This window comes from Peromyscus maniculatus, chromosome X, assembly GCF_049852395.1.
Source record: "Peromyscus maniculatus bairdii isolate BWxNUB_F1_BW_parent chromosome X, HU_Pman_BW_mat_3.1, whole genome shotgun sequence".
Classification (NCBI taxonomy): Eukaryota; Metazoa; Chordata; class Mammalia; order Rodentia; family Cricetidae; genus Peromyscus; species Peromyscus maniculatus.
In genome coordinates this window covers 97994104-98066192 of record NC_134875.1, presented here as the reverse complement: position 1 = coordinate 98066192, position 72089 = coordinate 97994104, and the positions used below count along the sequence as shown (strand labels likewise).

At 42.2% G+C, this 72089-nt stretch overlaps 2 protein-coding genes, 1 non-coding gene and 1 pseudogene across 5 annotated transcripts; 2 read left to right on the top strand and 2 right to left on the bottom strand.

Annotated features, from left to right (window-relative positions):
- Positions 1-31957: 31957 nt before the first annotated feature.
- Positions 31958-52846, bottom strand: LOC102923855 (melanoma-associated antigen B4-like). 2 transcript variants are annotated; one of them, XM_076561726.1, is made up of 2 exons: positions 52704-52846; positions 31958-33537 (listed from the first exon to the last, which is right to left on the bottom strand). In XM_076561726.1, the coding sequence occupies exon 2, from the start codon at positions 33474-33476 to the stop codon at positions 32433-32435; it is 1044 nt and encodes a 347-aa protein (XP_076417841.1). In that variant the 5' UTR covers positions 33477-33537; positions 52704-52846; the 3' UTR covers positions 31958-32432. The 2 variants fall into 2 exon arrangements, with proteins under 2 accessions (XP_076417841.1, XP_015861535.1); XM_016006049.3 differs by lacking the exon at positions 52704-52846 and adding an exon at positions 39999-40122.
- On the top strand, positions 39825-49087 carry LOC121825615 (phosphoenolpyruvate carboxykinase [GTP], mitochondrial pseudogene; annotated as a pseudogene).
- A 3163-nt stretch (positions 52847-56009) lies between the features above and the next one.
- LOC102920742 (melanoma-associated antigen B3-like) lies at positions 56010-60015 on the bottom strand. Of its 2 annotated transcripts, none has more exons than XM_006987529.4 (2): positions 59929-60015; positions 56010-57336 (listed from the first exon to the last, which is right to left on the bottom strand). In XM_006987529.4, the coding sequence occupies exon 2, from the start codon at positions 57273-57275 to the stop codon at positions 56277-56279; it is 999 nt and encodes a 332-aa protein (XP_006987591.1). In that variant the 5' UTR covers positions 57276-57336; positions 59929-60015; the 3' UTR covers positions 56010-56276. The 2 variants fall into 2 exon arrangements, with proteins under 2 accessions (XP_006987591.1, XP_015861540.1); XM_016006054.3 differs by lacking the exon at positions 59929-60015 and adding an exon at positions 58188-58750.
- A 7254-nt stretch (positions 60016-67269) lies between these two features.
- LOC121825884 (U6 spliceosomal RNA) lies at positions 67270-67376 on the top strand. Its single transcript, XR_006068259.1, has one exon. It is a non-coding gene; the product is annotated as a U6 spliceosomal RNA (small nuclear RNA).
- Positions 67377-72089: the final 4713 nt, after the last annotated feature.

Here is a 72089-nt window from a genome sequence, read left to right as displayed (position 1 = left end):
TTAACATAAACCATTCTTCAGTCATCTCCTCTACCAATTCTGACCTGAATGTATATATGATATGTACTAGCGATTTATGAGCATCTTAGGGTCATGAAACTCCTCTTTGTTTCACCTTCACTGTGCTTGAAATAGACATCTCTGGCAAGGCTGGAAACTGCATATCTCAAGTTCAGCTTTTCCCAACTGCTCTCCAAATCCCTGGAAAATTGCTGCCAAATAATGTGTTGCTCCTTGTCTACAGTGCTCTGTTTTCTTTGTAGTCTCAGCTTCTGGAAGATCTATCTTTTTCTTACTCTGCTGCAGGCCATCCAGCACTATCTCATTAATGCAGTGAACTATTTCTAAACCGAGACAAAATAATGAGTGTCAAAGGCTGCAGGTAGGCACTTTAAAATCTTGGAAAATATAAATTCAAGAAGAAATTCTTGATTAAGCTCTCCTTATCAAGTATCCTCCTGATTAAGTGGAGCCCTACATTCTCTCTATTAGGTATTTGGACTGACTCCCAGCATAAATTGAACATGCCTGTCTAGAAGGCATATCTTGAATGTCCTGCCTTTCTTGTTCCAGACTACTTGAATTATATGTTTACCAAGAGTCTAATGCACTGAATAGCAAATCTATTTCAGCCTATTTTTGTTATTGTAATTTTAAGTAAATATTGTGTGTTTGAAATAATTATTAATTTGGAGTTGTTTCTACTAACATCAACTATTTTGAAAATAACCAAGATGAGTTGCTAAAACATAAACTCCTGTTAAAATATATGAGAATTATGAACACTCAAAAAGTCATTTAGAGAGATGTAACCCAGTTATGTCTTATTTACTTGATGTTGGTTAGTCTTTAATACTTGAGCTAAATCTGAAAACCCAACTAAAGATAATTTTTAAATGTATAAACAATCATAAAATGTAGATATTCTTTAATTGCTGTCCAGATAATTGTAATTTGTCACTCCTTTTTTATACATACAATACTAGATACTATAAATTAAGCATGATAAATGTGAATTTTTACTAGAAAAAATGATAGAGGAGTTCATCCAGTAGACCTGGACCAGGAAAACTTTGCTAGACAGTGATTTGGGGTCGAATCAAGACATGTCATACCCCAGAAGGATTTAACTACTGCTATAGATTAGTGATTGCTGGACATTTTCCATTCTTCTCTATTGCAAATAAATGCTTTTGTAACATCTACCTCATTCCTGAGCTATTGATACAAATCTCCAGGTATCTTACACTCTAGAGAAGGTACAAATCATCTAGTAACTGTGGATATTCAGTTGGATGCAGTGACAGAAGTGGATTTGAGTTGTTTTGCCTAAGTAGGGAGTCAATGTGTTTCCTATGTGGGGAAAAGAACAAAACTTTGCATTTAGTAGCAAGAAGAACACATTTTACAAGAGTTGGGTTATCTGCTTACATGTCAACATCTTAGGCATATAAATTTGATATATGGAACATAACTTATTGAATTGTAGTTGGGGTGGACACAAAATGAAGTTTTAAACATTGAGATGTGAAAAGAAGTGATATGTGCATTTTCATTCTGATACATAAAACGGTGTATGGCATATCCAATTCTCTTATAAGATTCATTTTTATTTATCTTTGTATATTGTTTGCCTTTGTGTGCACCATCTGTGTGCAAGTTCCCTCAGAGGCCATAAGAGGACATTGGATTCACTGTATCTGGTGTTACAAGAAGCTGTGAGATGCCAGACTTGGGTGCTGGGAAATGAGGCTGGATCCTCTAAAAGGGCAGCAAATCTCTTAACCATATTTCCAGATTAAGTTTGTTCAATTCTTGATGCAGATGTGCACAATTGTCTTGGCAGTCATTTGCAGAAGGTAGGAGCTGTAATCAGACCTGGATACGACTACTTCCAACACAAGGATTCTCAGCACTTTGCCTTCATGTATGACAGAAAGGATTCTAACTCAACAAGTTCAGAGATGCAAGAAATATTCACAACTTATCTTATCTAAGTAAAATTAAACCTGAATCCAAAGTCAAACTCCATTTGACCAGGCTAGTAGAAATGTGATTTCAGCTTTTATTAAGGCTTGATGATTTTCTCTTGAGTTTTGGTAGTTTTACTGCTTCCCAATCATTAGGGACACACAAATGAATGTGGCATCTCTTGGCCATTTGAACCAAAAGTCAGAGACAATCAAAAGCCATTTGCCTGAGTATTGTCACCTCCCTGGAAGGGAGCCACTGAATTGGTCCTTGCTTACAACAGGATTCTTAACTTCTAGATTTCTAAACAACCTCAGCACCAAACCTTAAACTCATTATTCCTTTTTCCTCTTTCTTTCAAACATCCTTCACACTTCCTTACATGTACTGTTAGGTAGATAAAAATATCATTTAGTGGACTCAGATTTCACAAAGGGAAGAAAGAGAAACTGACTTTAGCTATTCTATTTTTATCCATCCTGTAAAGAACCATAATGCAAAAATGACAATATTATTTGAAATGAGGTATCATAATACAACTTCAAAAACATACTGGAATCTTTTACTAAAGCATGGTTGTAGTTATTTTTAATTATTTCTTTTAATTTTTTAAGATTATAATTACCTCATTTTCCCTTCCCCTTCCTCCTTTCATATATGCTTCCAAGTTCTCTTTCAAATTCAAGACCTCTTTTTTCATTGATTGTTGTTATACATCTAATATACACATATGTGTACATATGCACATATATATGCATATATATTTATACACACATATATTCCTAAACATAACCCGCTCAACATATATAATGCTACCTGTATGTATACTTTCAGGATTGACTATTTGGTATTGGGTAACCAGTTGGTGTGCTCTTCCTTGTGGAAGACTTTTTCTTTGCTCTCAACATTCCTTAGTTTTTGTGTAAGGTTGAGACCTCGTGGGCTTTCCCTGTGCACTTTGGCATATCTTTTGGTATCATTCTTGTTCAGATCACGTTTGGGCAATCATATTGGTGAGACTTTAGGGGTGTAGCTTCTGATATTCCTAAGGACACATTCTTCCAGCAAACGCCCTGACTCTCCGGCTGTTAACAGTCTTTCTGTTCTCTCTTCTGCAGTGTTCCCTGAACCGTAGGAAGGAGAGTTGTTTTATAGATATATTCTTTAGGACTAAGCTCCATAACTCTTCATTTTGATTGGCTGTAGTTTTCTGTAATGATCTCAGAAGGCATCCTTCAAAATTCCAAAAGAGGGAAGCAACCAATAGTCTTACCCAACTGTGACCTCTATGGACCCACAACAAAGATAAGCATGGCATGACAACCCAAAGAGCTCAGTAGTGGCACACATACCTTGGCAGTAACCAACAGCTTTATAATTGGACTTAAGACCCATTGAACAAGAGGGAAATTGTGCCTGATACTGGTGAAGTTATGGATCTTAGAGGAGAACCTACAATTACCACATTATTAAACCAGCACAACCCCCAACTACACTCTAAATTAACTTGTGCTTATATCCACAGAAATTCAAAGAAACTTCTCTTTTGTCAGGCAGTGGGGATGCATGCCTTTATTCTCAGCACTTTGGAGGCATAGGCAGGTGGATCTGGTGGGTCTCTATGAGTTTCAGGTCATCTTGGTCAATAGAGAGAGTCCCAGGGCAGCCAAGGCTACAGAAACACTATCAAACAACCAAAAGAAAAGGAAAGAAAGAAAGAAAGAAAGAAAGAAAGAAAGAAAGAAAGAAAGAAAGAAGAGAGAGAGAGAGAGAGAGAGAGAGAGAGAGAGAGAGAGAATGAGAGGGAGGGAGGGAGGGAGGGAGGGAGGGAGGGAGGGAGGGAGGGAGGGAGGAAGGAAGGAAGGAAGGAAGGAAGGAAGGAAGGAAGGAAGGAAGGAAGGAAGGAAGGAAGGGGAGGGGCAAGGAAGGGGAGGGGCAAGGAAGGGGGTGGGGAGGAGACATGAGGGGAGGGGTGGAGAGGGGAGGGGAGGGGGAGAGGGAGAGGAGAGGAGAGGAGAGGAGAGGAGAGGAGAGGAGAGGAGAGGAGAGGAGAGGAGAGGAGAGGAGAGGAGAGGAGAGGAGAGGAGAGGAGAGGAGAGACTCCTCTTTGCAACAGGCAGAGACCATTGTAGCTATTTTCATTACGGGCAAATTACAGGAAATATTTCACTGAGTTATCATGTAAACTAGTGACTACTAGTTTATAAACGTTTCTATTAAGCCAGGACCAATAAGTAGTACTTATTTATATCAGTTGAGTGAAATTCTATGTATTAATATACTCAAGATGGGTTTTTGGATATTTAATCAGAAGTTGAATATTTTAAGAAATTACAGTAATAACTGAAATTTTATAATAATTCTGTGATGCTCATAGAAAAGCATTTGAATGACAAAGGAAAAGTGAAATCCAATAAACTATAAGCTAAAAATAAGTTATGAAAGCAGAGATGGCCAAAAAAACCTAAAAAAATAAACTCAGAGGAAATGAGAGAAGGAAATATCTAACAAATGCCAATAATCAACAAGAAACAATTAATATGGGAAAGTATATGGGGAATATGTAAGTCACAAGTGTGACCATGTTGATACTGAATGATGAAGACCAGAATTAAACCTGTACAGTCCATACACAGAATGATGTAATAATGGAGAAAGCTTCTGTTGATTTGGTCTTTAAGATATTTGCTCTGTAAAGAGAGCGGCAGTCTAGGGGAGAGTAGAAACAGATTTACACAATGAAGATAAATGATCTTATAACTAACTCACAATGGCACTTTTCTCAGTGAGTCCCTAGATCAAATCTCTGCCTAGAAAAGGTTCCTAGTACTCAGGAAGAATAAAATATACTGCTGTTTTATTAATAGTTTTTAAAGCATCCTGAAATGATGCATGTTGAGGCAGAGTATCCAGGATTTTACATGTCTAAATTCTCAGGATACATGTTATTCTTACCTGCCACAATCATTCCTTGTGTGATCATATAAATTAAACTACTGAATAATATGATATTACATGCATAATTTATTTGAGGAACCTGTTATTTTGTATTAGCATTTTTATTTAGTTATGAATAACTACTTAACAACTATAGATTGCAGAAACTAAAAAAAAAAAACTACCTAATAGACAATGGAGTAGAATATCCACCCTATAAGTAATCGACCTAGTAAAGATGGTTTATTAGAAGAAGAACACTTTTATAGAGAACTTAAAAATTCTGTAGTATATAGGAGGAAAGGATAAAATAATAAAATACAATTAAGCACTTTGAATATGACTTTACTTTGAAATTCTACACGAACTATTTGTAAATTTGAAATTCCAATCACTAATATAAAGGAAAACTTTCTGAAGGACCCAGAAGACATCTCCAATCCTTATGCATTTAATAACAGTATTTTATATTATAAAACTTGTAGGAGGAAATGTTTCAAAGTTCTTCAGTCATCATGTATTCAAGTTTATCTAAAACCAGTTGCCTTCATCATGTTGCCTAAATTTGACACCAGTGACATCAAAGGAATATATTTGAGCTACATCAGAGGTAGGTTTAGTGTCAAGTCTAATGTGGTCTCTGGGTCTGTCTGGCTGCAAAACAAGTTTTATGATGACACGTTAAGGTAATCAGTAATAGAAGGAATCTAAGTATTATGGTAAAATTGACCAGTGAAGATAAACAGGTTCAAACTAAGACATTATCTTTGCTCTGCCTTGATCACCAAAGCCCTCAAAAAAATCTTCATGAAACAGAAAGAAAGTAGGAAAAATAACACTTTAAATTATATAAAAAAAAATGTTCAATGAAATTGTTAAAATTACCAAACAGATGCAGTATCAATCTTTTGCCAGAGAACTTTCTGGAAATATTAAAGTCTTAGCACTGTCCAGAACATAGGTTTCGAAGATAATTGTGTCACAGATGAAGACAATAGTAGTGCAATGTGATGCCTGGATAGTCATGAAATACAAAGGAAAAATTTGACATGGTTGCATAAGCCTAACACTTGGGAGTTGGAGGCAGGAGGATCAGTAGTTCAAGATCAGTCTTGGCTACATACCACATCTGAGGCTACCATACTGGGCTCCTTCAATGAAGGATCACTTGAAAATAAAATCCCTGTTGCTGAGGACACATGTACTTCAGACACAGGTCCAAGAAGCTCCTGAGCAGGACCTGACATAATGCTTCCTCCCTGAGGAATAGTACCTCATGCTATCATGGAAGGGAGAGAAGCAACCAATAATCTTGCCCATTTATAATCACTATGTACCACAACAATGACCAGTGTGGCACAAGAATCTCTAAGGGTGCATTAGTGGCACTCATATCTTGGCAGTAATCAACAGTTCTCTAATTAAACTTAAGACCTGACCAACAAGAGGGAAAGCATTCGTGGTACTGGAAACCAACAACTACCCAGGGCTACTAAAATCATGGATCTTTGAGGAGAACCTACCACCACCATTTTACTAAACCAGCATAATCTCTAACTACATCCTAAATATTTGTCCTAATACCAAGAGATAAATATAAGAACCAGAAGATCAGGGAGTTTGGTATGAGATTATGTCTCCTAGGAATGTCAGAAACCACAGCCATAAAGTCTCACCAACTTGACTTCACAAACATGAGTCCAACAAGGGCAACACCATTAGATATACCAAGTGGACAAGAGAGAGACCACAAGGCCTCAACTCTACACAAAAAACTATGAGCAACTAATTAATGCTAAGAGCAGGGAAAATAATCTTCCTCAGGGCATGCCAATTGGCTATCTAACACCTGAAAACATGCATACAAGTAACATTATATAGATTGAGAAGGTTAGGCTGAAGTATGCACACACACACACACACACACACACACACGCACACGCAGACACACACATACACACACATATATCCATGAAACAACAATGAAAAAAGAGGCATGAATTTGAAAGAAATAAAGTGTATATGGGGAAGGTTTAGAGGTAAGAAAGAGAAGGGGGTAGTGATATAGTCATAATCTCAATAGTAATATATATATATAATATATGTCAAATATATAACTACATATCACACATATGTATATGTATATGTGTGTGTATATATATCACATATATATGGTTCTGCACAGCAGTCTATTTTCACATTTCCCTACAACTTGTGATTCACTTCATCTGGTTTGAAATAAAAAAAAAGCATAAGCTAAAGTTTAATACAATTCATATAAATTTTGATGTATCAATTGTTCAGAGTAAAACAAAATTTTGTACTCATGACCTTTGAATTAATGAGTAATATACTGAATATGTAAATCCTGGAAAATGAAGCATTGTAAAGGGGTAGCATGAGGGAAAATGCTGAAATTACTGTGATGGGTTTGAGTGAGTCTCACCAAAGCAGCAGCAAATCACTTGTAGAAGACTTCTTGCATTATGTGCCCAGTTCCTTAATGTCCAAGTACCAAAGCCATTTATAACACGAGGTTGAACTAAACTGGCCTTGTAACTCTCTTGACCAATATACTGCAATATACTGGCATGTAAGTGAAAGTGTAAGAGTTCCAAGCCTAGGCCTCCAAGCACTGCTTGCTGGGGCTGGTCCCACTTCCTATTCATCCCCGTCTTCTTTACCTTCTCCTCCTTTGATTCAGATTTTGAGTTAGGTTGGGGTGGACTTTCAAGGCCTGGATTTGAAACTGTTCCCAATGAAGGTTAACTGAAAGCAAACTAGAAATGCACTCAGGTGGATTTATCCAAGCAAGGATACAATACAGAACATCTATAAGGCACTGATAAGAGGAAAATGAAGTTATTTTGCAATTTCAACCTGTAGAATCCGATTTATTCAATAAAATGTCTATATGTGTTTTTATTATGAGCATCTATCTATAATTGTAGTGGGTAGCCATTCCAGCTTTAGTCTGGAAGTTCCAACCCCCATTGAGTCTTCAGTAACTATCACGCCTACAAGGCGGGGCGAAGGGAGGGCCCTGAAGACCAGAGATCAAAACGCGCTATTGGGCGCCAGATATTGGTGAAATTATTAAGGCCAGTCCACGTAGTTAAAAAGGAGATTTATTTAATGGCATAACTTACAAATGAAGGGATAGGTAGGTGGCCGGTTCTGGGAAAGACGCAGCACAGTCTGGCAGTGTTCTCTGGAGAATTCCCCTGGGTCTACCTCTAGTGTCCAGGGTCCAAGCAGGAAGAGAACACTGTGCATTCTGATCTCAGGTCTTCAGGGCCCTCCCTTCGCCCCACCTTGTAGGCATGATAGTTACCGAAGCCTCAATGGGGGTTGGAACTTCCAGACCAAAGCTGGAATGGCTACCCACTACAATAATGAAGTATTTCATTCATAAATTTTCCTCATTCATTTTTCTTTTTCATTTATTTAATTATTAATGGTACTTAAGATATAAACATTGTGTACATGATTGTGAAATTTTGATATATGTATCCATTGTATAATGTTTAAATAGGGCTAAGCATAACAGCAACAGCTCCCTGCCATACCTTGAGGCTGGAGGGGGCAGGACTCAACCAGGAGCCGCCTGGGGACTCTAGCCCCAGGCTGCTACACAGCAACAGCTCCAAGCCATGCCATGCATCTGGCTGGGGCATGACTCAATCAAGTGCTACTTGGTGCCTATGGTGCTGGGCAGCCAGAAACCACAATAGTAAGTGAGTACAGGGTGGGGAGGTGAAAGAAAGAGAGGCAGATCAGTTCATGGGCTGGAAAGAGAGAGATCTGAAGAGGTGAGGGTGCTGAGAAGCAGGCTAAGGTAACTGGCTTGCTTGCCACCTGAGTCCAGGGTGATGTCCTGGCTTATCAGTCTAAATAGCCTGCACTGCCACCAGAGGCCCATGGTGACATCTGGGCCCAGGACGCTGCCAAGGACAATGTCTGGGTCCATGGTCCTACCACAGCCAGGGTCTGTGTTGATGTCCTGTGGCCCATGTTGTCATCAAAGGCCACATGGAGGCCCAGGGTCTAGGCCACAACCTGTGACTATGTTGGTGCCCGAGGGCTATGCCACTACCAGGGCCATGCCGAGTTGAGTGGCCAGCACTGTCAACTGGGGCCAAGGCGTCATCCAGGCCAGGGCTTCTGCTGAGAGCCATGTCTGGGTCAATAACCCTACAGCAGCCAGGGTCTGAGTGGATGTCCATAGCTCCTGAGACCACTAAAGGCCATGCTAATGCCAGGTGTCTGAGTGGCCACCCGAGGTCATGTTGCTGTCCAAGGGCCATGTTGCTGCAGTGGCCATGCTGAACCAGATGGCCTGCACTGCCACCTGGTGCCATGGTGACATCTGAGGCCTGGCTGTAGTCTAGGACCATGTCTGAGACCGTGGCTCCACCACAGCCAGGGTCTGTATTGATGTCTGTGACCCATGTTGCCACCAAGGGCCATACCCCTCACCTCAGGCATTCATCTCACCTGGGCAGCACACTAGCACTGACCCAGTTGTCAGGGACACAGGTGGGCCAGCCCTGAGGGCATGAGAACAGGAGAGCTGACCTTGTCCCCGCCTCATATGCCCCCTACAACAATTGAGAGAGATAGCGTCCTGCACCTTGCCTTGGGAAGACAGTCAAGCTGGCCTTGGTGGTATGAGTGGGGGTGAGCTGGACCCAATGGCCTGAGAGCAAGAGAACTGGCCTGGCTCCTTGATGCAGGCTGCATTAGGTGGGCTGGCTGAGCTCTCCTGGGTAGTGCTGGAGAGCTCTCCTGGGTAGGGACAATGTGGGAGAGCTGGCAGGCTGACTAGCCCAGAACCAGGGCTATGAGTTGGCCCACACCAACATCCACCTCATCTATGAACTGTTGGAGCATGTGAAGGGAACAAACCTATAGATCCAAAACTGCAGGATCCCCAGGACACAGGACAACAACAAGAGGATATCCAAGAGGAGCTCTAGTGAGATCCCATTCTTGATAGTGTAGCCGATGCCAGAGGTCTCGAGCCAGACCAATGACTCACAGTAATGAACACTTGCAAGTGAAGACAAAAGGACTAAAGGGTTAACAGTGTAACTCAAAGGGCCACACTACAGCTTCTAGGATGAAATTCTTCTCTTTTGTGTTTGTGTTTGTTTTGTTTATTTTGCTTTTTCTTTTGTTTGTATGGTTTCTAGTTTTTCTTTTAAGTTTGGGGGGGATGGTTTTCAAGGGTGGAGGACAGATGCAGGGGGATGGGAGAAGAGTGGGATCGGGATGCATGATGTGAAATCCACAAAGAATCAACAAAAGTAGAAGGCAAAAAGGAAAGAAATGCGATCACTCTAATTTTCATGATGGTTCTATTTCTGTGCAAATAATGTATTGGTCTATTTGCATAGAACAGTTTTCCTCTCTCATGGACTACATACATTGATTTGGTCCTCTTCATCACCTATCAAAACAGAAAGAATATTCCCAAGAAAAGACCTCTAGCATTTGCAAGACTTGACTTGGAATCCAGTGTTATTCTGGACAGAAATAGTCTTTAATTGGGTAGTTATAATATTGTATTCTATGCAGCTTTATGGTTTGTCAGAATATGATAATATTTGTTCTGTGACTTGGAGTATGACATCATAATTCAGATTTAAATAGCACATTCCATATTATAATAATAAATAATTACAAGAGTGGGAAAATGATAAGCACACCTATGTCTTCGAACATTCCACTATGGTGAAAAATTTTAAATCTTGCCTTTTGTCATGTATAGTACATAATCATTATCACTATGCTGTGCAGCAAAACACCAAATGTCTTCTTTGTATTTAAATGTAATTCAGGACCCATTAACCAATCTCTTTCTGTTCTTTCCTCCATTCTTCTTCTTAAAACAAGCTGTTTTGAAGTATAATGATGCACACTTATGAAAATATTCCAGTGGCACTGTTTTCCTACTAATGACAAGCTTTTATTTTTATGAGGCTCAGAGAGGGTGCTATGTGACAAAGCCCTAGAACAAAACATTATGCATCCTTCACCTTTTATGACAGGTATCACACTAAGACTGGAACGAGTTTTCTAACATGTTCCCCTCTCTAATTCTGCTCTTCAGTCTTTGATCTATGGGGACACGAAGCACAATTGGTTCAGAAAGATACAACACTTCCACATTTAACGATCTCTTGTCCACAAGACACAGCATCTGTCTAAATAATGGATCTCAGGACAATCTCAGGAGCAAATAGTACATTATAGTTGGCTCCACTTCATTAGCCAGTTATTTTGTACCATCCCAGACTGTTAGTGAAATTGCCCTGCTCTTAGCATGTTTCTCATTAATCTGGATTTCACGAATTACTCTGCACTCACACGGATTAGCTGAAATTGCTTTCTGTATTCTTCTGCAATAGGTTGCAAACTGGTTTCCAAGGACTCTCTTGTAAAGACACTGCCGTTGTTTCCCAGTTCATGAGTCTACTGGAAAGGAAAAGAGGAGCTATGCTTAAGTCTTCCTCATATGGCCTTTCTTATGGGCACGTCTTTTTCCTCCAGAGTATCAGAAGTGTGCTTTAAAAAGAAATCAAAACCATAATTTTAAAATTAAGGGATAAAGTCTTTGCTGTTATTCCAGTGACACGACTAGAGAAAACTCCATACATATAGATGGCTTCAATAGAATAAAATAAACATGAAAGGTCAAGCCCTATCCCTAACTGTAGGCCTACAAACCTCTGATGACTATTTTTCAAGAAGCAATACTGCCACCTGGCTGTGTAAGACAGAGAAAACGACCATTGCCTTCATTTTTCTAACCAAATGTTTCTGATGGTCCATCTATTCCTTGATTTCCACCTATCTACATAGAAGCCAAGAATTCTGAAAGATCCCTGTTGACTTCCAGGAATACAAAATACTAGGGTCACAACATCAGAACAAGATAATTGGAAAAGACCTCAAGTGCTGTGCAGAGCACTGCTTGGAGTTCATGAAGATAAAATCCAAAATGGAATTGCAATGGTAAGGCTATAATCCAATGCAGATCTGATATTGCAACTCATTTCATTTGCAGTGCCCTGAGAATTGCTAGTGGAATCCAAATCTGCACTTGTGACTACAAGTCAAATGGTGCATAAACTTCGAGGAAAAGACAAAATGGTCTGTCTGACAGATACTCTAGGCATTGATAAATTTTTGATCTCTCAGAATTTGTCATATTCAGAATTGCTGTTAGTTTCTACTGTCTAGATATGTTTAAACCTCCAAAATACCATTTCCCATAAAAATATACCTGACATTTCCCCACTGGGAATTGTCCTAAGTATCTCTTCATAGTCTAAATTTTTATGCCAGATTTATGTGGTTCTTTTCTCTGAGATTTCTATGGTTCCCAACAGAAAATCCTGTGGTGAAAGCAATATATATTTAAGAACATAATCCCAGAACCTTTATGGTATTTGACCAAAGCCTACTGTAGTGACTTTCTAATGCACAGCCCACTTGGCAAAGATGAATTACATTATGTAGAATTCCCTTCCTTAAATCTTTCAGTTAACAGTGGCTACAAGAGTGACTTAATAAATAATTTCTATAATACCAACTTAAACTACATGTGTTTTGTCTAACCCAATATCTGCCAGTATTTTGATTGCCATGCAGAAGAGACCTCAAAATTATTAAATAAATAAACATGGTAAAGTCACATACAAATCCCAGACTATCAAAACTCATGTTCTTCCACTATAACACATTATACTATACCACATGTATACACAGTACTGACCTGTTAACATTCTTTAAAAATGCCCTATTGTATACTTAGCTCACAGTAAAGGTTTTTGGAGAGATATAAACATTTTCTTCCAAAAGGTAGTTATGTTCTTTATTATGCAACACAAAAGATGTTCATTTTCCTTTTCTTTGATAATTTCAATTCAACAGGCCATCTGAGAGAGGTTTTTTTCCAAGATAACAGCTTGAATCTAAGCTATGCAAGGTTTTTTGAAATGACATAAAAATACATAAAATAGCTAAGTTATACAACAAAAGTTATATATGGAAAATAATATTTTGTCAGAGTTTCAGAGTGCAGAGGCTATGTTCTCTAAATACTTTCTTGTTTTATTATTTAAACTATTGAAGTATAGTAAACTAGCAACTAATACTGCCAATTTTAAGTCATTTTGCCATTATTATTTTACCAAACACACATGTGTAAAATTAACTCTGTAACAGGCATTTTTAGATGCTAATGACATTTTCATCATGATCAGTTAAGAACTGTAGGAAAAGCAAGCGAGGGACCTACTGATGTCGTTTTTCTAAATGGTCATGTCAGATTGCTTTCTACATCATTAACCTTTGTATCTATAGATCACTGCTGCTCTCACCCTTGGTTAGAAGACGTTCTTACTGTGGCACATGGTAATTAATGCAGAGCTTCATAACTGTTCTAAGTGCTGAGAAAAAGTGACTGATCACACAGGTTTCCCCCACCCCAAGGCTTAGGGAACATCACCGAAGATAGAGCGGAAAGAATGTGAGAGTCAAGAGGACGGGGAATATAGTACTGTGAAATACTGCATTCTGACCACAGCATGCCTGTTACACACCTCAACTTACAGTATTGGTGGTTACCTTCAGCAGACCTGCACAAGATCAAGCCAGTTAAAACTTGCAGCATGGATGTGAGAGGGACTACTGATGCCGTGTCCCGCCCCGCCCCCCCATACCTGAGGAGCTATTGACAGCTCGTGGCTGCCAGTAGAAGTGGAGGGAGAATCATTTTCCTTTAGGAGGGGTGGCCAATGGCAGGTTGCTCATGCCCCATTGGATGCCCCCACAATAATGTTCATAAGGTAGTACTAATTGGATACAGTAGGTTTAAAAAGTAAATAAAAAAATTTAAAAGAGGACATGAAATTGTGGGCAAGATGTGCTGGGGTTCCTCATCATCCTCTAAGGGATAATTAAGGAAAGAAGTAAAGTTTCCAAAGCTTCCATGAAAAAGAATTTTCATTTATAGACCAAGCTTCTTAATCTGTGGGTCAGGACCCCACATGGGGTGGCATAATTGAATGTAGGTGTTGTGGAAAAAAATTACCAAGAGCAAAAGGTTCCTCAACATGCAACAGGCAAAATTAACTAAAAAATGGTGCTATTAACCAGGCTGAGCTCCAGGAATCCAATGGATGAGAGAAAGGAGGGATTCTGCAGGCAGGGATCATGATGGGAAGACATGCAGAGGTGCCCAGCCACACTAGTGGAAGCCCATGAACTGTAGACTAGTGGCTGTGGAGCCCCCATGGGACTGCACTAGAATATGGAAGACGGTTGTTTGGCTCGAAGTATTCAGGGCGCATCCAGGCAGGGGGATCCAGATCTGTCCCTGGTGCATGGGCAGGCCTTTGGGAATCCGGTGCCTGTGGTGTGGCACCTTGCGCAGCCTTGGTGCAGTGGGAAGGGGCTTGGACCTGCCTAGGCTCAGTGTGCCGGGCTCTACTGACTCCCCATGGGAGACCTTGATTTTGGGGATGTGGGGATGTGGGGAGGCTTGGGAGAGAGGGGTTGAAGGTGGGAGGAGGTGGGATCTGTGGGTGGTATGTAGAGTGAGTAGAAAAATTCTTAATAAAGAAAAATGAAAAAATGGTGCTATTAATTAATCAAAATCTTAAGTATCTCTGGCAATATTGCTCTGTGTCACATTATGTGACTTTACTGTAACCTTGGTTCTGACCACACAAAATATGTACTTTGAACTGTGTATAATATCATGCTATGCAATGCCAACTAAGACTACTGGAAACACTTCAGTCCAGATTTGAACTTTGTCCTGAACTGCAATCATTTTACTGTACATATAAAAATTTCCTGCTTTTATAGAAATACAATTGCTTACTTATGAAAAACAAAAGCTTTTAATACATTCCTACTATCATTCTTTAGCATGTAAGTATCAAATTACTACATCCAGTGCTGAAGAGATGGCTCAGGGGTAAGTGCCAGCAACACAAGTGTGAGGACATGAGTACACACACACACACACACACACACAGAGAGAGAGAGAGGGGGGGGGGAGGGAGAGGGACAGAGAGAGAGGGAGAGAGAGAGAGAGAGAGAGAGAGAGAGAGAGAGAGAGAGAGAGAGAGAGAGATTTAATTTGTATACCTTTAGGTTGTCATGTACTAGAATGTTTGACATGTTCAATATGAAAATTTTTCTATTTGAATTGCTGCCTTGAATTTCATACAAGATCATTAAATAGCAGGGCACAGTGATACAGGACTGATATCTTAGCACTCACGATGCAGAGAATGTAATATTGTTGCAGGTTCAAGTCCAGACCACTCTACATAAGGAGTTCCAGGCCAGCCAGGGCTACATAGTGAGACTTTGTCTAAAACAAACAAATAAAAAACCTCCAAAACTCATTAAATTAATTTTGGATTGCAATTAAGACAAAATTTCTAATAATTTCTGAAATGACCCTGAACATGTTTCTGATGTTTTATAGTTTGTACTTATTCAACTCAATGTTGATAATTAAAAATAAAATTATTAGCTGGGCAGTGATGGTGCATGCCTTTAATCCCAGCACTTAGAAGGCAGAGGCAGATGGATCTCTGTGAGTCAGAGGCCAGCCTGGTCTACAGAGTGAATTCCAGGACAGCCAGGGCTATACAGAGAAACCCTATATTGAAAAACCGTGTGTGTGTGTGTGTGTGTGTGTGTGTGTGTGTGTGTGTGTGTGTGTGTGTGTGTACTGATGAAGTTTGAAAAACATTTAAGATCCTCTATGTACTGCAGTGTCAAATACTCAGCAAGGGGTTAATTTAAAAAATAAGATTTCTTCATTTCTTATTTTTACACCTTATGTGTTTATTTTGTGCTGGTTCACACTGAGGCATGTGTATGGAGGTCAGAAAACAACTTGAGGGATTTGGTTCTCTCTTTCCACCATGTGGTTCCTGCTCCTTTCACTATGTGGTTCCGGGGAATAGGTTTGGTGGCAAGTGCCCACCAAAGATGCCCACTGAGCCATCTTGCAGGCCCCATGATTTAGTTCTTTATGTAGAAATAAACAAGTATATATACCTTATTATTATGCAAATTTGATTTAATAATTAATAAATGTTAACATGATTTTTGTAACAAAATTATTTTAAAATAAATTTCCTTATGTTTAATTATCAGTAAATGTTTTATTTGTATACCTACATTATATATTTATATTCCTGGATCATGTAAAAATTTTGCATGTAAGCCAGGTGTGGTGGCACACACCTTTAATCCCAGTACTTGGGAGGTAGATGCAGGTGGATCCCTGAGTTCTAGGCCAGCCTGGTCTACAAAGCAAGTTCCAGAACAGCTAGTGCTACACAGAGAAACTGTTTCAAAAAACAACAACAAAAATTTGCATGTGAAAAGAGTCAAGAGTCACATGTGGAAAATAATTAAAAAGTGCTAATATATAATATGGATCTTAGAGAACTAAGTGTACTTTCATGGAAATGTTGAATTTTTTTTTTTAGAAATGTTGAAGTGAGAGACATTATAAAGTAGGGAGAGGTCCAACGTGAGTTTCATAGTACTTTATTACCAAGATCTTGATGATGCATGTGTAGAAATCAGAGAATGGCTTGAGGGAGTTCTCTCTTTGTAACTTATGGGTCCATGGGGTCAACTTCAACTCACCAGGTTTAGTAACAAATGTCTTTACCTACTGAGCCATCTCACTGCCCCTGGAAGATTCATTTATCCTACCCAAAACAGGGAGTGGGGGATTAATGCTACCACTTTCCACGTCCAGGACTGAACTATTTTAACATTGATTCTTCTTACCGATTTTCCAAATTATGAATAGAAATCTTTATATAGTGTTTTGGGACTATGCATTGTCATAGGTTATTATTTCTAGAAGTTAGTTTCTTAATCATGAAAATTCTGTCAGGATCAATATTCTTTCTATACTAAAGTTAAACAAATTTCTGTACAAACAAAAATAAAATAGCAATTTTTAAAGATTTTTTTTATCATTTATTTTATTTGTATGAGTGTTTGCCTGCATGTGTGTCTGGTACACACAGAGGCCAGAAGAAGGCACTGAAGTATAGTGAGCGGCCATGTGAGTGCTGGGAACCAAACTGAGGCCCTCTGAAAGTACAGAAAACACTTAGCTGTGGAGCCATCTCTCTAGTCCACAAATGTTTCTGATAAGAAAAAATTAATGCATACATAATTTTACTTACTCATGAAAACTATTCTGAAGTCCTAAAAAGATATTGGGAAGCTGAATAATTTATTCAAGATCCATAACTAATAACAATAGAGCCTGGATTCAAGCAATGGGTTTCTGGTTCTTTGATCATATGCTTTAAGTCCAGCAATTTCTTTTTAAGATAGTGAGGTAAATATTCTCCATGAACTGTATTTTAAACAAGTTTTTTTTAATTGATTCTTTGGGAATTTCACATCATGCAACCTCACCAATTCCACTCATTTCCCAGTCCCTCCATATCCACCTCTCACCTCCAAAGTATCTCCCTCCCAGAAAAGAAAATTAAAAAAAAAACATATTAACAAAGCAAGAAAACAAACACACAAAAACACTTTGCTCCTCTGTCTTTCCTGCATCGCCAATACCTCTTCATTCATCTTAGTGGCTGTGGGAGCTATGGTGTGTAGAGCAGTATACTCTTTTGTCCACATAGCTTTACTTGTAAATGTTCAATGTTAGGTAAAAGGCTTATGGTACACCATTAATGCTGGACCCTCACAAAGATTCTTCTCAGATATCCTGCTGTTGTTCCAAGTCATAGAGATCCTGCAGCTATGTTTCCCAGGGCCAGTCCCATCATGCACTCCCACAGGGCACAGATGGGGTAGATGTGCCCATGCTCTAGGGTGCTGTGGAATAACCCCTCTGTATACTGTGAATATGTATTACTCTCATTTGTTAATGCAGTTGAAGTTTTCCTGTGTCCACCCAGTTCCTGCAGCCACTCAAACCCAAGTAAACACACAGAGACATTACTTATAAATTGTATGGCCATGGCAGGCTTCTTGCTATCTAGTTCTTATATCTTAAATTAACCCATTTCTATTAATCTATAAGTTGCCATGTGGCTTGTGGCTTACCAGTACTTTTACATCTTGCTTCCTCTGGGTCTGGCTGGCAACTCCTCTCTCAGCCTTCATCTCCCAGCATTCTCTTCTCTGCTTATCCTGCCTATACTATACTTCCTGCCTGGCTACTGGCCAATCAGCATTTTATTTATCAACCAAATCAGAGCAACACATTCACTGCATACAGAGCGATATCCACAGTACTTCCCCTTTTCTTTTTTCCAGCTACATGTTAATAAAGAATTGACTGGCCTTTGGCTAGGCAGGAAGAGATTGGGTGGGAGAGCCAGACTAGGAGGATGCTGAGAAGAAGGAGGGCGGAGTCTGCATTAGCATGCAGATGCAGAGAGAAGCAAGGTGGGCATTTCCATACTGAGAAAAGGTATCAAGCCACGTGGCAAAGCATAGGTAAGAAATGTGGGTTAATTTAAATGTAAGAGTTAGCTAATAAGAATCTTGACCTATTGGCTAAGCATTTATACTTCATATTAAGCCTTAGGCCTCTGTGTGGTTACTTCAGAGTGGCTGGAGGGACAGAAATTTCTGCTTACACTAGGTGCCAGCTCTCCCATGCCCATAGTAAGGTGTGGGACCATCTCTCCTGAGTGTGGGGCCAGCTCTCCTGCTGCAGTGCCCAGTGAGGGACAAGGCTGGTTCTCCCAGGGCCAACAAAAGAACTGTGCCAGCTCAGTGTGATCCTCATATTTCAACACATACGGTGCCTATGGTCCCCTGTGGTAACATGGGCCATGGAGATAAACATAGACTCCAGCTGCAGCAGGACCACAGACCCAAACACTGCCCGGACGCCACCATGGCCCTGGTTCCAATACTGGCCACCCAGATCAGTATGGACCCAGTGGCACCATGAGGTCCATGGTCCAACTCCAGCCAGGGTCTGTGTTGATACCTGTGTCCTATGTTGCCACCGAAGGCCACATAAAAGCCCAAGGTCTTGGATTCCATCTGTGGCCATTTTGGTATCTGAGAGCTGTGCCAATCTGAGTGGCATACACTGCCATGGTCTCAGGTAGCTGACCAGACCCCAGGTATCTGCACAGCCCTCAATGGTAACAGAAGCTATGGGCATCAATTCAGACCCTAGCTAGTATAGGGTCACAAACCCAGACATGGTACTCAGTAGCAGCCTCAGCTGGGATGTCATCATGGCCCTGGTGGCAGTGCAGGTCATGAAGATATGCATGACCCCAGCAGCAGCATGAACCATGGACACCAAAATGGCCCAAGGTAGTGACTCAGACTCAGGTGGTGGCCCAGACTCAAGCATCTGCACTACCTTTGGTGGTAATAGAAGCCATGGACATCAACACAGACCCTCGCTGTGGTAGGGTTACAGACTCAGACATGGCCCTTAGCTGCAGCTAGGGCCTGAACATCACCATGGCCCTGGGTAGCAGCACAGGTTTCCCAAATCAGTATACCCCTAGTGGCAGTATAGTCCTTGAACATCAACATGGTCTAAGGTGGCTCACCAGACCCTTGGCATCCTCATGGCCCTCGGTGGAATGGGAGCCACAAACATCAAGTCTGGATGCTGTAGGGTCATAGACTCAGACAAGGTCCTCAGCAGCAGCTCTGGCCCAGATGATATATACCATGGCCCCTGCAGCAACATAGCTCCGTGACATCAACATGGCCAAAGGTGGGAGCCCAGACCCCAGGCATCCCTGTGGCCTTTGGTGGCAACATGGGATATGGATGTCAACCAACATCGACCCAGGCTGAGATAGGACCACAGACCCAGACATGGCCCTTGGTGGATGCCTGGGCCTGGACACCATGGCCCCAGGGGCAAGTAGGCCACCCACATCAGCCTACTCCTCACCACCTTCACTTCTTCTCTTCTGCCTCTTTCCACAGTACATGAACTGCACAGCTTCTCTTTCTCTCCCATTTCTCCACCATATATTTGCTAGCCATAATGGTACCTGCCTGTAGATGCCTTCAGCCAGCCCAGGCCATGAGGACCCTGGCAGGACTGTGTGTTTCTTCTCCTGTCTGGGCCTTGAGGACCCAGGTAGGCCTGTGGATGTCTTCAGCCAGCTAACTGAACTGTATTTTTTAAAACTATGAAATATGGATTTAGCCTCTACATTTTTTCCTTTTTTTAGCATCTTGGCCTATTTTCTTTTGCTAAGGCATAGTACTACAGACTTTGTTTTAGCTTAGGGTTTTGGTTGACAGTGTAAGGGCTACATGGAGTGTGTGTGTGTGTGTGTGTGTGTGTGTGTGTGTGTGACCTTAATGTCTCTTTTCTCACAAAGTCACCAGTAGTCAATCACAGAATCTTTACCCTGATGACCTTATCTAATCATAATTATGTTCCAGAGGCCTCATCTTTAAAACACCATAGTTGGATGAGTGTTTTTGATGTTTAATTTCCTACAATTTATTAGTGAAATGGTCATATATAATTTAGCTATTATTTTAAGTCACTGCTTATTTTTCCCATTTTAATAACTCACTTAACACCTGTAATTGGAATCCTCCACTTCTTTTTATTTGTTAGTTAGTTTGTTTGAGATAGGTCTCATGTATCCCTGAATGACATCAAACTTACTGTGTAGTCAAGACTGACCTTGAACTCATCTTCCTGCCTCTACCTCCCATGTGTCCATGTGCCGGAATTACAAGTTTGTGGCACCATTCCCTGCTTCCACATGTCTTTTAATTCTTATTGTTCCTAGCCTTTAGAAATACTTTTAAGAATATATCTGCTCCTTTACAAAAAAAAGAAATAAAAACAAGGCCATAAAAAAGATAGAAATTTCTTGAACTGCTGTTAGCTCTTAATGGACTTGTCTGTTAGCTTCAGTGGTCTAATGAAAACTTAGCATGTAACACAACCATTTGTCCTCATAATCCATGGGTTGGTTGAATACACTATGCTTCATACTGTAGATTGATTGGCACCAAAGAGCTGGCAGATTTTTCTTTCAAAAGATAGTGGCAGTAGGTCAAGAAAACACACTTTAATAAACAAACCAATTACAAGCTCCTTCCATGTCACATTTGGCCAAAACAAGTCAAAGCAATGAGCCCAAAGATAATAATAAGGTAAGTATAGTCTTCCTATCATGTGCTCATGACAAGAACAGACATGTAAAGAGGGTGTCTTAGTTAGGGGATCTGTGGTGATATTTTATTTGTGCTGAAAAGTGGTGATATTTTATTTGTACGTTAATAAATAAAGTTTTCCTGGAGATCAGAGGAAATAGCAAGCCATTTTAAGTAAACACAAAAGTCAGGCAGTGGTAGCACACACACTTAATCCTATCACTTAGCAAGCAGGGTCTCTGTGTGTTCAAGACCACAATAAGGAACAGAGCCAAGCATGGTGACACATGCCTTTAATCCCAGTACCAACCATAGAGAACTGGAGGTCTGTGCAGACAGACAGAAAGTGACAGAGCTGTGTAGGGAAAGGAAGTGAGGTAGCTGGGCTAAGATAGCCAATGAGAGGGCAGAACAGCGAGACAATAAAAGCCTGGGTAGACAGCAAGTTGTGGCATTTTGGAAGCTGCAGACTTGGTGAGGTGGGTTGGCTGGTGGCTCTCACTGCTCTCTTGATCGAAGGCTTTCACTCCTATATTTTTTATTTAATAAGACCGCTTAGAAATTTGTCTACAGGGTTCTATTTCTGTGAAGATATACCATGAACACAGCAACTCTTATAAAGTAAAACATTTAATTGGAGCTGGCTTACAGTTTCAGAGGTTTAGTCCATTATTGTCGTGGCAGGAAGCATGGTAGTGTACAGGCAGATATAGTGATGGAGAGGTAGCTGAGAGTTCTACACCTGGATCTGCAGACAGCAGAAAGAGCCATGAGACACTGGCATGGCTTGAGCATCTGAGACCTCAAAGCCTTCCCCCAGTAACACATGTCCTCCCACAAGGCCACACCTACTCCAGCAATACCACACCTCATAATAGTGCCACACCCTATTCGCCTATGGGGGGCATTTTTATTCAAACATTTTTATTCATAGGGGATAATTGGATGTTGGAGTGTAGAAGAATGCAAATAGATCCATATCTATGACCTTGCCCAAAATTCAACTCCAAGTGGATCAAAGACCTCAACATAAAACCAGAAATACTGAACCTGATAGGATAGAAATTAGGAATAGCCTTGAACGCATTGGCACAGGATTTCCTAAATAGAACAACAGCAGCTCAGGCACTAAGATCAACAATTAATAAATGGGACCTCATGAAACTGAGAAGCTTCAGTAAGACAAAAGACACCATCAACAAACTGCAGCCTACAGAATGAGAAAAGGTTTTTACCAACTCCACATCTGATTGAGGGCTAAATATCTAAACTATATAAAGAACTCAAGAAACTAGACATGCACAAGCCAAACATTCCTATGAAAAAAAGTGAAGTACAGATTTAAACAGAATTCTCAATAGAGGAATCTCAAGTGGCTGAGAAGCACGTAAAGAAATGCTCAACATCCTTAGCCATCAGGAAAATGCAAATCAAAACTACATTGAGATTCCATCTTACACCTGTCAGAATGGCTAAGATAAAAAAACACAAGGACAGCTCATGCTGGTGAGGATGTGGAGCAAGGGGCACACTCTTCCATTGCTGGTGGGAGTGCAAGCTTTTACAGCCATTATGGAAATCAATATGGTGGTTTTTCAGAAAATTGGGAATTTATCTATCAAGACACAGCTTTACCACTCTTGGTCATATACCCAAAAGATACCCCATCCTACCACAAGAACACTTGCTCAACTATATTCATAGTGGCTTTACTCATAATAGCTAGAAACTGGAAACAGCCCAGATGTCTCTGGATAAAGAAAATGTGGTATATTTGCACAATGGAGTATTACTCAGCTGTTAGAAAAAAAATAGCATGATGAAATTCGCAGGCAAATGGGTGAAACTAGAAAAAATCATCGTGAAGCAACCCAGACTCTGAAAGAGAAACATGATATGTGTATTCACTTATAAGTGGATATTAGCTATTAAGTAAGGGATAACCATGCTACAGTCCACAGACCCAGAGAGGGTAAGTAACAAGGAGAGCTCAAGGACAGACACATGGATCTCCCTGAGTAGGGGAAATAAAATAGATTTTGCAGGTGGACTGGGGTGGGTGGGCATGGGAACAAGAGGGAGTGGCCAGAGGTGGGAAAGACAGAGGGAGAGATGATTGAAAGAGACAACTGGAATTGGGGGGAGCTTAGGAGGTGATGTGGAAACCTAATGCAGTGTAAACTTCTAGAACCTATGAGGGTGATCCTACTGAGGATTCCTAGTAATGGAGGATATGGAGCCTGAACCAGCCATCTTCTGTAACCAGGATAGACTCTCAGTGTTGAGACTAGGACACCAACCCAGCCATAAGACCTTTAAACCCAAATCTGTCCTGCCTGCAGGACATGCTGGGGCAATGGTGGCTCAGAACTTGTGGGAGTGGCAATGCACGACTGGTCTAATTTGAGACCCAAGCCAGAAGAGGGAGCCCAGTCATCATTAGAGAAGTTTGCTCCAGCAGCTGACGGAGCAGATGGAGAAACCAAGTTAAACATTAGGAGGAGCTCAGGCAACCTCGCAGATGAGGTGGAGAAAGGATTTCAGGAGCCAGGGGGACACCAGTGGGAGAACACTGCCCACAAAATAACTAAGAAGGGCTCATAGGGGCTCATTGAAGCAGCAACCATGGAGCCTGCATGAGTCTGTGCTGGGTCCTTGCATACATGTTGTCCTTGTTTAGCTTGGGGCTTTTGGAGGACTCCTAACAATGGGAGTAGGACTGTCTCTATTTTTCCTGCTTATGGGAGCCTTTTCCTCCCAGGGGGTTACCTTGTCCAGCCTTGATATGAGTGTTTTTTCTAGTCTTATTGCATCTTGCTATGCTATATTTGGCTGATATCCCTGGGAGACCTGTTGTTTTTTGAAGGGACATGGAGGAAGTGTAGATCAGGGGGAGACAGGAGGTTGGAGGGGGAACTAGGAGGAGCAGAGTGAGAGAAGGCTGTGGTCGGGATGTATTGCATGAGAGAAGAATAAATAAAAAGAAAAAAGGGAAAAATAATTTGAATGAATAATTGAATCCATCACAATGCATTTCATGCATCAAAATATATACTGAGTAACTGGTAAGATAACTCTGTCAGGAAAAGGCATGTTGTGCAAGCATGAGGATTTAAGTTTAGATCCCCAGCACCCATAAAAAAGCCAGGCACGGTGGTACATATGAATACTAGCCCTGGAAAGGAGGAGTCCGATGGGATTCCTAGAGCTCATAGGCCAGCCAGCCTAGCTTAGATTCTATCTCAAAAATTGAGGTGGAAATTAATTAAGGAAAACATTCAACATCAACATCTAACCTATAAACACACATGCAAATGTACCTGCAAGTACATATGCACACACATAAGCATACACACACACACACACTCTCTCACACACACAAATATCTACCACATAGCTATTATTTATCGATTTATTGATATGTAATTTGTGTATATACATGCTTATACACTCAATCTGATACTGCAGCCCTATTACTAGAAACTGGAACCACATGTGCATTTAAATCTAAATCATAGTGACAATTAAGCCTTCTGCCCAAACAGGAATCATGGCATTTGCAGGGTATCCCTGAGTTATTTCTGTTTCCAAAGGCACAATCAACATTCTTCCATAGACTTTCTTGTCCTCAGCAACCATCTACATGCCATGATTTTTTGCTTAGCCTCGGCTTTATTTTACCTTTGGCTAGAACAAACATCCTGATTCAACACAATCCCCATCAAGATTCCAACACAATTCTCTACAGACCTTGAAAGAATAATACTCAACTTCATATGGAAAAACAAAAGACCCAGGATAACTAAAACAATCTTGAACAAAAAAGGAACTTCCAGAGGTATCACCATCCCTGACTTCAAGCTCTACTACAGAGTTATAGTAATAAAAACAGCACAATATTGGTATAAAAACATATAGGTGGATCAATAGAATCAAATCAAAGACCCAGACATAAATCCACACACCTGTGGATACCTGACATTTTTATATTTAAAAAAAATGCCAGAAAGACACAATGGAAAAAAGAAAACATCTTCAACAAATGGTGCTGGTCTAACAGGATGCCATCATGTAGAAGATTGCAAATAGACCCATATCTATCACCATGCACAAAACTCAACTCCAAATGGATCAAAGACCTCAGCATAAATCCAGTTACTGAACCTGATAGAAGAGAAAATGGGGAATAGCCTTGAATACATTGGCACAGGAGACAACTTCCTGAACAGAATAGCATTAGCACAGGCACTAAGACCAACAATTAATAAATGGGACCTCCTGAAACTGAAAAGCTTCTCTAAGGCAAAGGATACCATCAACAGGACAAAACCCCAGCCTACAGAATGGGAAAAATATTTTCACCAAGTCCACATCTGACAAAAGGCTTATAATATCCAAAATAAGAAACTAGACATCAACAAACCAAATAGTCCAATTAAAAAATGGGGTACAGAACTAAACAGAGAATTCTCAACAGAGGAATCTCAGGTGGCTAAGAAACAGTTGAAGAAATGTTCTCCTGCTCTTGGGCCCTCAGATCTCAGTCTCCCTCACTCATATCACCAGGACCAGCTCTACTGTTGCCCAGGCAGGGTGCAAGGCCTTCTTTCCTCCCATTGTTGTAGGGGGCATACAAAGTGGAGGTGGAGTCAGCTCTTCTGCTCTCATGCCCTCCGGGCTGGCTCACCTGCATCAGGACAACAGGATCTGCTCTAGTGTGCTGCCCAGGTGGATGTAGGGACCACTCTCTGGTGTTCTGTAGCTGGTGTAGGACAGGGCTAGTTCTCTCACTCTTGTGACCCTGGGGCCATCTCTCCCACCTGCCACAGGTAGCAAGAGGCGGAGGAGGGAGGGCTTCTCTCCCTCACCCATACAGACAAGGGAGGGGGAGGGTCAGCTCTCCTGCTCTCACAGCCTCAGGGCTGGCTGACCTGCTTCCCTGAATACAGGGTCAGCTCTGGTGTGCTGCCCACACAGGAAGCAGAGACTGCTTTCTCATGCTCTGCAGCCAGTGAGGGTCAGGGCTAGCTCTCTTACTCTTGTGACCTCATAAAACACAGGATCTCCATGACACAGGACAACAGGGTAGCCAAGAGGAGCCCCACTGAGAGCCCTTTATCTATGGTGTAGCAGAAACCAGAGGCCTCGAGTGAGACCAATGACTCCTGGCAATGAACTTTCGCAAGTAAAGATGAACATCCTAAAGGGTAAACTGTGTTCCTCACAGGGCCACACTACATCTTCCACCACAAGATGCTTCTTCCTCTTTTTTTGTTTTGTTTGCTTGTTTGTGTTCCGGTGGAAGCTCCACCTCAGCCCCCGGCAGCCTGGAATCCATATACCCAAAGAGTCTGGAATGTTCTGGTGGAAGCCCCACCTCTCTGCCCAGACCCTGGCCCCCAGAAAGTCCCGCCAAACACAGCTCCTCCCCCAGAGATGCTCAAGACCACTCCCAAGGGATATTTAAACTACACCCCCAGAAAACAGACACACAGTTTTTCGGTATCTCTTTTCCATCTCCTCTGGGGGGGGGGGTGTCAGAAAATTACCCAGGAGGGCTTTACCCATTAAACCAGGGCTTTTTTTTCTTTCTTTTTTTTACAATACAATTCAGTTCTACATATCAGCCACGGATTCCCTTGTTCTCCCCCCTCCCAGCCCCCTCCCCTTCCTCCCAGGCCACCCCCCATTCCCACCTCCTCCAGGGCAAAGCCTCCCCCGCCCCAGGACTGAGATCAACCTGGTAGACTCAGTCCAGGCAGGTCCATTCCCCTCCTCCCAGGCCAGCCAAGTGTCCCTGCATAAGTCCCAGGTTTCACACAGCCAACTCATGCACTGAGCACAGGACCCGGTACCACTGCCTGGATGCCTCCCAAACAGATTCTTTTTTTTTTTTTTTTTTTTTTGGTTTTTCGAGACAGGGTTTCTCTGTGTACCTTTGCGCCTTTCCTGGAACTCATTCTGTAGACCAGGCTGGCCTCAAACTCACAAAGATCCATCTGGCTCTGCCTCCCAAGTGCTGGGATTAAAGGCGTGCGCCACCGCCGCCGCCGCCGCCGCCGCCGCCGCCGCCGCCACCGCCGCCGCCACCACCACCCGGATCAGGGCTTTTTTTTTTTTTTTAATTCGGTCTAATTTGGTCTAATCTGGATAGTGGAGAGGCTTATCGGTGTGCAAAATCTTCTCAGTTTGGCTTTTGGTTTTTCCTTTAAATTTGGTTTTGTTTTTGGTGGGAGGTTTCAAGGGCAGAGGTCAGATGAGAGGGGACAAAGAGATAGGTCAGACCAGAATTCATGATGTTGAAATCCACAAAGAATAAATGAAAGTATAAGTAAATAAATAAATAAAATGGGGAAAAAAGAAAAAAAGAAATGGGTAACAGAGAAATACACATCAAAACGAATCTGAGATTCCATCTTACACATGTCAGAATGGCTAAGTTCAAAACCACAAGACAGCTCATGCTAGTGAGGATGTGGGGAAATGGGAACACTCTTCTGTTGGTGGTGGGAGTGCAAACTCCCAGGGACCAGAGGCTACACAGTCCAGAGACCTTGAATAGAACCACACATGACCAGTCAAAGAAATGATTCCTAATGGTACTCTGGTATATTCACAGGCTGGAGTCTAGAATAATTATCTTTAGCAACAACTGATGGGGGCAGATGCAGAGACCCATAGTCAAACACTAGCCAGAGCTCAGGGAATCCCGTGGAAGAGGGGGAGGAAGGATTGTAGGTGCCAGAGGGGTCAAGGATACTATTAGCATTTAGATATTACCTAGCTGGCCTCTTGGGGTCCTAGCTAGTAAGCAGGCAGTACCACAGCCAGCTCAGGGTCCTGACGACATCATCCTAAGTAGCCCATTTGTGCATGTGCTAAGCCCCCTTTAAGAGGTGGGCTCTGTCCACATTTCTCTCTCTCTCTCTCTCTCTCTCTCTCTCTCTCTCTCTCTCTCTCTCTCTCTCTCTCTCTCTCTCTCTCTCTCTCTCTCTCTCTCTCTCTCCTCCCTCCCTCCCTCCCTCCCTCCCTCCCTCTGAGGCTGCCTCTGCACCTCCTCTCTTCCCCCTTTCTGTCTCCTCTCCTTCTCCTCTCTCTTCCTCCTCTCTCTTCAACTTTTATCTCCAGAAGTATACTCTGTCCCTTCTTCCCTTCCCTTAATAAAATCCTTTACATGAGCGCTGTCTGCATGATGTGAGTGACTTTCCACTGTGCCCTTTGCCTCCCACCCACCAAGGCTGCCACCCGCTATTTTAAATACAACAGACACCACAAGAAAACTCATAAAAATAACGAACCAGGCATCATAAGGGCTCACAGAAACTGAACTGACAACCAGAGAGCCTGCATAGGACTGACCTAGGCCCTCTGCATACATGTGACAGTTGTAAAGCTTGGTCCTCTTGTGGGAGTCCTCTTAATAGTGGAAGCAAGGGGTGTCTCTGATTCCTTTGCCTCCTTTTGGGACCCTTTTCCTCCTACTGGGCTGTCTCATCCAGCCTTAATATGTGGGGATGTGCCTAGTCTTATTATAACATGATATGCCATGTTTGGTTAATATCCCTGGGAAGCCTGCATTTTTCTAAATGGAAAGGAGTTGTCGACTTGGGGAGAGGTGAGGTGAGAGGGGAGGGACTTAAAAAAGAGGAGGGAGGGGAAACTATGGTCCAGATGTTTTTGTATAATATTAAATGCCCAGCCTTAATATTACACTATCCCCGGGGCCCAGTAGGGACACTACTTAGTATACAACACGAGATTGCAAGGTCCCCACCAGAAGCTTCCTGGCAACTTTATTTGCAACTCAAAAGGGGAGAGACAAGAGTGGAGTCAGTTAGCAGTTGGAATAAATCAGAAAAGGAATTTATGTGCTAGAAATATATCCTGGGGTTAGGTGAAAGCATTATGAGTCTATCACAAATGTGTTCAACCATAAACTCACAGGTGATAGGGTAGGGAAAGTCTGTGGGTCACTAAAAGTTAAACCGGTCCTTTTTTTCCTCTGTTGCCAGTTTCCTCACAGGGCAGGGGAGGAGTGCTGGTAGCTAGTCAATCTGCACCACAGCTTGAAGCGCCTGGTGAGAGGAAACCCCTCTGATCTAAGAAGTTGTTCTGGGCAGTAAGAGGGGAAGACCTGAACTTGATTTGCACAAGAAACAAAGCTATGCATCTAGTGGATGGGCACTTGGCCTGGGAGACAGGTTGTCTCTGAATGGACATTTTACCTTGGTTGGGGGGGGGGGTTACACGCATCTAGCAGGTGGTCTGGTAGCTATCTTTTCGTTTGTTTTTCAAGGCTTTGTTTGGGGTAGACCCTATCTTAGGAAGTAGCTTAGGGAGGATATTCGCAAAAGGCAGATACCCAAAACAAATGTGAAAGGGGAGCCAGAGCTCAGAGGCAGAAGGTTCTGTCTATGCGACTTTATCTAAGTACTTTGAAAGGGAGGTTCACATGCATACACATTTTAGGGGAATTATGAGCACAAGGAATTCATAGCAGGGCACAATTGAATATCAAGCTGCATAACACCAGATAGTCCTTGCTAAATGGCTTCCCACTTGACTGACCCTTGGTCTGGTCAAGGTATAGCTTATACTATATAGCTGGACTTCTATTTCATATTTCTGTGGCTCACCACAAGATGTAAACATATGAGAGAATAAGTAAAAAAGAAAAATTGTATGAAATACTGATTTCTACACTGTGCTAAACCGTACTAGGACAGGAGAGCAGAACTTCTCTTCCTACCCCATTCAGACAATCTCTCTGCTTTACAATTTCTGAAGGACAGCTTGCAATCTGAGGTTTAGTTTTTCAACTATGTGGTTCACCAAATCAGTGTCTGGCATCTGCTCATGATTATCCTAGCTTTATGTAAAACAGGGCTGATTTCAAATGACCTCTAGTCTAGCGGAACACATGGATCTCCCTGGGAAGGGGATTTTGGGGGTGGACTGGGGGTGGGTGGGGATGGGAACACAAGGGATTAGGTGGAGGAGGGAGGGACAGAGGGAGAGTATGGGGAGAGAAGGCTGGAATAGCTGTGGGCATTTAGGGGGCAATGTGGAAACCTAGTGCAGTGGAAACTTTCTGAAACCTATGAGGGTGACCCTAGTGAGACTCCTAGTAATGAAGGACGCAAAGCCTGAGATGGCCATCTTCTGTAACCAGGCAAGGCTCCAGTGGTGAGACTGGGACACCAACCCAGCCACAAAACCTTTGACCAAAACCCTGACCCGCCTTTAGGATGTGCTGGGACAATGATGGTTCAGAGATTATGGGAGTGCCCTAGCCTGCCAGGATGGCCAGGAACTGGAAGCTGGAGGGGTCAGAGACCTAGAGTATAACCAAACACAACTGACAAGATAATAAATAATAATAAAAATAGTAACAAGTCAATGAAATGATTCTTAACAATACTCTGTTATACTCATAGATCCATGTCTAGCCCAATCATCAGAGAAGCTTCCTCCAGCAGCTGATGGGAGCAGATGCAGCAACCCAGCCAAACTTCTAAGAGGGACTTGGGGAACCCCACAGAAGAGGAGAAGGAAAGACTGTAGAAGCCAGAGAGGTCGAGAACACCAGAATGTGGCCGACAGAATTGACTAAGCAGGGCTCATAGGGGCTCACAGAGACGGAAGTTGCAATCATGGAGCCTGGGTAGGTTTGTGCTAGGTTCTCTGTATACATGTTGTGGTTGTTTAGCTTGAGGTGTTTGTAGGACTCCTAACAGTGGGAGTGGGATTGCCTCTGACTCTTTTGCCTGCTCTTGGGACCCTTTTCCTCCCAGTGGGTTACCTCATCCAGCTGCTATATGATGGATTGTTCCTAATCTTATTGCATCTTGTTATGCTGGAAGACCTGCTCTTTTTTTTTTTTTGTTGGAAGGGATATGTAAGGAGCAGGAGTGGATCTGGGGTAGAGGTGAAGTAGCGGGGTAGGAGGAGGAGGGGTTGGAGAGACTGCAGTCAGGATCTATTATATGGGAGAATAAAGAAAAAAATTAGAAATAAAACAAAATGACCTCTTAACAAATAAATAGTAATGTTCCAAACCCCAAAGTACCTTGGCTTGGGAATTTCTACTTTACCAGCTCTCATCCAGACCTTCTTTGCTACCATCCTCACTCTTTTTCACTTGGTCTTTATTAGTGTACCACATCATTTTTTATAATATATCCTCTTAGACTTTAATTCCTATGGATAGGCAAAAAAGCCTCTTTTCTTAAAATTGTCACTACTAGTGAAGGTAGCAGGCAAAAGCACCTTGGCCTAACTGCTGTCATTTTGACTTCAGACTCCATTTTACCTGCAGGGTGAAATAAAATTCAGGTTCCCAAGCCCTAGGGGAGCTGAGAACTTTCCAATCGCTGACCAACCTCCTCCCTAAACCATAGAAATAGTCTTTATGCATCTTTATTCTTTAGAAACATTATGGCTGTTCCCAACAACAGAAGGAACAAATGAATCTTATAGGCTGGACTAAAAGGCTTGCATTGTATATCAGTTAACAATGCTGGAACATTCAAGGAAGCCCCTCATCTCTAAGTCCTGATTGGTTAAAACTGTAACTGTAACCTGGCAACAAATGTTTGTGAATGTTACGCTTATAAACCCCATTTCTGCCCCTGCTCAAGTCTGCCAGGAGACATAAAGGCTCCCGAGTCCTTGTTCTGCCGTCCTGCTTGATTAGTTATCCACTTATGTGGTGAATAAATAAAATCTTTGGAACTCATAAGTGTTGTCTCTCCCCTTCCTCATGGCACATAATGGTTTAGATGTAACACTAGCAGTCTTCCAAAGAGGAGGTAACCAGAATAAATGAGTCTATTAAACAAGTAAATTTTCTCTTTTTTGCATTTTTATTCGGTTAACAACAACTAAGTGTATTTCTTCAAACTTTAACAAAAAGTGAAATAGAAACAAAAGTGAATAAGGGAAAATGGTAGTTTATACATTTTCATTTGTTTTCCTTTTTTTAGGAAACAAATTACACTCTCTCACACATTTAAAAAAAATCTCCATTATAAAGTCACGGTTGCTTGCTCTTCAACTTAAAGATTCAAGGGTTTTTAGAATGTAATATAGAATATCAAAATTCTTATACTTAAATCTTCCAGCAACAAGTAATATGAACTATGTTATTTATAACTATTGATTCTGAATCTAAATAAGGATTCTAAGAAAAGGGAAACACTTGAAAAGTACTAATGTATAACCAAAGTACAAGAAGATAAACATTATGAACTCTCAGCCTCTCACTCCTTTTAATGTGGGAAACTGCTCCAAACCCAAGGCTATATCTGCCTCTAATTTCTCTAGGGGCAAGAGGAGTCACCAGGCGTAACTTTAGACTCTGCCTTGTTTGTGGCAGTAGTGCCACACTTGCCTACAGCTTCAGCTTTGGCTCTCTCTTCCTCATCTCTCAAAGCCTCTTCATAATGAGATGGGAAGGACTGAGGAACGGTCTCATTGACCTTGGCTAAAAACTCCAGGACTTTCATTTTGGTGGTTTCGGCATAGGCTCGGGGACCCCAGAGGAATTCATAGCCTGGAGGCTCACTGTCTGCCACCCGCCGGTACTCCAGGTACTTTTCCTTAACCAAAACTTTGGTGATGAGGTGTCGGGGCTCCCCAAAGATTGTGTGCACCTTCCCATCATAGATTCCCAAAATATTCAGGAATTCCCAGATCTCTACCTCAGAGGCACGGTTGCCATTTAAGAAGATCACACTCAGCAGAGGCATCAGAAGCCCATTTTGGGGGAAAGGCAAGCCAGTGGCCAGAGTCCCACCAATGCTGGGGTCTAACTTCCTGACAAGGGTGTAATAGCTACCATTGGGCTTGAGCTGCTTCACTTCAAGACCAAATACGAGCTCTATGCGCTCAGAGGCTTTCTTAAGGATCTCAGGGAACTGCTCCCTGAATCTTTTATTAATGACTTTCAGCATCTCTCCCTTATTCATTGGCTGTTTCATTTTGTACATGCAGAGCAGATACTGCATCAGCAGTCCCGCCTTCCTTGTTACAAGTTCATTCTGGAGGCTCTCAGCGGACTGTGGGGCCTTAGAGCAGCAACTGGCACTTTGCTCCCTTCGGCCTTTGGCACCTTTACCAGATCTTCTGCGGGCCACACGTTTACCAGCAGTGATGGGAGGTGCCTCACCCAGAGATTTAGACTTCTGAGGGAAGCTAGCAGTAGAGGTGCTTGCAACAGCATCTCCAGAATCATGAGCAGAGGAGGAGGTTGACTCTTCGTTCTCGTCTGCCTTTGCTTGAGCATCCTTGAGCCCCTGGGCCTCATCTTGGAGCTGGCGGCGTTTCTCTCGAGCACGGGCCTTACTCTTATGTCCCCTGGGCATGATGGCTGTGGTTAGAAGCCGCAGGTAGGAGTGTGGGCTGGAAATCAAGTACTTTGGGGGCCTGGAGGAAGGATAATGAAATCCTGTAAGTACTTTCAGGAGAATCATAGTACTTTGGCTTTTAGCAACCTGCCTATACAGGTTTATGTACAAACATACAAATACTAATCTAGGAATTCTTCTTAGTTAGCCTGAGAAGACAGTGAAGGAAGTTATGGTTTGTGCAGGCTGCAACAAGCCAGGCTCCTCTACAAGCTAGGGCTGCTGGAATCTTCTCAGTTCACACACAGTACTTTCAGCAGGTCCTAGAACCTCTTTCCCATGCTGCTCGGCAGCTGAAAGCTCAAATCCCCCTAGTAGTCATGAAAAGAAAATGCAGGAGGATTTTCCTCCCATTGCTCCTATAAGGAAAAATTGCCAACAGCTCTGTGAGGATCTCGTTTGTCTTGCTGGGTCCCTTAATTATCACTAAGACTTATCATTTTGTCTCCATATAGGGTCAAGAACCCTCCTTTCTCTTATACCTTCAGCCAGAGGATCTCATCTCACTTAAACATGATATAAAGAATTGAGTCTCAACTGTGTTCTGAGGCTCCAAGGGCTGAGTGCCAAGACAGCCACAGAGTATGGTTTCCATAAACTGGGATTGAGGGAGAAGTACTTTCAGTTTTCACCTATTGTTTATACATTGAATCCTGAAGTACCTAGCGCTAGCTCCCCTCTCTACACTTAAACCTCACTGACACTTAGCAGAAGGTGTGAGAGTGCCTCTATGTAGCCATATTGACCATATTTTCCAGAGGCCTAAGGCTGTGGCAGGTAGGTTAAGGCCCTTTCATGTGTCATTTAGCTCATGGTCCTCACTCAGTCTTCGAGTCTCAAAAAGGCCCAAATTCTTCCCCTTGCTGATTCATCAGACTAAGACGCACATGCTGTGGATATCGCTCTGTATAAATAAAACACTGATTGGCCAGTAACCAGACAGGAAGTATAGGCAGGACTAACAGAGAAGAGAACTGAGGGAACAGGAAGGCAAAGGGAGAGACCTGCCAGCCACCACCATGACAAGCAGCATGTGAAGATGCAGGTAAGCCATGAGCAACATGGCAAGGTATAGATTTATAGAAATGGGTTAATTTAAGATATAAGAACAGTTAGCAAGAAGCCTGCCACAGCCATACAGTTTGTAAATAATATAAGCGTCTGTGTGCTTATTTTATAAGTGGGCTGTCGGACTGCCGGGGCGTGGCAGGACCCAGAGAAAAAACTCCAGCTACAAATGGCGCCCGATGGCTAGAGTTTCCACCTTAAACATAAAATATTTAATAACCACTTCTAAACAGAGGCAAACCAGGTTCCTGCTTCATGTCTCATACAGGCAGCTAGACGCGGGTTTGAGCTATGGAGGGTTTGTGGCGTGCGTGTGGGCTTGACCTAGGTATGTTACACAGAGGTGTCTCCAAGCTGCACACTATGCTGTGTGTTGGATATAGTTTTTACTAGTTTAAAAAAAAAAGAGGTTTCAGGGCTACATGCTGCTTTGATAGAAGCATATAGACCCACTATTTCTGAGAGTTGATGGCTCCCAGAGCTGGTGGAAAACATACCACCACCATGTTGAAAAGCTGAAGTGGGCAGAGCCAGCAGCCACAGCCATTTTAGTCTTAGAATGCTGCAGTTTAAAGCAATAGGTTCAAGGTAATATAAAAAATAAGCCACGTAAAGATGGCTACCACACAGAGAATCTGGATTATGTTCTCTTTGATATTCATAACTGAAGGAAAACATTTGATTGCAAAAGCTGTTGAGTTATGCCAAAATGTATATTTTAAAGGTACCTTGACTTCAAAATTTATATATAAGGATATGTTGCTTTGGAACAGAGGCTCTGCTTTTGTTTCCACAGAAAGTCAGAGGCTATGGATTTGTTCCAGATTAAGATACATCAGGTTTGACCAGCCAAGACCCACTGAAAGGTCTCCGATGACACCAAGGCCCAGATGATCCAACATCTAGAACCGTTTCAAGGCAACTGACTCAGACGATACACCTTTACAGACTACTCCATAATCCTAAAATTTTCTTTGTGTCCTCATAAGATACAACACCCCCTTCCAGCAGGAAGTAGTAAGAGAAGCTACGCCCAAATTCCCTAATATACTAAGCTGGCTTTGGAGATGGAATTGGCTCACTCCTTCTCTAAACCCAGGCATATTGTTTAAAAAAAAAAGGTTAAGACATTCTTACGTCCCAAATCAAAAGAGCCCTCTGGTATGGGACAGAGAAAAACCAATATTTTTATTTAAAACAAGTTGATTATAAATACAATCTCTTTCTAAAGAAGAAAAGGAGATATGATACAGATATGATAGGATAAAAGGGTAAATTGTTGAACCTATTTTAAAGAGCAACAACTTGTTTAAAATGTTTTACATTGGTACAGATTTTAATTTATTGATACAAACTTAAAGCTAATTTTGTTATATTGGGTATATATTTCTACTCTTGTTTAAGGTGTTATGTTTGTACAGCTCATTTAAAATTGTAATGGATAAATAAAAAATAGATTAATAATTAGTCATCTATAACAATCATACTCGTAGCCATGTTAGTTAAGCCATGTTAGATATGCATAGATGTATTTCAGATAGATAGGTAATCTTCAAATACTTCAAAGATCTACAGAATATGGCATTTAAAATATTTTAAAAATTTAGACTTTCTGGACAGTGAGACATGTCTGCTCCTGGCAGCACAGATTTACTTCAGAGAGGAGAATGGGCATTGAAGACACTCCATATGGAGTTTATCTTCACCTTAATAAAAATAGCCATTTGGGCAAATAACTGTTCTTGCCTGGACTGCTTGATTGACTGGACATACAAGACCCATAAAAAGGTGACCACTGAACTTTGCTTGACAAAATGGTCCTTCAGGTTCCTGCTTCTCAGAGGAAACTGCCAGACATTCTAGACTAAAAAAAGTGACTGAGATACTCTAAGCCTGTAGGCTAAAGACAGATGCCCCAACTTTACAGGAGAATTTTGGATGACTGTCCAGGTTGCCAGATAACTCTTTCTACCCTGCAAGACTCCCCGAAAGTTGCTTGCATCCTTCTCCCATTTCTCAGGTAATAGTATATATCCTTCTAAGGTCTTTGATGTAGTTGAAGCTAGATAGTTACAATTTTCCTTAGTCATGATAAAAGACAAGTTAGATATAAAACCTTAGACTCACAAATATAAGATAGATAGGATATCTTCTTTAATTTTGCCAAATAAACGTTATTATAAATAGACTAGATATTATAACTGTAATTCTTGCTTGGTAATTGTTTTGTTATCTGTAAATTTACTATGTTAAAGTTAAAACCTTCCTTTTTGAAAAAGAAAAAAAGGGGAAGTGCTGTGGATATCGCTCTGTATAAATAAAACACTGATTGGCCAGTAGCCAGACAGCAAGTATAGGCAGGACTAACAGAGAGGAGAACTGAGGGAACAGGAAGGCAAAGGGAGAGACCTGCCAGCTGCCACCATGACAAGCAGCATGTGAAGATGCTGGTAAGCCACGAGCAACATGGCAAGGTATAGATTTATAGAAATGGGTTAATTTAAGATATAAGAACAGTTAGCAAGAAGCCTGCCACGGCCATACAGTTTGTAAATAATATAAGCGTCTGTGTGTTTATTTTATAAGTGGGCTGTCAGACTGCCAGGGCTTGGTGGGACCTGGAGAGAAAACTCCAGCTACACATACATTTTTTTATTAGTCTTGCAGAGAAACTGAGGGAATTTCTGTAACTGAGGCCTCATGGGAATAACATCAAGAGGAACTCTGTGGGACCTCCCCAATATAAGGTGCGAGTTTCCTGAATTCCTCATGATCACCTGAAAGTCTCCCCTATTGACCTGATACCCTTCAAAGCGGATTAATATTTTTACCTCCCTCAGAACCCAGTGACGAAATAAAACATGAGCTACAACCAGCCATCTGTACCCTCTATGGGACCCTACTGTTAGGAGGCCATTGGTCTCTTTAGTTCTCAGTCAGCTGAGGTATAAGCTCACTCCTCAGCCCATGTGATTCCTCCAGCCTTATAGCAAGGCCTTCATTTTCCTGACTCTCCAGAGTTAGATGTAAGAGGGCAGTATATCAAGTGAGTTCTGCTTGGAGTTTCCTAGAGGGAAAGGAAGTTGTGGGTTGTACTTTCTCATTAAGTACTCCTTCCTCTTAGTCCTCCCCCAGTTTCCTCCTAGTCTTTACTTAGTGTTTATCTACTCACACTAAGGCCCTTACAATCCTGAGAGATGCTAAAATTCTTAGTGAGCCTATGGTCTCATCAGCTTGCTGCAGTCTACCAAGGCTGACTGAGTAATCAGGGAAAAATATGCACTGTCTTGTAATGTGGTAAGTGGATCCTAAAGTTGTTAGAATCCTTTCCCTGGCTCCTGGAACTAACTGGGAATTCTCTCCCTGTTAAACTGAGGTTGTCCATCTACCTTATCATAGATGCTTTAGAGAGAAGATAATGAGACTTACATTGACGTATCCAGATCCTACATGACTCACAGGTAGGTACAAGGATTTATGTGGGTCGCTATATTGCCAGATAGGCCTCTTTACACTTATACCAAATTAATTCCCGTTAGGAACCAGGTCTCCTACTAATGCTTAATGGGTGCTCTCCAAATAAATCAAAGTATTAATGTCCCTGAGACCCTATCTGAATAAACCTAGGTGGTATCTAACCCAGAGAGCTCTAACTCTGGATTCTCAAGGCTAGATTGTAAAGCTCAAGACCCTCTAGCTGTCAGCTGAGTCACTATAACTCTTTTCATTAAATATTGGGAAGGGGGGAGGCTGCCCTGTAAAGGCAAGCCTAATAAGTGAAGTTGGATCCCTGAAACCCACATGGTGGAAGGGGAAAACTGACTCCTGAAAGCTGTCCTCTGCCATCTCCACACTCACATTTTAACACACACACACACACACACACACACACACACACACAATGTAAAATAAATAAACTGATTAATATTGAGTATGGGTCAGTGAGATGACTCAGCCTGATAACCTAAGTTTTGTTCCTGGAACCTGTATGTGCACTGTGGCACGCATGCACACACACAAACACATACACAAATAAATACAAAAATATTTTGAAATTAAATATTGAACAGATTCCATTTCTACACTCAGGTATTGCCTTTGGCTACATTTTGAGGGGATTCGGCTCTCTGCTGTCCAACATCTGCTAGAAGTAGGGACTAGACTCTTAGATCTGTGTTGGAACCCAGCTCTCTTAAGTTTTATGCAGAACTAGTAAGATTTAGGATGTCTTTATCTACTGACTTGAGTCCGCAAGTCATACTTTTTTTTTTTTTTTTTTTTTGGTTTTTCGAGACAGGGTTTCTCTGTGTAGCTTTGGAGCCTGTCCTGGAACTCGCTCTGTAGACCAGGCTGGCCTCGAACTCACAGAGATCTGCCTGCCTCTGCCTCCCGAGTGCTGGGATTAAAGAAAGGAGGGTGCCACCACCGCCGGGCTCTTTTTTTTTTTTTTTTTTTTTTTTTTTTTTAAATCTTTTGGTTTTTTGAGACAGGGTTTCTCTGTGTCGTTTTGGAGCCTGTCCTGGATCTCGCTCTGTAGACCAGGCTGGCCTCAAACTCACAGAGATCCGCCTACCTCTGCCTCCCGAGTGCAGGAACTAAAGGCGTGCGCCACCACCGCCCGGCCCAAGCCAACTTCTTGCTGAGTCATTCTGACTATGCTGAAGATTTCCAAGCCTAACAACAATAGGGGCTCAACTTTCTGAGCTTCCACGTTTTGACTATTGATCTACCCGCTCGAGCCTTTAATCCCAGCACTCTGGCATCAGAGGCAGAGGGAACTCTGTGAGCTCAAGCTCAGCCTGGTATACATAGTGAATTCCAGGCCAGCAGGACCTATGAAGTGAGAGTCAGCCTCAGGAAAACGAAAGAAAACAACTAAACACAACAAAGACCTCGTCTATTCTGAGGCCCCTCCCTCTCTGCTAACGGGGCTTTTCTTTCTTTAAAAAAAAAAAAAAAAAAAAAAAAAAAATTATAAATTATCCCTGTGTGCCCTGGCCCACGCATATGTAGGTCAGAAAACAACAGGTCGGCTTTCTCCTTCCGCCATGCGTGTCCGGGAGATCGAACTCAGATCCTCGGGCATGCACCGAAAAGCGTGTTTAGCCGCTGAGCCATTTTGCCATTTCCGGTGTTTGTTTCTTCTAGGGGAAAAAAAAAATATATTTTCGGGGATCCTCTGGGTGGAAATAATGCTCCAGCTTAGTCATAAAAGTCCTGGCCCAGGACCTCCGCAGGATGACTGATGTGCCAAAGCCACCGACAATTCGGACATCGCCGACGCCGACGCCGACGACGCCGAGGGATAAAGGAGGACAAACAAACCAACAGGAGTAGGGAAGAACATTTCATGGGCTCTGCTCTCTCATGGGTGAGGGGTTAGTCCCTTCAGAACATATTCGGGGACCTTACCTTGATTGCAGAGAAATTCACCCTCGGAGGACCACGCAGAAAGCGGCAGCTGCAGCAGCGGCGTCTCGGCGTCTCGGTGTGAAGCCCGAGAGCCCGAGAGCCCGAGGACTCCGCCCTCACAGCGGAAGTGAGAAAGAACTGTATCCGGTTGTGTTTGCGTGGGGTCTCTTAGAGCTAACGGCAGGGGTGCATTGCTAAGGGTGCATCCCACTATTTCAGAATCAGTGTTCCTTGAGTGCCACTTGATAGATAGAAGAGCTTGAAAATACTCACTGTACTGGCCAAAGTCTCCCAACCACCAAACCAAGCCCAGATCTTTCACAGTCCCCACAAAGGCAACGGAGACAAACCTCAAATAGCGTCCTCTGCAGGAACCCCTGGGTATAGCAGCAGAAGGAGTCTGAACTGCTTTTTTTTTTTTTTCCGGAAACAGACACTGAGAATGACCTATATAGATCCTCTCCCATATTCAGATTTTCTACAAATTTCTTCCTTTGTTAAACTAGGGCCCCACCTACTAGAAATTACTACTTTGCTTTTTGGAGACATTTCAGACAGACAAGATTATCTGAATCTGGTGGTTCTGTATGGAAACTCAGATGGGTATTTGTTAAGTGATCCCCACCACCACCATCATCCTCTCCCCACACACACACTTTTTATTTAGCATAATCTCGTAACGAAGTTTTCACATTCTTGGAAGGTCCTAGCATTTTTCTTCTAGTAAAATTTGAGGTTGCTCCCATTAAACTGAAACCCTCACTTTCTTGAAATTTTCTAGGTAGAAATCAGCTTGGTATATCATTCTGCCTGGGACTTCCTAGGGAATACAGAACTGAGCATTTTGTGGTATCTATCCATAGGATCCCTTCTGGAGTGCACACTACATGTACTTCACAGTCAGATGCTGACCAAGACAAATGGCTTGTTTTGAGACTTCTCTGCCTTTCACATGGACATCATTTATCCCTAAGAGTTTTAAGTTGAGAGTGAGGATGACTCACAGTCCTTTTGGTCATTGCAATGAAGTACAGCAAGAACACAGCACTGTAGGATCCTACAGTTGTGCATGGGTCTTTCAATTTATGTTAGGCTCATCACATTTATATCCATCATAGCTTAGTACTGGCCACCTTCATTAAAGTTCTAAATGATTCCTATATTGTGGTGGGACCGTCTCTCCAGTTTTCATTTATCTTGACTGCTATCTCTTGTTTAAAGGCTTTGAAGGAAATTAGATATCGCTGGAAAAAAAAAACAAACTTGACCAGTTTACTGATTACAGACCATGAAAAGAAGTCCTTTTCTCAGGAATGTGATGTTGAGAAGTTTCAACACAAGACAGAACATACAGAGACTTAACTGATAAATTCACCCTTTTGTTCTCAAGTAATTTCTAAGTGATAGCACCAAATGACATTAAAAACACCTTTATGGGCTAGAGAGATGGCTCGGTGGTTAAGATCACTTGCTGTTCTGCTAGAGTATCTGTTTGATTCCCAGCACCTACACTGTGGCTCAGGACAACCTGAAATTCTAGTTCAAAGGAATCTGATGCCCTCTTCTGTCCTCCAGAGCCACCAGTCATACACATAGTGGGCATATATACACATAGGCAAAACACCCACACACATAAAATAAAAATAAGTAAAAATCTTTAAAAAATACCATTTAAAACTGATATGATAACAATCTTAAAAACTATGATAAAGAACCTGGAAACAACCTAGATGCCCGTCAACGGAAGAATGGATGAAAAAAATGTGGTACATATACACAATGGAGTACTACTCAGCAGAGAAAAACAATGAAAGCATGAAATTTGCAGGCAAATGGATGGAACTAGAAAAAATCATCCTGAGTGAGGTAACCCAAACCCAGAAAGACAGTCATGGTATGTACTCACTCATAAGTGGATTCTAGATATAAAATAAAGAACAATCAGACCACAACCCATAGAACCATGGAGGCTATATATATAGCATGGAGGTCCCTAGGATGATTGTGGCTTATAATAAATTTCGGTTTTACTCAATTATTGAAAAAAATAGCCAAATGAATGGAAACACATGAACTATGAACCAAAAGCTGAGGGGCCCCCAACTGGATCAGGCCCTCTGAATAGGTGAGACAGTTGATTGGCTTGATCAGTTTGGGAGGCAACTAGGCAGTGGGATCAAGTCCTGTGCTCATTGCATGAGTTGGCTGTTTGAAACTTGGAGCTTATGCAGGGACACTTGGCTCAGTCTGGGAGGAAGGGACTGGACCTGCCTGGACTGAGTCTACCAGGTTGAGCACAGTCCTTGGGGGAGGATTTGCCCTGGAGGAGGTGGGAATGGGGGGTGTGCTGGGGGTAAGGGGAGGGGGGCAGGAGGGGGGAGAATAGGGGAACCCGTGGCTGATATATAGAACTGAATGGTATTGTAAAATAAAATTTAAAAAATTAAATAAAAAAACTATGATAAAGGTGAATTGAAATGGAAGGAAACTAATGTTAAAATGTATTAATTTAATGCTCTTGGCCAACTGCCAATTAACCTTTGTAACAATACAATAAAATATTTGTTCTTAAGAATATACTCTATTTATTTAATATTATTTGAGTATTCATTGCTCAGTTTTGCTTCATATTTGTCTGTGTACTTGTGCTCTAAATGAAACTAAAATTTATGTTCTAGTTAAAAATGGCAGGAATCTCAAGATAAATCTTGTCTTATCAGAGAGCACACTGATCTGTTAGTTTTCTTTGCCAACAACATAAAGGTTCTTTTAAAATACTTGCTTTCTTCACAGAACGATAGAGCCAGATGATTTTCTGAGCCTTGAATCTTTTGAGTCTGTCCAATTTTGCATATGTCATTGATCATATTGTATTATCTCTTTCTCTATTTTATCCACCATTCTCAGTTCTTTTTATATTCTTATTGATTTTGTATTCCAATTCAGCATTTTAGTTAGAGTTCATCTTTTTAATCATCTGAAGTATATTTGAAAATAGTAGAAGAAAGCAAATGAAGCAGTTCATGGTCAGCTCAATCTTGAATAAGCGGGATAAAGTGGGCTCTTAGAGTACTTCAGACCAAGAATTCAGGCTCAGTTTAGTTATTTACCAGCTAGGTGAGCTTGAGTGTTTGGGTGGTAGCTCCACTTCAACCCCTGGCACCCTGGCATCCCTATACCCCAAGAGTCTGGAATGTTTGGAAGGAGTCTGGTGGAAGATATACCTCAACTCTCCTCCACATTTCTTTTCCTAAACCTGCCCCTTCAAAACCCATCAAACACAGCTCCTCCCCTAGAGAGGCTCAGAACGACTCCCACAGGGAATATATAAGCGGCATCCCAGAAAACAGACGCATGGTTCTTCCAGTCTTGCGTCCCCGTCTCCTCTCTGTGGGCCAGGGAATCGCCTGGAACGCTTTACCCATTAAAACTGGGCTTTCCAATTCAGTCTGATTTGGTTTGTTGCAACAGCAGAAAGGCCTTCAGGAGGCCTGAAACTTATCATTGGGTACATTACCAAACTCTATGACCCTCAAGCAGTGCATCTGTGAGATCAGTTCATACGATCTGTCTTACAAGATTGGTAGTGTATAGTTAGTGTATGCAAAGGACCTGGCACCATGCCTCTAGTGCACTGAGACTTTAAGAGATGTCTACCATTACTACCATTACTATAGTTGTTTTAACCCCAGAGGATAGCATTCCATCCTGATGAACTTTTTCAACATAATATTTTTATTGATTCTTTGGAAATTTCACATCATGCACACTGATCACGTTCACTTACATAATCCTTCCATGTCTGACCCCCATTCTTGTAACCTCCCCACCTCAAAAATTAAAAATAAATAGAAAAATTTTTAAAAAAGAGTCCAGTTTGTGTTATCGATATACTCACTGGAGCATGGTCAAACTCGCAGTATCCTGTCCTTTAAATAGAAGTGAGTCCTTCCCCTCCCACAACTTCTCCAGAAGCCATCAATTGTGGAGAGCTACACCTAATTATCCTTATCATACTTTTTAAGAATTCTCTTCAATAGCTTCCTGTTTTAGGTTGCTACTTTGGGGTAAGTGGGGGGGTGGGGGTTGCCACAGAAGCCTTCACGTCCCTTTTTCGCAGTTGTTCATCTGAAGTCATCAATATCACTATAAAAGCAGCTTCCTTGCTGTTTTCAATGGTAACATGGGTCACAGACATCCCAGCTGCAGGAGGACCACAGACTCGGACATGGCCTTCTAGGGCTGCACAGGCCCAGACATTATCATAGCCTCAGGTGGCAGCATAAATCATTCACATCAATATGGCTCCCAGGAACAGCACAGCCCATGGACATCAACATGGCTTCAGGCAGCAGCACACACCACAGACATTTGCATGGCCTTGGGTGGTAACATGGCCACAGACATCAGTGCAGACCCTGGCTGCTGTAGGACCACAGACTCAGACGGGAGACAGGGTGGCCTGGCTGCCTTCCACACTGATGACTTTTTTAAAATCCAGAAGACGACAAAAAGTTTAACACTAAGGACATGGAACAACAAATCAGCTCAAAATGCTACTTCTAAAAAAAAATGCAAGAACGAATTCTCTCATTAAACCATATTTTCAGTAAAGGTGTCTTTCCCAGCTAAATCTTCCAGGATTCTACTTACAGACCAAATCTGACCTTGTGCACCAGTGGTGTCTAACCTTTTGACTTTGCAACATGATGTGGAAATCTGTAAACATTTGGGGACACATTCACAGATATCCTGGGATGCCATCACCCAAAATCCATATCTGCTTAGCTTGTCCAGACACACACACACACACACACACACACACACACATACACACGTGCATACACCCACCTGAAAATTTAAATATCCCTTTTAGTGGAATGAGCTTCAAAGATCACAGGACAATTTTCTATGCATGCCCCAGGTGGAGATTCCCTCCAGTTTACTCACAGTCCCATGATATCTGTTAAGAGTTAATTTCTGTTCTAGGCCTAGAATCTCAGCTATGAGCATCTACAGCCTTATCTAGTCACCATGCAGTCAACTTATACTTACCTGCCACTGAGGAATATGAAGATGTCCAATGTCTAATACCTTATCAAGGAAAATTTATACTAAGAATCCTCATTTGGAATGCCTCACATTTTATCCTCTTCTGTGGCTTCTCTTAGGAAGTATCTGGACACCTTTTTTATATTATAGATTCTCCCTCTGTCTGTCTGTGTCTGTCTCTGTATCTCTGTCTGTCTCTGACTCGTGTGTGTGCTTTTAGATGTAAGTCTGCATGAAGGTGCATGTATACACATATGTGGATGCCAGTAGTCAGCTTTAAGTGTCAACCTGGTAACCTGGATTTTTTGAGACAGGATCTTTCACTGGCCTGGAGTTCACCCATTAGGTTAATCTGACCAGCCAGAATTCGTCTGTGAATGTAGAGGCCAGTTGTCAGTCTCACGTATCATTCCTTAGGAGCTCTTCACTTTGTTTTTGTGAGAAAAGATTTATTATTATTATTATTATTATTACTATTAATTAAAATTTGATTTTTGTATAACATGATACTTTATTAATTCTTTGGGAATTTCACATCATACACCCCAATCCCACTCACCTCCCAGTCCCTCATTATTCACCCATCACTCCTGCAGTGTCTCACCAAAAGAACCCCCCCAAATTAATTTAAAACAAAACAACAACAACAACAAAATCCCACCTTCACTGCTCTGTGTTTCCCATCTTTCCAGCACCGCTTCATTTGTCTTAGTGGCATTGGGAGCTGCAGTGTGTCACACAGTATACCCTTTTGTCCAATCAGCACCACCCACATATGTTCATTGGGTAATGTGGTATTGGTCTGGTTCAAACCCTCTGGCCTCTGGCACACTATCATCACTGGACCCTCATCAAAACTCCTCTTGGGCTGGGCGATGGTGTTGCATGCCTTTAGTCCCAGCACTCAGGAGGCAGAGGCAGGCGGATCTCTGTGAGTTCAACGCCAGCCTGGTCTACAGAGTGAGTTCCAGGACAGGCACCAAAAATACAGAGAAACCCTGTTTCAAACAACCAAAAAAAAACAAAAAAAAAAAAAAAAAAACAAAAAAAAAAACCTCATCTCGGATATATTGTCATTGCCCAAAATTTTAAAAATATACAAGAGTAAAAAAAATACGTGAACCCCTGAAATAATAGGTGATAATGTTTTGTCATATGTATATATATTATATTTTTGAAATGAAGTCTAATATTTACAGTAAATGCTAGTCTAGTACTTGCAGTTAATATTGTGTATACACACACAGGATGGTCTTTTGACATGTAATCATTTCTTTTTCTTATTTATGGCTAATTGACTCAGTCACATACTATCAAATGGCCAACTTAAGGTGGAATCTTGACCCTATGTATTACTAAGTTCTGTATAGTCTTCTACCCTAGATTGACTATTAATGCATTATGTAATGTAGGGATGGTCTGTCGATATAAATAAAGTATCCCATTAAAAGGGGGCAGGGGATGCCTAGCAAGCAGGCCTAGCTGAACCATAGGCCCTGGAGAAGGATCTTCTTGTCTCTGCATCCTCAGTGCTGACCATTACAAGTACATGCCACCATACTTGCTTTTTAACATGGGTTCTGGGAATTAAACACAGGTCCTCATGGTTGTGTGGCAAGCACTTAAATGACTCTTCTGTCCCTCTACTCACTCCCCCACGCCCAAGAATCCCATCCTTAAGAAAGCCCAAGTCATTGATCAGACTCTCATAACTGAAAAAGTCTAGCTTAGTGACAAGTATGTAGGAAGGGGCTCATGCCCTTCAATTCAAGGCCAAAGATTAGTTCCATGTTCTCAAATGTTCTCCTATGAATATCAGAGTAGCGTTCAGTATGATTTGGGTGTGGCTGAAAATCATCCACAAAAGGTTCATATACTGAAAGCTTGTCCCCAGTATGGCATCACTAAGGTGGTTGAACCTTTAGGAGATTGGATCTAGCACAAAATAATTCTGTCATGAGTAAATTACCTTCAAAAGGGATACATGCTGCCCCTGGTTTGATTTAGCTTTAGTGAAAGTAGATTATATAAGGAGGTGATTCTCCCCACCCACACTCTTGGCCTTCTTTTTTTCACTTTGATGGTTCCCTTTTTATTTATTTCTCGTGTTGTAATTTAGCCATGGTACCCTTTCAACATGCTGGCAAAATGCTGTTTTTACCATTCATCTTTTTTTAATATGATACGTTAGTTCAGGTATTTTACTATAATAAAAAAGAGACTAACATGGTGCTCTTTGTACTTTTTGTTGAAAATATCCATTATTAATTCTCCTATAATCAGCCTTTTCATTTTGTATTTGTATGGCTGAAACGTCATGAATACCCTTGCTTTCTTTCATAGAAAGACCTTTGTCTGAGCTCTCAGTGAAGGTTGGGACCTTAGAGGAACTCACACTTTCACTGTGTTGGCTCTTGGCACGTTCATTATCCTGTATGTTAAGCACCTGCAGCACTAGTGGTAGTGAGTGGAGTTTTAAGAAGATCCTTGAAATGCCATCACTAGTTATCCTCAGGAAACATCACATGAAAGGGGAGAATAAAAGAAGTGTTATATGCAGCTCTGCTCCTCAGTGACTATATCAGGAACAATCTGTCTATGGTGCAGTCTGCACTGACAGGCAGGAAAGTAGAGAGTTTAGGGTAATGACATCACCTGAATGAGGTTTTCCAGTGAAGGTTTAACAATGAAGGTCAATTCTGGACCATCTACCCTGAGAACGGCTTCTTCACAAGGGCCCTGGCACTTCTGCCACCAGCAATGTCAATATCATGGCCACAATCCAGAGTAACACTGGTTTCACCAATGTGAGTGTTGTATGAATCCTAAATGGTCTTTTCATAAAATCCTGGAGCCAGATATTGGGGTAAATGCTGAAAGATCAGAGGGACAAAGGAACAAGCCACAGCCACTTCTCACCTTGCCAACTCCACGAATTCTCAGACTGAAAGCCTCTGAGTCCTCAGCTGAAAAGGCTCTAGTTCCTGTCTCCTCACACCTTATACGCCTTTCTCTGCCCAGCCATTTCACTTCCTATCTCAACCTTCCTAGTGCTGGATTAATGGCACGTGTGCATGCCAAATCCTGGGGTTAAAGGTATGTGCCACCACTGCCTGGCTCTGTTTCTCCCCTATACTGGATCAATCTCATGTAGCCCAGTGTGGCCTTGAACTCACAGAGATCCAGATGGATCTCTGTCTCCGGAGTGCTAGGATTAAAGGTGTGTGTGCCACCACTGTCTGACCTCTATGTTTAACTCTGTGACTCGCTCTGTGCTATGATCTTCAGGCAAGCTTTATTTCTTAGATTATAAATATCACCACATGTGACTGAGATCAGTGATGGTGGTGTGTACTGGGTAAGCATTGACCAGTTTTTTTCACCTGATGTCACCAAATCTTCCTGGAAAGCTCTAGAAACCTGCTAACAAGGAAAGCTGTGAACCTGGGAAGCCCCACAAGGTGTTTCTATTGATGTCATCATTTTTGGAGGCTGTAGACCAAAAGGGGTACCGCTGATTTATGAGGCCTTTAATGGGCATCATGGGGTGTTTGTGGATAGCTCCTTGTCCTCAGAATCCACTGAAGCCACTGAGCACAAATAAAAGAGCAATTTGCCATATGGTCTTTTTCTGGTTAAACTTTGGACTTTACCTTGAACACTGGCAGAGCATAGGGAGACACAAAAGAACCTGGCTGCTCCATATCTTCCATGACAACTGGTTACTGAAAGACGAAGCAGGTAGATTCCTATGGCTAGGCTTTGGGGAGAACGCACTCAAGCTAGACTGTATCTGTCAACCATTAGGGGGAGAAGACAGTGCCCAAGAGACACCTATTTGGCTAGTACCAAAGGAAGGAGACCTGGATCTCAGTGCCCTCAGGCATTTAAACCATTCAGCTATTCCCCATCCCAAGGATTTCTAGAGATAGAAGGTTTTTAATATTCAAAGCTGCCTGATAGAGCAGGCCAATCAGGATCCGCCCAAGGAGGTCTTGACTGAGCTCAAAAGGATGTGTGCACAGAAAGTGACCTGAGGCTCTGGACTAGCAAGAGCACAGCATCTGCATGCTCATGCGTGTGCTGTTTCCCTCTCACCTGACTGCAACCAGAAGCCATAAAGCTTTTGTGAAAGCACATTCAGTTTTAAGACAGCTGAAATCTCCTCCTCCTCCTCCTCCTCCTCCTCCTCCTCCTCCTCCTCCTCCTCCTCCTCCTCCTCCTCCTCCTCCGACACAGTCTCATGTAGCCCACGCTGGCTTCAAACTCACTGTGTGGCTAAAGATGTACTTTCAATGCTCCTCTCTCTACCTTCTGACAATCATGCCACACTAACACATCATCTGTGTCCTAGGCACTGTTCTAAGCACATTATGAAATGCCCTTCATTTTACAGATCAAGAAATGAAGTTGGATTGAGCATAATGGCATATGTCTTGAAATCCTAGAACTAGGAAGATCAAGGCAAGAAAATTGCATATATAGTGAGACCCTGTCTCTAAAGAAAGAAAACTACAAACTAGAGAATTATCCAGTGGATAGCCCCACATCTGTGTGTGTAACAGTAATTAGACTCCAGGAGGCAGAGCATGTGGCTCTTGGTGAGAGTTTGAGGACAGCTTGGTCTACAGAGGTAGTTTTAGGACAGCCAGGGCTATACAAAGGAATCCTGTCTCAAAAAAAAAAAAAGAATGAGAGAGAGGAAGGTTGGAGATATGGCCAGGTGGTGGTGACACACACTTTTAATCTCAGCACTCTGGAAGCAGAGGCAGGCAGATCTCTGTGAGTTCAATGTCAACCTGGTCTACAGAGTGAGTTCCAGGACAGCCAAGGCTGTTATACAGAGAAAAGAAACTCTGTCTCAAAAAACCAAAATAATAATAATAATAATAATAATAATAATAATAATAATAATAATACTCAATGGGTTATTTAAAAAAACAAAGACTTGAAGTTCAGAGGGTAATATGTTGGGAAATGTCTGGGGTAAACTGGAGAGGGAAAGTGGATTTGATCAAAAGACACTGTATACCCATATGAAATTATCAAAGAATAAATAAAAATATGAAATATTTTTAAAGTGAAAAAAAGAAGAGAGCAGGTGATGCAGCCACCCTGACAGAAAACAATGAGGTAATATGAGCACTTGCATCAGGAAGATATAATTTCCTCTTTCAGGAAGCCTCTTCTGTATGTTTCAGGGTAAGCATTGTTCTAGGCATCCAACTGACCTGTTTGTCTTATTCAGTTTGTACACCGATAATGCAGTAGATCAAGTTATCTTTTTTAGGCTACAACCCACTACTGTGCCCATTTTTCACTGCAGAGACAGCAGGACATAGCCTCTGTTCAATAGTGCAGATGTTTCTTTAAGTTTGACTTCAGTATTTTCATGTTAACGCTTGTCAGGACCTGGCTCTCCTTCCATTGCAGCTCAAGACTGACGTTTTATTTCTGTGGGTTGTTTATTGAGATGAATTTCATTATGTAGCCCAATTTGGCCTCAAATTCACAGACCTCCCACTCCAGCTTCCCAAGTGTTGGGATTACAGGTGTATGATACTATGCTTGGCTCTGAAGTTCATACTTTAAAGTTCCCTGGAGTGCTGAAAATACAGCTCAGTGGTAGATTGTTTTCCTGGTGCATGGGGCTCTAGGGTGATTCCTCACTGTTGCAAACGACAACAAAATCCTATAAAGTGCTCCAACATCAAAATCTTAAAAGATATGTCAGACTCAGAAAGACAAACACAAAATGTTTTCTTTCATACAAAATCTAGACTACAAAGAAGACATGAAAGTAGGGAGGGGAATACTGGGGACAAAGGAGACCGTGAGGCTGGTAAATGAGACAAGAACAAATGAATGGGGAACGGATATACGTGATATACATCTTACACATGATTGACATACATTTTATGCATGTATAAAATGTTACAAGGGAACCATTATTATGTACAAAAATATGTACTAATAATAATAATAAGGAAATAAAAGGAGTGTCATCCTCATTGTCTCCCTCGCAAAGAAGCTCTCTATGACTCATATGGGGAAGTGTAAAGGTGAATCGTTCAACCATCCTTACCAAGGAGCATGCAGTGATGATAGCTCAGTAGATAGAGCATGCCTGCCCTGAGCTCCTCAGGCCCTAAGTCCTTACTCAGTGTCCTCATCTGAACACCCTGCAGGGCCATGGTCTCACTTGTTCACTGATGACTGCACATTAAGAATAATGATCTCCTTTCCTCTAGACCTAAGGCAAAACAAGATGGGCATCCATGAAGCAAGAGATACATTTGCCTTCACAGAATTAAAATATATTCCTTCCCTAGCAAAAAAAAAAAATATCATAAAGAGAATGAGAAAACAACTCACAAACTTGGAGAAATAATTTTCTAAAGACATAGCTGATAGAAGGCTGTTTCAAAATATTCAAGAATATCTAAACCTAAATGACAAAAATTCAATGGAAAAATAGGGGAAAGATCTGAAAAGATGCCTAAGCAAAAGATACAGAATATACATAAGTATGTATGTCCTGACATCACAGGTCACTAGACACCTCAAACTAAAACAAAAATGCAGTTCCACTACACGTCTATTAGAAGGCCCAAATCCAAAACTCGGACAACAGAAAACCTTGGTGGTAGGCAAAAGTTTCTGAGGCTACTAGAAAATGGCAATAACATCTCTGCTTTGGGAAGATCCCCTAAAACAGGGAAGTAGGAAGAGAAGTTGGGGGCCACTTGGAGACACTGGAATTCAGCTTGGGCCTTGTGGTGTTTCTCACAAGCATGGACGGGACCCTTTTCATCCTGAGACAGGATGACTGGTCAGAGACAGATGACAAGAATGTGGGGTGAAGTGCAGGCGATGCAGGCACCAAGACTGTGCAACGTGAACCCAGATTCATCACTGGTGAGGATGCAAACTAGCACAATCACTTTGGAAGACAATTTGGAAGTTTCCTACAAAACCATTCAGACTTTTGCTATAGAATACAACCATTATGCTACTCGATATTCACCCAAACAAGTAAAAAATGTAACATCTATGCAACAATCTGCACATGATGGTTTATGGCAGTTTTATCCAAAGTTGCCCAAATTAGTAGCAATCAAGATGCTTGTCAGTTTGTGATCAGATAGATAAACTGTGGTGCATTCAGACTATGTTAATAAAACTAAAGCCCTGATCTTTAGCTGTGACCTTACTACTTCAACTGGGCATAACTTGAACAAATTTTGTGTGGTAAAGGGTCCACAAACTGAGTTTTCTTTAAGAAAAATGAATGAGTTATTAAAGCATGAAAAGATACAGAAGAAACTTATGTATATATTACTTAGTGAAAGAAATCAATATGGAGACTATGTATGGTGAATGTTTTATATGACATTCTAGAGAAAGGCAAAACTGTAGAGACAGTAATATAGTGACAGTAACTAGCACTCAGAGGGAAGTATGACATGAACATAAGGAACCACAAGGATTTTTCAGTGAAACAGTGCTATAGTGATAAATTCTCATTATATATTAGGAATTTGTCAAAGACGACATAATATACAACACCAAGAATGAAGTATAATATAAACTATGGAATATATCCCTGCACCTTTTATGTAGCCCTCATTCATGAAAATGAAGGTGACTGACCTTATCAGTCCACAAATATCCTTGATTTCTAAGATGTGGCAGACAAAGGCTGAAGAGACACCTCAGTCCGAAAAGCATTTGCCGTGAAAGTATGTGGACCTGATTTCAGTTCCCAGTAGTTGAATGCAGTGGTGTGTCCTTGTAATCCTAGCGCTGGGCTGGCAGAAACACAAAGATCCCAGGGGCTTGCTGGCTGACCAGCCTAGCCTCCTTGGCAAGTTCTAGGCCAGTAAGAAGCCCTGAGGACTAAAAAAAAACGTGTCTAGTGCCTGACAACAAACAACAATCATAGTGGACCTCTGACCTCCTCACATACCTATCCCCTCACCCAACATACAGAAGTAGCAGACAAATTTATGTTTTGTGTTGGAATTCTCATTGACACTTAACTCAGGAGCCTAAATATAACTCATTGTGGGACCATACTTTTGCTAAGCAGGGTGTGAGGGTGGTTTTGACTTACATTGATGCCCGAAATCTCTAAAGTCTGAGAGAGAATTCTATGGAGGTCTCACTGATAGAGGCTTGATAGTTTTAGCACTATTCAGAGCATACACTTTCAACCTGCCATACCTTGAAAATCTTCCATCTCAAGGTCTGAGTCACCCAAGCCTGAGGCCCAAGGTCTTCATGTTCCAGACATCTCTGAAGGAGAAATCAGCCCCACTCCGTTAAGGGTGTGTGGAAACTGTGAGCCTATCACAGGGTCAGGATACGAGGAAGCACATTGGTCTGGGTGTTTCTCCACTTCCTCATCATTGCATACAATTTCTCATTGATTTAAGACTCTCTCTCTACTGATGTAAGGCAATTCTCCTTTGGGTAAGACAGACCCTGAGAACCTTTACTGTTGGGGTAGGTGATCCTCTGGCCGACAGCCCTGCCTAGCATGTTATTTATTCATGTTGCTAGATCACAGATTCACTGGGAAACACCAAATTCCTAAAATTGACCAGTTCCTCTCTACTAGAGGAAAATCGTAACACAGGAAGGGACCTTGGACAGATGCTTCTTTAGAAAAACACAGGTTTGTTCTTTTCTTTTTTCATTACAAGTCAGATTTAGCCTCCTATGTTTACATTGAAAATGTTATAATTTTCAAAAAGAAAATTGTGCAGAATGGTGGAATATGAGTGCATTATCTGATTTGCCCATGTAATCATGGTTTTATCAATATTTTCTATCTTTCATTCTCACTGTATCTCAGATTTTTTTTGCTTTAGTTATGTGTTTCAAACTAGTGGATTAGCCACTAAATCTCTCTTTGGAAAAAAATATCAGGATCCTAACCCCAGGGTCTAGCTGGGTATGACCACCTCATTCTCTCCTGCATGCACCCTCCCCAATGCCCAAGATCTAGCCTGGGATCTTCTTGGCTTAGTCTGGTCACCACTGCCTGAGCTGTCCCCAAAGTCTACACTTTTGCCAAGATCTGCCCAACACCACATCCAACCTCTTGGCCAAACTAGATCCTGAACAGCTTTTTCCAATCTAAAGGCCCCTTTTGAGCCACATCTAACCTGTTAATTCAGTCATAGCCTGCACAGCCTTCACCAGGTGAGTCTGCCTCTTCCCATTCACCCTCTCTAATCTTCTACATCGACCAAACTACATCTACAGACCAAACTCCAGACCCCTATCTTGTAGGAATGCCTAAGTGTGTATAAGACATGTAGAACTATGGAAATATTTTTTAAAATAACAATTCTTGTTATGATTCATTTTCCTTTGATGTTATAGTGACCACACTGTTTTTAAAGCCAGGTTCTATATTAGAAATTATATCACATTCCAGGACAATGAAAACACTACTAGATAATGTGCTACTTAGCAAGGAAAACTAAATACTATGTTTTCCTATGAAAAAATCAATTACTTTTTAAAGCAATTTTTAAAACTTTTTTTTTAAGATTTATTTATTTTGTATACAGTGTTCTGTCCGAATATATGCCTTCATGTCATAAGAGGGCGCCAGATCTCATTACAGATCTTTGTGAGCCAACATGTGGTTGCTGGGAATTGAACTCAGGACCTCTGGAAGAGCAGCCTGTGCTCTTAACCTCTGAGCCATCTCTCCAGCCCTGAAAGATCAATTTCTGTGTGAGGTCAGCCTTCCCCAGTTGATGCAGCACAATGTTTTTAAAACGTACTTCCTCCCTTTGAGGTGCCATTCCAGTAAAGTCACTTTAAATTTTATCCCTCTTAGCCCCTACTGAAAACGTTTGAAAGTTGCCAAATTGCATACAGTGTAACCTGATTAGTGCCCTCTTAAGAGGGCAAGCTCTGGATTCCCCAGCATATCACTCATTTCTCAGATTCTGTGTGTATAGAACACTCGGGTTATTCAGCAATCTTTAACTCCTGACGGGCTTACAGGATACTTTCTGTCCCTGCCAGTTTTCTCACAACCCCCCACAAATAAATGCCAAGGACATTTTGCCTTTCACAGCTTCATTTCTCAATTCTGAAGGTTCCTGTTCCTCACTCCCACATCCTAAGCTATCCCACCTGGTAGCCTCATTTAAATTATTTCCCACGGAAAGGCTTGAAGTTTCCTAAGACCCAACTTGGCATTAATCAAATAATTTTCATTTGATTATTTTCTTGTAAACATTCCTTCCTAGCCGGGCACTGGTGGCACATGCCTTTAATCTCAGCATTTAGGAGGCAGAGGTGGGTGAATCATTGAGTTCAAGGTCGGCAAGTTCCAGGACAGCAAAGGCTACAGAGAGAAATCCTGCCTCAAAAGACAAAGAACAAAAACAAAAACAAAACAAAAAAACCCAAACAAACAAAAAAACCCAAAAAATACCACCACCAGAAAACCACTTCCTTCCCTCCATTAATTGTACTGGTTAATTACTACCTCTTCTTTATCTTAGCCCTCCCAGTACTAGCATGGAGTTTTCTAAGAGAATATGGTCAAATGACTGTTATGAAACAGATAAGTATATGAGCATTTGGGCCTAACTGACTACTACTTAAGTCCACATTTTTTAATTAAAATATTCTCATACAATAAATTCTGATCACATTGTTTCCCTTATTCAACCTCCTCCCAGGTAAATAAACCAAAGACATTTGTTTAACTCTTTTATTAAATATAGAGAAAAAGTTTTAATGCAAATATTAACCACATTACTATTTTTCTATTTCTCTATTTCATATATTCTACTGTTGAACTATTTAAAATTTTAGAGAAATGTTTTTTACAATTCTATCTTATTTTGAAGTAGATAGATTAGCTAATAAAAGCTTCGCCAATTTCTTTTATAATGAAACTCTTTCTTTTAACACTGATGAACATGTGTGAACAATATAGTCTTTATTAAACGAATCATACTGATAGATTAAAAAGAACATTTGAAAAAAATGAAATTAAACAAAAGGCAGATAATTTTCCAAACTGCCCATACAGAACAGGAACACAAAGCTATTCACCACCTTCCCTCTAGCTACACACAGTCCTTCACTACCTCTTTCAGTAGCTGCCCTCTTGAACTCCAGAGTAAAATCAAAAAGCTCTAACTTGCCCAGATGTGGGAGGACCTGTTTGACATGGTTGTGGAACACTTAACTGCCGTGGATTAATGTGTCACTGAGTATGCCTGCAGCTCCAGCTCGCTCTTCCTCATCTCTCAGAGCCTCATCATACCGGGACTGGAAGGCACTGGGAACTGTGTGGTTGATCTTAGCCCAAAACTCCAGGATCCTCATCTTGCTTGTCTCAGCATGAGATCTGGGGCCCCACCGAAACTCATAGCTTGCAGGATGGCTGTTAGGCACCTGACGGTACTCCAGGTATTTAAGCTTCACTAAATCTTGAGTGATAAGCTTCCTGGGTTCCCCAAAAATGAAATGTTTCTTTCCATCATATATTTTCATCTTGTTCAGGAATTCCCAGATCTTTTCCTCGCTGGCACAGTTTCCTTTCAGGAATATCACACCTAGGAGATTCATTAGCAGGCCAGTCTTGGGAAGTCCCCTGCCTCTAGTCACAGTGCCATTGTTAGGGAGATTCATTTTGCTGACAAGGGTATAGGAGTGCTTTATAGAATCCACTTCCTTTAAGTCCACACCGAATACCACCTCTATGTTGAAAGAAGCTTTTTTGAGGATTTCAAAGAAGCGTTTTCTATGCTCTTTGGTGATCACCTTCAGCACATCTGCTTTCAGAATGGGCTTTTTCATTTTATACATCTGCATCATGTATTTTACTACCACTCGGACTGTGCCAATCAGAGAGCTTCGAGGGGGCTTCATTGTGGAGGATGAGGCCTTGGAAGAATCCTGTTTTCTCTTATTTCTGTAGTTACCTCCTTTATATGACCTTGTAGGAGAAACACACTTAGACTCACTGGTAGAAAAGGCTCTCTGAGGCACCTTGGAAGTGCTTTGTAGCCTGCAGGCTGATTTTGTACGGGTAGTAACCCCTACATAAGGAGAAGTTGGAAGTAGAGAGCTTTTCTCCTTCATTGCAGGGGCCTGAACACTCTGGAGATCTCGGGTCTCACCTTCGGTCTGGTGGCATATTTCTCGGGCGTGGAGCTTACTCTTCTGACCCCGAGGCATGATGATCTTGTTCAGGAACAATACTCACGAGTGTAGGCTAGCAAGCCAGTGCTGCAGTCACCTGGAAAGAGAATGGGATTGCCTAAGTACCTCCAGCATAGACACAGACATAACTCTTGGCTTTAAGGAGCCCACCTTTTCAGGATTCCGAGAAAGTTGCTGTCCTAAGAAGTCAGGGGGTACTTGTTCTGCTCAGCCTGTCCTCTGATCACATTATGAAACTAAAGTGTGCTTTCCACTGCGGCCTGCCCTACTCCCTGCTTGGTGTGTACTGGGAATGCAAGCAGTGGTGGCAGGCTTAAGTCTGGTGGAACCCCCTTTCCTCTGCGGGGGGGGGGGTGGGGGGGGGGTGGGGGGTGGGGGGGTGGGGTAAGATCTCTCAGCTTCAAAGCCACTGCCATTATCATCTCAAACTGTTAGCAGTGCCTGGGCCCCTTCCTTGTGCTGCACTTATTTTTAATAACTCCATTTAACGCCCCCACCACTTCCTTGGGCCCCTAAGACTAAATGAAAGAACGCCTGAGCCCTCAACACTTTCTATGGGTCACTCAGTTCTAAGAGCTGACACAGGCTCCCTGATGTTCTCAGTCCTCATTCAAGGGCCTCACTGTGTCTTTAGGTAGGACCTCATGCTCCTCACCTCACATTAGAGACTCAGTAGGCTAAGATCACAAAAAAAGAATGCATACACACAATTGATCTTCACACCTGGGCTCCTCAGAGTTGTGAACCAGGTATGGGAGAAGGTATTCTGTCATGGCCTCTTTCTGGTAGGAGAATTAATTAGTACAAGTCTTTTTTTAGGATCTTGACCTAGAGTCTGGTAATGTTTTGGGTCTCCTATGGAGAACTGGAGTATACAATAAATTTAACGTAATCACTCTTGGAGTAAAGAAACTGACATCTACTGACCTTTTTCTGGAGAGGCCCATGACTGAGAAGAATAAATGAAAACTCATTTTTGTACACTTGCTTTCTTCAGTTATTCAAGTCTCCGACCTTGACACCCCACCAGTTCCCAAGGTCTTGAACAGGACAAATACCTATTGTCTGGAGCCTTAGAGAAATGAGTGTGGGAACACCGCTCTGTGTTTCTGTTTCCAGTGGAGAAAGATCCTCTGATTGGGATGGAAGACCTCCAACTTGTCTTCACTTAATGCCCAGAAGTATTCTGCACACTGAGTCCACTGGCTGCTCTGTTAGATAACACTTTCCTTTCTGAGACTTTCTGTGAAAAACTTAGTATGACAGGTTTACTGGGGCCACACAGGGCTGGAGTGACCCCAGGGGACAGATTCAGTGGGACCCTATAGATTGTAAAGATGGAATTGATCTCCTAAATCCAAAGTCAGGGTTTTAAACTTGAATCCAGATGACTCCAAGAAATTCATCTCTAATTGATTAGACAGACGCTAAGTCTTTCTTCCAAGGCCTGGTATCACGAGATAAATGAGGATGACCTACATCCTGCCACTGTCGCCCAGGTTTTCTCCATACTGACAACAGGGATGTGTTGCTAAGGAAACCTAATATTATAGAATCCATGCTTTTTGGTCCTCAACCTATCAGGTAGAGGTAGGGATTCTGAGCTGTTCTGACCTGAGTAATGTAAACTTGAAATGAAACCTTGACTTTCTTTGGTCACCATTAGGAGTAATCATTTCAAGCCTCAATGGGCTAATCTCTGTAAAGATTCTCAGATATGACAGGGGATACAGGATTCTTTGAGACTCCCTAATTTGGGGATGTGTCCTTCAATCACCACTCAGTTTCTCAACTGATTTTGAACAAGACTCCTCCCTTGCAGAACCAATAGCCTACCCATTACATCCCATTATGTTGTTTTCTCTGACTCTCCGGGAACAAATGAAGAACACTTCAATCATGGAATTAACTCTGTCTACTGAATGATTTTTCTGCATCCTAGGATCCCTCCTTATACCAACACAAGTTCGATAGCCACAAACATCTTCCTCTCCTTCCATGGTCTTTTGAGTGAAAATCCAGATACACTAAAAAAGAGAACAGCTTTCTCTGGGTCCCCACAGAACTGAAAATGGAGTTGGCTCTTTTGGCATCTCCTCTTTTAAGTTGTACACTGGTAAACCCAAAGGATACCTCACTATACTGACTGAAGTCCCTCAGCCGCCAAAGGAAGCCACATGCTTCCCAAGAGGAAGCAATGTAGGCAAGACCCCCATGGTGCTCATGGCTGAAGCTTCTCAGTCCAGCAGATTTGTGAGAATCCTTGTTTAGGGAACAATTCCTCTACTCTCATCCTCCCAAGGGCCTCTTGGCTTTACTTTGGTTTTCAACAAGAACTCCCGGTATCAGAACTGGGGTCCCCACCCACTGTATTCTATTAGGCTGTTTGCTGAGTCCTTCCAGGCAGAAATGAGGAGCATGCCAAATTCCTGTTTATGGGCTTCACAGAGTGAATTCAGTGGAGCAAGAATCCTCCCTATAAGGACTCAAGGCCTCCACCTTCAAATATAGCGTTCGCCTTGCTTAGTTCTTACAGAATGTGTATAAACTAAATGGCTAACACCCAGACCAATAGGAAACAGAGTTGAGTCTTTTGATAGCCCCCTACCCCACTCCTCCACTTTTAGTGAGTGGTTTAGTAGAGCTAGAAATCCCTTGTGGTACTGACCTGAATCACAGACCTCCTAAGTGAAGTTTTCACCCCCTTCAGTCAGCTGATAGGACCTGCGCATAGGGTGCACATCTCCCTATGTCGGTTGGCAGGGCCGAGGCAATGGCACGGCCCCCACCCCCAGTCAGCTGATAGGATCTGGGCAAGCGCACATCTCCCTATGTCGGTTGGCACGGCCGAGGCAAAGGCATGCTCCCCCTCAGTCAGCTGATAGGATCCAGGCAAGCGCACACCTCCCACAGTCCACTGGGAAAGCCTCCCCTGGCACTCCCTGCTGGAGGTTCTTAGGTCTAACAGCAAGGGCCGAATAGCGCCTCCTTAGTTTGGGGAAAAGCTTCTCTCATCAGTACGCGGGGTGCCCCAGCTTTACTGTTTTTGACCAAGACCTCTCTCATGCATATCTGGGGCTAATAACATCCTATTAGGCTACTTGTTGTGACCATGACAACAGAGCTGGGGAGCACACCAGAAATTTACCATGCTGACTCAACAGAGTAGATTCTGAATCCTGTGTTCCCTCCCTCTATAGACTCTCCATTTGAAAAAAAAAGTTTTATTTTTATTTTATTTTTTATTTTTCGAGACAGGGTTTCTCTGTATAGTTTTGGTGCCTGTCTTGGATCTCACTTTGTAGACCAGGCTGGTCTCGAACTCACAGAGATCCACCTGGCTCTGCCTCCTGAGTGCTGGGATTAAAGGCATGTAACACTGCTGCCTGGCTTATGTTAGTATTTTTTAATTTAAAAAATTATTTAGTTTATTTCATGTGCATGAGTGTTTTGCCTGCAGGTATGTACATCCATGTGCATGTATGGTCCCCAACAAGGTCAGACGAGGGTATAGGATCTCTTAGAACTGGAGTTACACACAGTCATGAACCTCCATATGGGTCCCTGGGAAACAAACAAATGCTCTTAACTGAGGAGTTATCTAGGCCTTGATGGAAGTGGTCCTAATTGCCTCATCTATGCATTCTATTTCAATTCCCTTAGACAAAGACTTTTGGAATCCCTTAGGGATTTAGGCTTAAGACTAATGAGTACGTGGTGGCTTTTATTCAGACTGTTAATAATACTCTATTGCACAATGGAAATTCCCTGAGACCTTTGGGTGTATTTGAAATAAAAGGGAATTAGTAGATGCAAGGAAGGCCACTCAGGCAGGTGGTGGTTCAGTCTCTGTTTTGCTTTTTTTAAATTTTTTAAATATTTTTTGGTTTTTCGAGACAGGGTTTTTCTGTGTAGGTTTGTGCCTTTCCTGGAACTCACTCTGTAGCCCAGGCTGGCCTCGAACTCACAGAGATCCACCTGGCTCGCTTTTTTTAAAAAGACAGATTTGAGGCCCAGAGAAGCCTCAAACTCACTAACCTGAAATTCTTAATCCTCCTGCCTCTTCGTTTCCAGTGCTAGGATTACAAGTGTGTTCCACCACACCCATCAGGCCTTAATTTTGATTTATTCATTTATTTGTATTTTAGCATCAATTAACTATAAAACTATGATTCCTGGCATTTTCCCACACATGTTATATGTTAATACATATGAAGCCCCATTTCCAGCTCTCAGCCACTACTCCTATCCCCTCCCCCTTCAGTCCTCCTCCTATCTTTAACATTTTGTTGTTGTTGTTGTTGTTTTTCCAGACAGGGTTTCTCTGTGTAGTTTTGGTGCCTATCCTGGATCTTGATCTGTAGACCAGGCTGGCCTCGAACTCACAGAGATCCGCCTGGCTCTGCCTCCTGAGTGCTGGGATTAAAGGCATGAGCCACCACCACCCGGCAAGATTGTTTTAAATATATTTTTTTAGTGTGAAAGAAAATGTGGATATTTGATTTTTGGAAAACATTACAGCACTTAAAATCCTGATCTCCAGTGCCATCTACCTTCCTGCAAATGACATGAACTTTTGAAGCCTTCAGACATCACAAATCTATATAATCCTATAACTACTACATATATTATTTATTTTTCTTCATACTTCATGGTGAACAAGGAGTTCTGCTTTGTTTTTTTTTACTTTTTTTATTTATTTATTTTACAATACTATTCAGTTCTACATAATAGCCACAGATTGCCTTGTTCTCTCCCTTCCTGCCCCCCTCCCCTTCCCCCCAGCACACCCCCCACTCCCACCTCCTCCAGGGAAAAGCCTCCCCCGAGGACCGGGATCGACCTGATAGACTCAGTCCAGGCAGGTCCAGTTCCCTCCTCCCAGATTGAGCCAAGCGTCCCTGCATAAGCCCCAGGTTTCAAACAGCCAACTCATGCAACGAGCCCAGGACCTGGTACCACTGCCTAGATGACTCCCAAACAGATCAAGCCAATCGACTGTCTCACCTATTCAGAGGGTCTGATCCAGTTGGGGGCCCCTCAGCCATGGGTTCATAGTTCATGTGTTTCCATTCATTGGTTATTTGTCCCTGTGCTTTATCCAACCTTGGTTTCAACAATTCTCGCTCATATAAACCCTCCTCTTTCTCGCTAATTAGACTCCTGGCACTCCACCAGGGGCCTAGCCATGGATGTCTGCATCCAGATTCCTCAGTCCTTGGATGGGGTTTATGGCACAACTATTAGGGTGTTTGGCCATCCCATCACCAGAGTAGGTCAGTCCCGGCTCTGCTTTATGTTTTTAATCCTTGCACCCAGGAAGTGAAGGTAGGAGAATTTAATAGACTTTGAGGCCAGCCTGGTCTGGTAGTGTGAGATGTTTGCTCCAAAGTGAAATGAGGACATAAAAACAATTCCCTCACATTTATTTTGCTGATCTTACTGCTCTCACCGGATATCATATCCAGTCGTTTGAATACAGAGAGTTTATCTGGTTTGTGTAGGATGTGGCCCTTGACTCAAGCTTCGTGTTCCCATGATAACCTCTAACATTCACAGTAACGGGAACAAGAAGGAATTCAGAAGCACAAAGGAAATCTCAGGCTGGGAGGGGTGAAATACTGTGGGTTTTGATGATCTTATACTGTGGAAGATACTCTCACTTAGCAGCTGTGCAAGCTAACAAATTCCCTGAGCTGCATGCTTCACGTCTGGACAATGGGTTTGGTAACCCCTATCTTCTAGTAGCCATAGAATAAGTGTAAGGAATGTAAAGTATTTGATGCAGTGACTAGCACATTTTGAATCTCTCCCTTATTCTGTCTCATGGCTGCAGATGCCAACCAAGAGATCCACCCCCCCAGCCCCCCTCCCCCGACACACAGACACACACACACACACTTAAGACTTAACATAAGCTGGGAGGTGGTGGCATATGACTTTAATCCCAGCACTCCAGAGTCAGAGGCAGGTGGATTTCTGAGTTCTAGGCCCGCTTGGTCTAAAGAGTGAGTTCCAGGACAGCCATGGCCAGGAAAAACAAACACAAAACAAAAAATACTTAACATAAATACATAGAGGGATCCCCATCTGATAGGCCTGCTTTACAGCCCTCTCAATGTGGTTAATGAAGGACAGGATGGGTCACTTTTCTGTCCTCTCTATTAAAAAGCATATTGTTAGCTCTGTCGCTACCCAAGTTCCCTGATTGGCCTCCTAGACGAAAAGGAGGCTCCCTTCCTTTTGAAAAGATTTTATCCACTATGTGAGGCCCTTGCCTCCGTGAGTCCCAGAAGGAGACAAGAACCCTCCTGGGTAAATGCCTGTCAGTGATCTCAGCACAGTGAAAGTCTTTCAGGTCTGACCAAAGGACCTAAGTGCTGTGTGACTGTTTTTCCTGGGTAACTCATTCACACTTGCTATCACCATCTTGATACTTTTTGGGCAGTGAGCTTTTCCCTCTTCTAAGTAGAGCCCCACCCATTCTATTCAAAGGAATCTTGTCTCTGAAGCTATTTCCCACTCCACAAGGGGCTAAGTTCAACCCATGTCTTGGAAGTGCCCTCCCCTGGATAAAGTAGTGAGATTTTCTAAAGTTACTTTTCTGCCTTGTTTGTCTTTAGTTCCTACTGTTGCTTTTCCCCACACACTTTTGTTCTGCTTGAGTCTTCTATTATTCGCATTTTGGTTTATTACTTTACTCCGATCAAAGCTGAAAATCCTCCCTTGCTTGACATGACAATGCTCCCTGGTCCCTTTAGATTACTGAGAATCTTAACAGAGTATGAGAAGCGATATTTCTAGTCAGGGAGTGGATGTGGAGTAGGTCTCTCTGCAACAAACTTCATATTCTGAGGTGCTTGTGTCTGTACTTCTCCCATATGTGTGTTCGTATCTCAAGGTTTTAAAAAATTGTCTGGAGGTATAAATAGTTCTGGGAAATACCCAATCCTGCCAAAAGGAGAGTTAACATTGTTTTCAACAAACCTTCTCAGTTTGATTCAAAGGTACATTGTTTGTTAATTTTTTAACACTTTAAAATGAGCAGTGCAGTGAATATATATATATATATATATATATATATATATATATATATATATTCAGAGACAAGATTCCTTTGAATAGAATGGGTGGGGCTCTACTTAGAAGAGGGAGAAAGCTCACTGCCCAAATATATATATATATATGTACTGAACTATAGTTTTACCATCTCCTGAAAGTGTTCTTAGGGAAAACTTTAAGTGATAAATTATCATGGGTAAACTAGTCACTAGTCACGTTGACCAGACATAAATTTCTATACAATGTGTCCCTGACCTCAAGGTTACGAGAACAGCCTGACTCTTTAACTGCTGCCTTTCCACTTCTGTAAACAACATCTGCTTGCTTCCTGCAGGCATCTATAGCTGCCTTTCTGTATATGTCACCTAATTGTGGGTTTTGGTTTACAGCTCAAGCAAACTGGAAGTCAGGACTGCTCCCTGCTACTTTGTATGTGACAGACTTGCCAGCAGAGAATAAAGGCTCCATATTATTTGACTTATTTGGGCCTCTCAGGGGGGTCTCTCTTCAGGCACCCTGCAACATTTTGGAGGTCCCACCAATATACCGGAAGAGAAAACCCTTGACCCTTGAGGTAGGGCTCCTTCTAGGCAAGGGTAAGGGCTGTTGGTCCTAGGGTAGGTGACTGAGAGGACGTTCCATATCCTCAGGAATTGACTATGCCTCACCAACTTTCCCCTAAAAATTTTAAAGGCATCTACCTGCATCCCTGAATTCAGAACCTTCAAAGATAAGATAAACCTAGGTTTCTGGTTTCTGGTCAGTCTAGGGTGCTAACTGGGGGGACTTGTGGAAAAAGCTGTATGTAGCCTAAAGATTCCAAGTCTGTGTTGTGGCTGGGACACTGTCACACACCATCAGGATCTGGTTTGTCTTGGTGGCCACCAATCTATGTCCTATGTCTGTTTCATTTTTGTTGTCTCTGTCTATTGTGTTTCTGTGACCTCATTAACCCTTTCCAGTTACAGGAAGACATGGGAAACCAACCCGTGTTGATGCTTTCAACCCCTCTCTAGGGATACATTTTACAAAACTTTAAATTAGGTTTCAAAGCACAGGAATCAGAATCTGAAGTCCACTTCTCCAAGGGAACTCCCCGTTCACTTTGTGTGTGGGTTGAAGCTTTCTGTGTGGGTTGGCCAGATACTAATCATTCTAGGTCAAAGCTGCTGCCAGGGTACAGTGTAGTGATATAGTGTGTCTCCCAATATATTGTGCACCCTAATAAACTTATCTGGGGTCAGAGAACAGAACAGCCACTAGACAGACATAGAGGCCAGAAAATGGTGGCACACACACCTTTAATCCTATCACTTAGGAAGCCACACTGGAAACAACCAAGCATGGTGACACTCACCTTTAATCCCAGGAAGTGATGGCAGAAAGCAGAAAGGTATAACAGGTGTGAAAATCAGGAACTAGAGCTGGTTAAGCTTTTAGGCTTTTGAGCAGCAGTTCAGCTGAGATCCATTTGGATGAGGATACAGAGACTTCCAGTCTGGGGAAACAGGATCAGCTGACAAGCTGGCCAGGTGATGTTAGCTGTGGCCTGTTCTGTCTCTCTGATCTTCCAGCATTCACCCCAATACTTGGCCCTGTTTTTTTTCTTTTTATTAATAAGACCTTTTAAGATTCATGCTACAGTTCAGTCTACTATTCTAGGAAGACCGAGCACCTGGATCAGTTTCCTTACATTCAAATATGGCTGCATATCCTGGAAATGCAACCTTCCTGGTTGCCAGAGTGCCACAAACTTGGGATGCAGATCTTAGAAATGCAGGAGAAAAAGCCTTCCATACTGCCAGAGGACCCCGATTCTGAGCTTCCACTGCCACTTTCTCCCTGCCTGTGACTCTTCCAGAACCTACCCCTCCTGACTCTATTGTTAGTCCTTCCCACACCTGCAGTGGGTCCTCCTATGCCCTACCTCCCTCCTCTCAATTTTATGCAAGGCTTCCCTACAGAATTATACTCACAAGACCCAGGTATAGCCCAACCTCCAGCCCAGTTGCCCCTCAGGGTCTTTGGTCTCCCTCCAAAGGAAGACACAGGTGATGATGGTACCCCTCCCATGGCTGTATTTATGGTCTATATTCCCTTTTCTGCCAGCAACCTTTATAGCTGGAAAAATCAACCCCCACCTTCTCTGACAAATCTCAAGTTTTAATTTCTCTTTTTGAGACAGTGTTTTTCACTCATCAGTTTATCGGGGATGTCTGCCAAAGCTCTTCCAAACATTTTTTACCTCAGAAGACAGAGAGAGGATCTGGAGGGAAACAAGGAAGTCAGTAGCCTCTGAGGACCCCTGATTTACGAAACCGTCTTTCCTTCTACCAATGGGGCCTTAATATTGAACAAGGTAAGGGGAATCTTGGGAATCTTGATACTTCCTGCTGCACTCTGATGACTAGTGTCTGCAATGCTGCACAGAAGCCCACAAATTTGTCTTAGGTTAGTGAAGTTTTGCAAACACCAGCTGAAACTCCTGTTACATTTCTGGAGAGGCTGTTGGAAGCCTACTGGACATATACACCCATTGGTCCAGAAGCCCTAGAAAACAGAAGGGGGCTATAAACATAGCCTTTAGCACCCAGTTAGCCCTGGATATTAGAAAGACCTTCCAGAGGCTAGAATGATTTGAGGGAAAGATACTGTTAGAGTTAGTGAAGTAGCTTAGAGAGCCTTTAATAATAGAGATTTGCCAGAAGATAGACAGGCAAAAAGGTTAGGAAAGGCAATTGTTGAGAGCAATGGGGATGTAGAGTCTGCCAGAAGGTAATGAATAAAGCCTCCAGAAGCGACCAGGAAATGCAGTGAGACCACTCAAATCTCCTCTAGCCTGAAATCAATGTGCATATTATAAAAGAGGACATTGGAAAAAATGAATGTCTGAACAAATGGGCTAAAACACCCAGGGTAAAAGTCCTCCAATTAGAAATTCAAACTGGTGCTCGCTTTGGCAGCACATACACTAAAATTGAAACGATACAGAGAAGATTAGCATGGCCCTTGTGCAAGGATGACACGCAAATTCATGAAGCGTTCCATATTTTTGGGATGTAAAATAAATGAATACACTTAATAATTAAAAAAAAAAGAAAGAAACTGAAACAGCCTGATGGGAGCAGGGCTCAACTACATTAAGTTCTCACAAGCCAGGGTTACTTTACAAGTTGGGGGCAAGACAGTTTCCTGGTAGACGCTGGGGTGGCTTTTTCAGTCCTAAAGAAATCCGACAGATCCCTGGCAAAAAGAGATAAAGTAAAAGTCCAAGGTGCAACAGGGGAATCTGGCCAGGACTTAGGAAGAGGAACAGTCATGCACACATCCCTGGTTATACTGGAATGCCCTATCCTCTACTGGGCCAAGACCTCTTACAGAAACTACAAGCCACCATCACCTCTAAGGAAGACATGACAGAATTAGACTACAAACTCCCCACTAAGAGCCAAGTTACTTGTCCAGGTGTGGAAGAATACCAGTTACTATCTGAGCCATCCCCAGTCCAGCTGGAATCCACCCCACATCTGGCTGAACTACAAGTGAAGATTCCTGGGGTATGGACAGAAATAAATCCACCTGGACAGGCAATAGATCAAGCCCCAATAGTCGTTCAGTTGACTACAACCACAAGCCCAATCCAAGTAAAACAATACCCCCATCGGAAGGGAAGGGAAAAAAAGGAATTGCCATTCATATCCAGAGACTCAGGGAGGCTAACATTTTAGTTCCTTGCCCGTCACCTTGAACACCCCTCTCCTTCCAATCCAACAACCCAGCACTAACAATTACAGGACTGTCCAATATTTGGGGAAGTAAATAAATGGGGAGAAATTATTTACCCCACATTTCCAACCCCATATATCATTTTTAGTTTCTTGCTCCCCCATTAAACAAGTCTACACTATTCTGGACCTGAAGGATGCTTTCTTCAGCCTGCTGATAGTCAAAGTAAGCTAGCCTATATTTACTTTTAAATGGATGGATCCAGAAAAGTTATTTAATAGACAACTTACTTGGACTAGATTGTCAAAAGGATTTAAAAATTCACCCACCCTGATTGACGAGGCTCCCAGGGCAGATCTTCTTGCCTTTAGGAAGAATTACCCAGAGGTTACCCTCTTACAGTATGTAGATGATTAACTATTGGCTGCTGACACTGAGGCCAATTGTAGACAGGCCACAAAAGGCCTGTTAGGGGAGATTCAAGACTGTGGCTGAAAGCATTTTCCAGCACAAGGGTATCTCAGCAATCCAGAACCAAGGAATATCACAATGTCACATCACACAGCAAACCTCACATAGAGATTTATTGGAGAGAAACAGAATGGCAGCAGAAATAGAGACAGCAGTGGTCTGGGCAGAAAGGGCAGGCTTTATAGGAATTTGGAAACATGCACAGTAAGCTAGTCCAAGTATTATTTGGCCATTAAGTCTGAGTCACAGGAGTGGGAATTTCAAAGTTCTAGGTTTGGGGACAGACCAGGGGCAGGATGATTTTTTCAGTGGCCTGTTACCCTACAGTGGCTACCATGTCTCCTCCAAGAAGGCCCAATTATATAGCACAAAAGCTACCTAACTAGGTTTTGTAAGTTACAAAGAAGAAAATACATCCTGTCCCAGAGATGTATTGAGGCAATCCTACAAATCTCTCAGCCTAAGACTAAGAAGCAAGTCCAGGAATTCTTAAGGACAGTGGGATAATATTGACTATGGACTTAAACTAAGGTTTACTGAAATTGCAAAACCACTATACTCAATTATGAGAGGGGCTACTAAGTTCCCTCTTGTGGGGTGAAAGGAGCAAAAGGCCTTTGAGATCTTAGAAATGGCCCTGGTCCCTGCCCTGGCAATGGCCCCTCCAGAAATGACTAAACAGAAATAATCTGTTTCTAAGTGAGGCCCTGGGACTAGCAACGGGAGTCCTAACCCAAACTTTAGGACCCCAGAGACACCCTGTTGCCTACTTACCCAAAAGACTTGACTCAGTAGCTGCTGGCTAGCCAACCTGTCTCAGAGCAGTAGTGGCCACTGCCCTTCTTGTCAAAGATGCTGACAAATGGATATCATCAGGACATTAGTCTGGCTGGTCCACACACAGTGGAGGCCCTCCTACAGACCACTCCTGACTGAGGACTCTCCAGTGCCTTCATCACACAGTATTAGGCCTTATTCCTTGTTCAGCCAATGTAGAAAGACCACTGCTCTTAACCTAGCTATACTTCTCCCAGGTGGAGATCCTGATGAGCCCCCTTCAAGACTGCCTAGAAGTGGCCCACACCATCTACAGGTTTTGCCCTGACCTCACAGACACCCTCTGTGCTCAGTGTGATCAGGTACTGTGCACTGACGGGAGCAGCTTTATAAAGGATGGAGTGTGGGGCAGCCGTGGTAAATAAACGTAAGGTCATTTGTGCTCGGGCACTGGATCATGGGACATCTGCCCACAGGGTTAAATTAATAATAGCTTTCACATAGGCCCTCTGCCATGGGCAAGGGAAGACTGTAAACATCTTACAGATAGACATGCATTTCCCAACAGCCCACGTCCATGGAAATATTTGTAAAGAGAGATGATTCCTAGAGGCTATCTGGCTACCAAGACAGGCAGCCATAATACATTATGTAAAGGACATAAAATGATTCTCCTGAGGCCATAGGAAACAGGCTTGCCAATCAGGTGGCCAAAGAGGCTGCCCTAGAAGGAGTGGGCCTCTGCAAATTTTTGTGTCCATACCTGAGCCTCTATTACTACCTCAGCCTTCATACGAGGAAGAGGAACAATAGCTAGCTACCCCAGCTCCAGGCCACTGAAGATGAAACTAAAGGGAAGTACCTCCCAGATGGATGCCATTTCCTCCCCAAAACAGTGGGAATTAACTTGAATCACCAACTCCATCAAGGGACCAACTTGGGCAGTACAAAACCAACAGAACTAGTAAGACACAAGTTTTACATGTCACATCTAGAAAAGATGGGTTGGGACACTGCCAGGTGGCATACAAATTGTATCGGAACAACCACTGGGCCACCATCCAAGGTACCCATGAGAGTCAGGACTTGAGGAAAGATACGGGGAGAACACTGGGAGGTGGGCTTTACTGAGGTAAAACCAGGTCAAAATGGGACAGGCTATATTCCTTTGCCTGAAGGATGGTTTTTCTTTTGAACAGTACACTTATAATTATATTCCCACTAACTTGTCTCACAATACCCTTTGATATTTAAGCAAACTGTCAATTATTTTCTCAACAGTCCAGGAAGAAAAAAAAGTCCAACAAGACACTGAAGTCAGAGACAGAGAGAGCCCCTAACTGAAGACTGTGATGATGATCTCTTCCTCCTCTCAAAAACTGAGGCTTTGGCCATCATGTTCTCTGTAATAGGCCTCCCCATTCTGGCTGCCTACACTGATGAGCAGCTTAGCTGGATGGCCTTTAAAATAGCTAAAGGTTTAAACAATATGTCCAGAGCTATTGCCTTGTTAGATAAAGTACAAAAAGTCCACTGACAGGCTATAATAGATACGAGGGCCACTATTGATTACTTAATGTTACTGCACCATCAAGGATGCCAAGAAATTAGGACAATGTGCTGTTTTAATCTCTCTGACAGTAACAACTGAATTACTGGGGGAAAAAACAGTTACAAAAACTTGCAGAAATGGTTACTCAAGATGGGGGGCTGGGATCTGACTGAATGGCCCACTTCATTGTTACCAAAATTTACCTGGGTAAAGCAGGTGCTTATTTTTTCTGTCTTATTGTTCTGTGTATCTTCATGCTCATTTTTATAGGTCAATGTTTATCCTTTGATCCCCACCTCCCAGCCAATCAAAAGAAAAGGACATTAAAGATACAAGGGGCCCTAAAATGAAATTTCCAAGCTAGGAGTTGATAATGACTCATTCTCCTAGAACCAGTGAGGAATGTAGTGGGCTCCTGAACTATAGTTACACCATCTCATGAAACTATTAAGAAAAACTTCCAATGTTAAAATTATCTTGGGAAAACTGGCCATTGGTCACATATTTCTATACAATGTGTCCCTGACCACTTAGGTGCTATCTTTCTGCTTCTCTCAACAATGTCTATTTGATTGCTGCAGATATCCACAGCTGGCTTTCTATCTATGTCACATAACTGCAGTTTTTGCCTTGAAAACCTCATGCAAATTGGAGGTCAGGATGTTCTGTGCTGCTCTGTATGAGACAGCCCAGTGGGTGGAGAATAAGGGCTCCATATCATTGACTTATTCAAGCTTCTCAGGCAGTCTGTCTTCAGGTATCCCATAATAGTAGCTATTCTATAAATTGTATGAGATAGGGAAACTATAGCACTGGAAACATCCAACTATAGATTTATAAGGGAAAACTGATAAATTACTATCTTTATTAGAATTAGATTTGGGTGTATGCTGTGGGATGGTCTGTATGTCAAATTGCTCTGATTGGTCAATAAATAAAACACTGATTGGCCAGTGGCCAGGGAGGAAGTAGGTGGGACAAGGAGAGGAGAATTCTGGGAAGCAGAAGGCAGAGGCAGAGAGACACTGCCAGCCACCGCCATGACCAGCAGCATGTGAAGACGCTGGTAAGCCACCAGCCATGTGGCAAGGTATAGATTTCTGGAAATGAATTAATTTAAGCTATAAGAACAGTTAGCAAGAAGCCTGCCACGGCCATACAGTTTGTAAGCAATATAAGTCTCTGTGTTTACTTGGTTGGATCTGAGGGGCTGTGGGACTGGCGGGTGACAGAGATTTGTC

What these genes read in the sequence shown, in the direction of transcription:
- LOC102920742 (XM_006987529.4), bottom strand. Translation starts at nt 57,275, where the DNA reads ATGCCTCGGGGTCAGAAGAGTAAGCTCCACGCCCGAGAAATATGCCAC.
- LOC102923855 (XM_076561726.1), bottom strand. Translation starts at nt 33,476, where the DNA reads ATGCCCAGGGGACATAAGAGTAAGGCCCGTGCTCGAGAGAAACGCCGC.